The sequence below is a fragment of the Centropristis striata genome, chromosome 16, assembly GCF_030273125.1.
Source record: "Centropristis striata isolate RG_2023a ecotype Rhode Island chromosome 16, C.striata_1.0, whole genome shotgun sequence".
Classification (NCBI taxonomy): Eukaryota; Metazoa; Chordata; class Actinopteri; order Perciformes; family Serranidae; genus Centropristis; species Centropristis striata.
The window spans coordinates 17042748-17100815 of record NC_081532.1 but is presented as its reverse complement, the minus strand read 5'-3'; the positions used below and the strand labels follow the sequence as shown (position 1 = coordinate 17100815).

At 39.5% G+C, this 58068-nt stretch overlaps 5 protein-coding genes across 9 annotated transcripts; all 5 read left to right on the top strand.

Annotated features, from left to right (window-relative positions):
- The first annotated feature begins 5557 nt into the window (after positions 1-5557).
- On the top strand, positions 5558-11138 carry LOC131988669 (alcohol dehydrogenase 1-like). The gene is made up of 9 exons (XM_059353852.1): positions 5558-5700; positions 6727-6828; positions 8224-8365; positions 8555-8642; positions 8845-9064; positions 9298-9558; positions 9653-9785; positions 10540-10678; positions 10776-11138. The coding sequence occupies exons 1-9, from the start codon at positions 5683-5685 to the stop codon at positions 10807-10809; spliced, it is 1137 nt and encodes a 378-aa protein (XP_059209835.1). The 5' UTR covers positions 5558-5682; the 3' UTR covers positions 10810-11138.
- Positions 11139-12961: 1823 nt separating this feature from the next.
- On the top strand, positions 12962-18191 carry LOC131988244 (alcohol dehydrogenase 1-like). The gene is made up of 9 exons (XM_059353343.1): positions 12962-13119; positions 14920-15021; positions 15186-15327; positions 15423-15510; positions 15782-15977; positions 16146-16406; positions 16606-16738; positions 16873-17011; positions 17109-18191. Exons 1-9 carry the CDS (start codon positions 13102-13104, stop codon positions 17140-17142), a joined length of 1113 nt encoding a protein of 370 aa, XP_059209326.1. The 5' UTR covers positions 12962-13101; the 3' UTR covers positions 17143-18191.
- Positions 18192-18415: 224 nt separating this feature from the next.
- Positions 18416-26290, top strand: LOC131988758 (alcohol dehydrogenase 1-like). 2 transcript variants are annotated; one of them, XM_059353991.1, is made up of 9 exons: positions 18416-19386; positions 19501-19602; positions 21604-21745; positions 21908-21995; positions 22260-22479; positions 22654-22914; positions 23015-23144; positions 23638-23776; positions 26237-26290. In XM_059353991.1, coding segments are annotated over exons 1-9 (1101 nt in total). In that variant the 5' UTR covers positions 18416-19368; the 3' UTR covers positions 26238-26290. The 2 variants fall into 2 exon arrangements, with proteins under 2 accessions (XP_059209974.1, XP_059209973.1); XM_059353990.1 differs by lacking the exon at positions 26237-26290 and adding an exon at positions 23874-24066 and having other exon boundaries at positions 18417-19386.
- Positions 26291-28240: 1950 nt separating this feature from the next.
- Positions 28241-35465, top strand: LOC131987914 (alcohol dehydrogenase 1-like). The gene is made up of 9 exons (XM_059352832.1): positions 28241-28488; positions 29182-29283; positions 29774-29915; positions 33588-33675; positions 33867-34080; positions 34154-34414; positions 34595-34727; positions 34840-34978; positions 35076-35465. The coding sequence occupies exons 1-9, from the start codon at positions 28471-28473 to the stop codon at positions 35107-35109; spliced, it is 1131 nt and encodes a 376-aa protein (XP_059208815.1). The 5' UTR covers positions 28241-28470; the 3' UTR covers positions 35110-35465.
- A 105-nt stretch (positions 35466-35570) lies between these two features.
- LOC131987911 (alcohol dehydrogenase class-3 chain L) lies at positions 35571-55711 on the top strand. 4 transcript variants are annotated; one of them, XM_059352828.1, is made up of 10 exons: positions 35571-35706; positions 37139-37240; positions 50101-50202; positions 51252-51393; positions 51483-51570; positions 51645-51864; positions 53042-53302; positions 53493-53628; positions 55271-55409; positions 55609-55711. In XM_059352828.1, exons 1-10 carry the CDS (start codon positions 35689-35691, stop codon positions 55631-55633), a joined length of 1233 nt encoding a protein of 410 aa, XP_059208811.1. In that variant the 5' UTR covers positions 35571-35688; the 3' UTR covers positions 55634-55711. The 4 variants fall into 4 exon arrangements, with proteins under 4 accessions (XP_059208811.1, XP_059208813.1, XP_059208814.1 ...); XM_059352831.1 differs by lacking the exon at positions 35571-35706 and adding an exon at positions 37604-37737; XM_059352830.1 differs by lacking the exon at positions 37139-37240 and having other exon boundaries at positions 35614-35706.
- The last annotated feature ends 2357 nt before the right edge of the window (positions 55712-58068 follow it).

Sequence of the window (58068 nt, the reverse complement as noted above, 5' to 3'; positions counted from 1 at the left end):
AAATGATACAAAAAGCAGGCATTCAGAGCATATTTTAACATAAAAAAGAGAACTTTGTAAAATTCCAAGAGCTCATATCCTGATGTATTAAAGCAACTACAAGGGACTTTTATTTTTGTGTTGATTTTGGCACATTCTGTAGACAATACAATTTTTTTTAAAGCTGGACCATAAAATTTGGAAGTTCTTTCATTGACTGCGTGTCTAGTTTTCAATTTCGGGATATTCTTAAGAAAGGTGCAGTGAGGACTGCATGAGGTGCAGTCTGATAACTTCTTCTTACTACCAATATTTGCTGCTTTGTTTCAACAATGTTCAGCTGAAAAAAAAGTGCATGCAGGCTGAAATGAAACCGTGCTTATCTGTCAGGATAAGGTTATGGCTAGGCTAATTTATGTAGTGTAAAGTGCCATAACCTTAAACTAACTGCAGTGATATCACATCAAAAATAGATTCTCTAAAGGAAAATCTCCTACTGCTTCATTTTAAGTGACTAACGTGTGACTCAAAGATACTTTGCCTGGGAAAATCTAAACAAAGGCTTTTCCGTTTTGTCTGGTTTTGCAGGAAATTGAAATCCAGCGACAGACAATATGAATAACTACGTTGTATATTAAAATAGCCAATCTTCTCACTGATGGCCTTGTTTGCTTCGGTAGGTCATGTTGAGGCACCACTATCAAAATTAGACTGTTTTATAACACCTTGTAGTTGCTTTAATATAAATTAGTACTTTTTAAATGATTGGTACTTGTTAACCAAGAATCAGATGTAATCCAATTGTCCTGGGTGCTCTGTCAATGAAAAGTACACAATGTTCCCTAAACAATCTAAAATCTTAAACCACATTGGTCCATGATGGCAAAAGGGTCCTGATATTTTGTACAAAGTTTATATTGTTTCATTGAAAAGGAGCTGTTCAGAATATTTTGTTTACTATAGAGTGATCTGGGAATGATGGTTATCACTATTACTGGCAGCTTTTTTGTTGAAAGCCCTCCAGTGTGCCATTAATAGAGGCAATCATTTCAATGGTTGAGTGCAAGCTACCACGCATCAGAGATGATTATTTTCTGATATAGTGCCTTTTGAAGCAAATGATTTTCTAAGAATTCTAATCATAGTAAGTGTCATAACTTGGATTGTTAATATTTTACAGTCTTGTTTCACTTCTTTTACTACTTTGTCTTCAACAATACTTAGCACTGGATGTGTTCTCTGTTTTGACTAATTGCCATGCATTTGATCATAGAAAATGCACTATTTGCAACATATCTGCAAATTATTAATATGTAAAGTGTCACCCATGTTGATAATATAAGTAGTCATTAAAACATGAAAAACAAAGCTGTTTTGAAGCACCTTTAGTTTTGTCTTCTCTCTGACCCCTTTCAGATTGGTGTACCTAATAAACTGGCAACTGAGTATGGGAACTTATATGAATAACCTTTTGTTGTTTTACATGTTGCAACGGTGTGAAGTTAAAAACATTTAAGGTTTTTTGTGTTCTGACTTGCAATTCATACAGGTTCCAACAAACTTCAATAAAATCATACATTGAGCATAATAAATTGGGAAATCATTTTTAAAGGCCATTTTTTAATTGTCAACGCTCCTAAGGTTGTGCAATTGGGCAATTAGTTGAAAGGGGTGTGTTAAAAAAAATAGCAGTGTGGCATTCCATCAGTGAGGTCATCAATTTTGTGAAAAAACAGGTGTGAATCAGATGGCCTCTATTTAAGGCTGAAGCCAACACTTGTTGAACATGCATTTCATGTTGCCTTATGCTGAAGAGGATGTGCCCTTGAAGTGGGTGTTTCAACAAGACAATGACCCCAAACACACAAGTGTTTTTATTGTTATTAATGCTATTATCATTATGATTTGTACTACATCATGTGTATGTATGTATTCTTGTTTATTTTGTATGGGTGCTGTGGGTTTGCGGGAATGATGTGTGGGTTGGTTGGTGGTTGAGAGCCTTGTGCATGCTGTATGTGATTGTGTTGTTGTGTTAAGTTATGTGTTTTATGTTGGACCCCCTTGAAAACGAGATGGTTCATCTCAAGGGGCTATCCATTAATAAATAAATTTCAGTTAAAATAAATTTCAGTTAAGTAAACCAGCAAAATCTTGGTTCCAAACCAACAACATTGATGTTATGGAGTGGCCAGCCCAATCCCCGGACCTTAATCCAATTGAGAACTTGTGGGGTGACATCAAAAATGCTGTTTCTGAAGCAAAACCAAGAAATGTAAATGAATTGTGGAATGTTGTTAAAGAATCTTGGAGTGGAATAACAGCTGAAAGGTGCCACAAGTTGGTTGACTCCATGCCACACAGATATGAAGCAGTTATAAAAAACTGTGGTCATACAACTCAATATTAGTTTAGTGATTCACAGGATTGCTAAATCCTAGAAACAAAAAAGGCAGACACACCTTTCACACCCCTTTCAAGTAATTGCCCAATTGCACAGCCTTAAGAGCGTGCATATCATGAATGCTGGGTCTTGTTGGTTTTCTGAGAATCTACTGCACCTACTGGTACCTTGTTTGCCATGTAGCAATAAAAAAATATACTTTCAACCTGGATTAATCTGGTTAGTCATATATAATAGTATATAATATTATTTATTTATTTATTTTAAACAAATTTGTTATTACTGAAGCAAATCCTAACTATCTTTTGAAATAATCATATGGATTATAAAACTAGCCCATAGGTCAGCTGTACAAGCAACTTGTCACAACCCACATATGCATTTATGTAGTGATGGCCAAATGAAGCTTAATAAACCATTTTATTTATTTTCTGAAATGCCATTTCTTGAGCCTTTCTCTTTGAACCAAGAGTGCCATCTAGTGGGGTAACAGTGGTGCAATTAATGGTTTGTGAAGCTTCATTTGGACATCACAAATTCTTTTGGGGCACCGAAAGTCGGGTGATGTAGTATATAGAGTGACAAAACCGCAGAGGGAGGATGTCGAGGTGGAGGGCTGGCACGAACAAAGACATGACTTTCACCCAGGGTACATTGTTGGTGTCTCTTGTGAAACCAAGTGCTGTTGTGAATTTAGGATGTCTCTGTATATAATAATATAATAATGTCAGTGTAATGTAAAGAAGCCAATTCAACATCCATCAACCAGTTCCGCAAATCAGCCTCTTGAACATAGAAGGCAAAATATTCTTCAGTATCGTCTAGCCCAAAGATTTACCGCCTACATTATAAATAACAAATTGGTGGATACAACAGTGCAGAAGGCAGGAGTGCGAGGATCAGTACCTCATTAAATGCTCTGGACTGCCTTCAACTTCTTCCAGGTTCCAGAGACCATCATCAAATTCTTTAAAGCTTACTTCCAGGGCCTCCAGTTTTCCACTTGGAAGCACCTGGAAGTGGGTAAAAAGGCAAGGTGCACCACCTCTCCACTGGCATTTATGGCAATGGAGCAGATCATCAGGGCATCACACTGGGTGGCAGTAGGTCAACGGCTCACAAATGGTGCGTGCCTACCTCCCATCAAGGAATACAATGACGACATGACAGACAAAGGCATGCTGTGGGTTGTCCCCTGTGCAGTCCTGGAGTTATTGCTGCTTCTCCATTCCTGGTCACCGATCACAAGCTACTGCTAGCTGTGTGCTAACCCTCTCCGGCCTGATGATGCCGCGGCGGTATTCAGTGTCAGGGCTCCTCCACCTCAATAACAAATAATAACAGCTGACTCCTTGGAGTGTCTATGAGTACAACCAAATGCTGAACAAGACATTTTTAATTGAACAAAATGTTCATTAAGTGAAAATACAATGTGAAAGGGTCAAAAGTATGAGACTAAACCAGATGAAAACACGGACAACAACAAACAAGTTCACGACTATTACGTTGTACAAAGTATCATGGATACGCATTACTTTTCTTTTCTCCTGATGACAGCTCGCCTTGTTAGCCACCTGTCAATCAAAGGTAGCCATGCCCCAAATCATGTGATTCTTTATCTTCTATTTTCTTCTTAATGCAGCCATTAATTACACAATTAACATCATATTGTCTTGTAGAAGATTTTTTACTAGCAATTGAGACCATAGCGTTGTGGTAAAAAAAATTCTGAGGTAATAAATCAAGTGAGAAGTTTTCTCATTTTGTATTGAGACTGATGGACCAAAATGCTTGTGCAACCGCTGTCAGCGCCCCCTGTTAGAATTTTTGGTAGAATGCAGCTTAAGGCACTTCCTGGTTTGCCTCACTGCTCAGACCCGGAGGTTGCCCCCTGTGTGAACCACAGCAAATGTGAGTACACAGACCTTTTTTCTTATTTTTTATTCTGTTGTTTTTTAAATATTAAAGTAGGCTGTTAATATTGGCCAGAAACGTGCCTTTTGCCAAGAAATTGTCAATCTTTAGGTCTGGTCTCAGGTTGGTAAAAGCCAGTGTGTTTTAATCACCGGAATAACAGTAACTTGGAAGAATACTGTGGATGAGGCACATGAGCGGAAGAACTAGGAACCTGTGATATGCAAACCTCGCAGCAGAAGCAGAAAACCAAGGCTGGAAGGTAAAGTTGCATCCAATGGATGTGCGATGCAGAGGATTTGTAGCCAGTTCCACAACAAAGCTACTAAGGGTGCTAGGAATCAAAGGGCGGGCCAGCATGAGAGAAATCAAAGAAATAGTTGAGGCTGCCGAACAAAGCAGTCAATGGATACGGATCAAAAGGGTTCAGCTGGGGGACATGCACCAAGGTTTGATCACCCTGCGGTGGGCCTGCCTCAGCAGGAGGTGTAATGTGAATAAAAGGCCAAAAAAACTGGATGACGCTGAGGTGCACAACTGATGTGTCCCAAATAGCATCCTCTGCTAGTGAACTTTCAGCCCAACCTTAAAATCCCTATCAAATGGAGTGCTTATCTTAAGGGATTGAAACTCTGAGTCCTCCTACTTAATTTTTCACCTAAACCTAACCAGACTACGACTGTTGCACAATGTTGCCCACATGTTTAAAATAGGGGCCTTTACATTTAGGTATGAGGATGAGGATGTTGATCTCCTGCCAACGGTTGAGGTGCTAATTAAGGAAATGCTCCTGTAGGAATCAACAACCTTTGTGGTCATATTAACTGGAGGACCTGTTGGCTTTTTTTTTTTTTTTTAAGGCATGGTTCATATTTGTTATAATACCAGTAATTAGAAGTCTTACTTACTGCTTTATATGCTTAATGGGGGGGAAATGTCCTCCTCAAGGAGAACGGGAGTAGGTGGGTGGGACATTTATCTAACACTTGAGGGTGGTTACAAAGTAATGACAGATCATTTTCTAAAAGTATAAAACATAATCGCTTTAATGACGTAAATGTCATCTTCAAAGGGGTATTTGCATGATTTACAGGCATTATCTATGGGAGTGGATTTATGACAACTCATTTCTATACAGCCTCCACATAGATTGTCCAGATTTGACTATAAGGAACTGGCAGGAAAAGTTTTTTCGCTTTTTTTTTTCTTCTTTTGTTTTGTTTTACAGTTGTTGTTGTTCTAAGGACCATCCCCTGCCCATTGGAATGATTGCGTAACCGCTTGCAGCTGTATTTAAACCTCCAAGTCAACGTCTCTCCTCCTCACTCTCCAGACCAGCAGGTCTTTATTTCTTGACTCCTTTCTCACTCAGCTTTGCTGTAAATATGGCTACAGCTGGTAAGGTAAGTACATATTTCAATATAAGAGTATTCTTATGTACTGCTGTGATGTTTTATAGTACAAGTATAGTCAAGTTTTGGTAAGTAGAAGAAAAAAAATTGCTGCAAACTTTACATTCATATATTTTACTTGAATATTATAAGATTGTTTTTGGGACATTTTTAACTTATTTTACAGTTTTGTAGCAATTAATGGAAATGTGGGAAGAGACAGGGTTAGGACATGTAACAAATGTCCCAGATTTTTTTAATGATTATAAACTTAATGGGTGAAATATACAAGCCATCAATGTGAGACTGTACTCTCTTGTTCAGTGTCATTCTCTTTCTCTACTCAAACCTACATAATATTTTTACTGCATTAAAAAAATGTATATAATGAAATAAATAGCTATCTCTTTCTGTCCCCTCTACCTTAATGAACTATTGCATGTCCTTTTTTGAACTTGGCACACAGTTAGAGCTATGCAGACAGTTGTTTTTTTTACCAGCTGTGGATATTGGCAAAAATGAGTGAGTAGTAAGCCAAAAAAAGGTCAAGATGAAAGTCCTAAAATGCATTGCAGTTCCACAGTAGAATTGAAAAATGACTTTAAAAAATAAAAAAAGCAACAATGGTTTTAAAAATATGATTTATAACAATGATTTACACAGTGATACTAAAGTTGCCAATCTTACGTATAATATAAAAAGTATGACTGCCGAATAACTTGTGTGGACTTTAATTTGTTGCTTTTCATGTGATGCTTGCTTTTTCAAGAGCAGCTATATCAGAGAAATTGAAACCACTGTACTCTGTACCTTTGTCAGCATGTAATTAATAAATGAGAATATGTCAAACCCCTTTGATTATGTCTGCTATGATGATCAGTTGCATGGGGGAATACAAATCAATTTGGTGCCTCTAGATGAGTGTTACAATGAAATCAAAGTACAGATGATAGTAACATTCTGTCTAATGCTCAGCTAATGCTCAGGGTTTCTAGAAACTGCCATATAAGACTTCATCCTTGTGTCACTGCCCGACAGGTCATCAGGTGCAAGGCAGCAGTGGCCTGGGAGCCCAACAAGCCTTTGGTGATGGAGGAGATTGAGGTGGCCCCGCCCCAGGCCAAAGAGGTCCGCATCAAGGTGAGTGACATCCACTTTCAAATCTTTTTGAAGATTTTACCATAATGCCATTATCACACTAACGTTTTCTCCTGGGTGTGTAGTGAAGGGGGGAAAATAGGTTGGTTCTTCACTGGTGTTCAAATCTGAATCCAAGAAAAGCACTGACATGTTTTGGGTCAGTAAACCTTACAGCCATAACCATAAAAGCACATAAATACACAGGAGTTTGAGGACCAAAAACAATCACCATTTTTGTCACAGGGTTAGGGTGAAAGATGTACACTCAAAATTTATAACAATAAACAACTAGTACTTAGTCTATGGTAAATGGTAAAAAGGACCATTTGGAAAATACCAAAGACTGTATAAAGGAATGCAGGTTTGAAATGTGATGCCACTGTGCCTTAAAACTGCATTATTTCTAATGGCCAGCAGAGGGTGACAGCACTGGCTAAAAATAGAAGTCCAATTGTATAGAAGTCTATCAGAAAATTCTCCTACTTCTCACTTGATTTATTACTTCAGTAAATTCTGCTAATGGGTTTATGGTTCCAATCAGTAGTTTTAACTCTTGAACAAAGCATCATTTTGTAAATTATGGTCCCATTTAGAGTAAAATAGACAATAAAGCTGGATATGCTTTAGAGTGTGGCTACCTTGCTATTAATGAATCATAACCACAACGACGTATCATTCAGGATAGAGGCATAGCAATGCATTTCCAAAGCACTGTATATATCAGAATAGGCCTGAGCTTGTTTGTTAGCTGCAACTTACTATGTAGCCAGAATCATGGTGCAGTCAGGTTGCCTATAGTTGTCCTCGGATTTTCCAACAAATCCACCACCTTCACAAATATGGTCACTGCAAGCTACAACATTTGCTAAAAAATTTTTGACATGTTACCCAACAAAAAGTAGTTGGATAACAAAATGCTTATGTCCTTGGAAGAAACGCTTAGCTTCTACTTTAGTTCAGTTGGCCAGACATGCCAATATTTGCACCTTATGTTAAAGCAGATAAATACAGTTGAATCCATTCATCATGGTTTTGGCAAAATCACAATCTTCCAGGTTCCATACCTAAAGTGTTTCCGCTTTCAATGTGCATTGCTTTGGTATTTGGTGAGTGCCTACAGCAGTTACAGTTTTCACTTGATTGTGGCTTTAAAGAATGCACATTACCCAACTTTTTTTCAACTAAAGAAACAAGCATTAGGGGCGTTCCCGGTGGCACACCTGGTAGAGCGCATACCACAGAGGCCCAGTCCTCGTAAGCGGGCGGCTCGGGTTCAAGTCTGGCTCGGAGCCCTTTCCCGCATGTCTTCCCCTAACAGTAACCCCAAAAATATCTTTTAAAAAAAAAGAAACAAGCATTAGTGTTTTTATTGTGTGGTCGTTGTGTTCGGTGCAGATTGTGGCAACCGGAGTGTGCCACACGGACCTCTATCATCTGTTCGAGGGTATGCACAAAGATGGCTTCCCAGCAGTCCTCGGCCATGAGGGAGCTGGCATCGTAGAGAGTGTTGGTCCTGGAGTCACTGAGTTTCAGCCAGGTCAGTTAAAACTAATAACCCAACGGTTAGATTAAATAAACAGCTTTCCCCTGTAAGCCTGTGGCAGTAATGTTAGTAACAGGTGCACCAAGGCATATTGGAGCCATTCTTTCCAGCTGTTTCACATTTGATTTGTTGTTGTGTAAGTTGGTATAAAGTTCCTTTGACAACAATGTTTTTAAATTTCAGGAGACAAGGTGATTCCTCTATTCATCGCCCAGTGTGGAGAATGTCGCTTCTGTAAGAGTCCCAAAACCAACCAGTGTGAGAAAGGATGGTGAGCTCGTTTTCTTAACTTCAGTAATTCAAGATGTGTTCATAAGGTAGACCCAATCAAGTGTTCTATTCAAGTGCCAGAGTGGGTAGAAATTGTGTCCTCTAGGTTTAACAAATATTTGTTTATCCTGTAATAGAACAGTGCAATGCAAATGCAATATTTAAGTCTGAAGTTGTATTTACCTTTTTTTTTTTAAAATCAGGGCTGCAGACCGCGTTGATGTGATGGCTTCAGCAGAGAGCAGGTTTACCTGTAAGGGGAGGAAGGTGCTGCAGTTTATGGGAACCAGTACCTTCTCTGAGTACACTGTGCTGAATCAGAATGCTGTGGCTAAGATTGACCCCGCTGCCCCTCTGGACAAAGTTTGTCTTCTTGGATGTGGTGTATGCACAGGATATGGAGCAGCAGTTAATACTGCTAAGGTGTGTATGTTTGAGTGTTGTGGATAGTCTAAGTTGTACTGCTGAAGGCAAACATCTGCTGTCATGATTTCACCTCCACACCACTTTATTAAACGATTTGTTTATTAGACATTGGGTATGAAACATACTAACTACCAGTGGCACCACTGTATTTATGGAGCACTAGGGTTTTAAGATTAGTGTAACCTAGGAAGACCTAACAACCATGTTGATCAAAGTCTGTTATGCTCTAGGTGGAACCAGGCTCCACATGTGCTGTGTTCGGCCTTGGAGCTGTGGGTTTGGCTGCAGTCATGGGCTGCAAGGCTGCAGGAGCCAGGAAAATTTTTGCTATTGACATCAATCCAGAGAAGTTTGAGAAGGCCAGGGTGTTCGGCGCAACCGACTTTGTGAACCCCAAGGATTACAGTAAACCCATCAATGAAGTGCTGTGTGAGATGACAAACGGAGGAGTGGACTACTCTCTGGAATGTGTCGGCAATGTGGGAGTCATGGTAAGTGACTATTAAAGCATATATTTTCTGAGCTTCAGATTTAAATCCATGTGGTTACAAGGCCGCTGACTTTTTTTGCTGTTTCTCCATCTAGCGCAATGCCTTGGAGGCTTGTGTGAAAGGTTGGGGTGTCAGTGTGCTTGTTGGCTGGACAGACATGTACGATGTTGCTGTCCGACCCATTCAGCTAATTGGTGGACGCACATGGAAGGGCTCCCTGTTTGGAGGTGAGACTTCTTTAAGTCAAATATGTCCATACCTGCATCGGCGCAGGACAACTACTGGTAAAAGGGAATCTGTTCGTATAGTGTTCAATTAAATATACACTACCAGTCAAAAGTTTGGACACACCTTCTCATTCCATGGTTTCTATTTATTTATTTTTTAAATCTTCTTCATTGTAGATTAATATAAAAAACAGAACTATAATGGAACACATATGGAATTATGTAGTAAACAAAAAAGTGTTAAATAAACCAGAATATGTTTTAGATTTTAGATTATTCAAATTATCCTTAAACTTTTGCTTTGATGGTCTCAAACACATTAAGAAGGTAAAACATTCCACAAATTAAATCTTGACGAGGCAGAGACGAGCTATCAGAATGGATGCCATGTTTCGGAACCAGTCAGAGTTGGTTTAACTGACTAGAAGCCATAAACTGACCATCTGTTGACATTTTCTGTTTTGCCGGTGGGGTGGGTTACCATGCTACGTTGCTGGTGTTGGTGTGCCACTCTGTGGGCTGCCACTCTGTATGCAACTCATTTTAGCTCTGTAGCCAGTTTCACTCTATGTTTATTGGAAACAGAACACAGATACTGTAATGAACAGAAATTGTCAAATAACAGTGGGTTTCGGGTAAGGCCTCCATCCTTTTTTTGTTGACTGGGAACCAAATGCATTTCTCGTTTACTAGGTTATGAAGTTAAGACTCTATTTACTCCTATTGTATCATGTGTATAATCTCTATGGCTCAGGATTCAAGAGTAAGGATGGTGTACCTCTGATGGTGAAGGCCTACTTGGACAAGAAGGTGAAACTGGATGAGTTTGTCACTCACAAAATGACCTTGGCCCATGTCAATGATGCCATTGAACTGATGAAGCATGGCGAATGGTAAATTTATACTTCCATACTTTCTCAACCCCTCATGATTTATGAACCAGCTACATACTCTAATATGTGTGTATTTATCTCTTGTTTTACTCCTCAGCATCCGGACGGTCCTGAGTGTTTCTCCACAATAAGACCACTGTGTTGCTACCACAAAAAGCTGTGTTGTACTGAAACTCAACACAACTTTCAAGCACGAAATGCATTGCAAATAGTAAAGAAATCTTTGAAATTGTACACAGTATGAGTACCAGACCTGGAACACTACTCAATGGATAACATGCAGACTGTGAGAATAAGTGTGTTCACATCAACAAATAGGATCTGTGGCTTCCCTTTTTGTGTTGTGGTGTCAAACTGTTCCAGGTCAGATTAACTTTAATGAATTCATTTTTAGCTTAGTTAGTTTGCTACACTTGGCATGCAAAGTTGAAATAACAATTAAAGTCGAACTGTGATCCAACTCAAATTGTGTCTCTGTTATTTTCTACATCACATCTGCTCAGTAAATTTGTCCTGTGTCAAAAAAAAAGGGAGAAATTCATATTCATTTGACAGAATACAGTAAGGTGTCTGTAGATGATGATTAATCTCACATTAAGCTTAGTTTTTCCTTCATGTGGCATTACAGTCTCACACTATAATGTACTTTGCACTCTGTTATTTCTAGTCACACATTCCTATTTACATTACGCAAGAATGACTTTTGACCTTAACAAAATGTTTACACAAGTAGGCACTTGAAATTCTCTATTTTTCCTAAGCAATGTCAAATAATAGCATCAACATGTAAATTAATGCATGAATCAAATCTCAGTGAACTGTCAAATAAACTAAGAATCCTGAAACCAGCACTATACAAACACCAACTTATACTCAGTATCAAAAAGGAGTAGGAATCTTTGGGGACTCATTTTATATTATAAATTATCATAATTTCAGGAAAAACAATAATGTGATGTTGCACCAAACAAACAAGCTTCCCTGCCTCATCAGTACAGTACTTGAGTATTGCAAATACTGTACTGATGAGGCAGGGAACTGTAAAACTGACTGTTTACATGATAATGAATTTGCAAGAATAAGTGCTCCAAAATGAAGGGTTAACTAAATGCCAAAATGAGTGTGACCGCTCTGGTCATACAGGTATTATATTTGGAATCATTGTCAGCTAACTATCACATACTTCCCTGGATGCATTGTATTTAACTTTAATTACTCAAGAACCCCTCCCTTTTGGAACTTGATTATATGATTTTACATGATGGGCTTGCTAAGATGTTTAAGGGGGATTAAGTAAAGCCTAGGTCAACCTGTGCAATGCAAAAACCTGTAAATGTTCACATTTAGCCATTACCAAAAACCTAGGTCAGGTAGGGATAATAAAGGGTTGGGTTGGCTAAAGAGGCAAAGAAAGTTGACTTGTAACTTACCTCTCAAACACAGAGGCACTTCAGAAAAAAACAATGAAAAGGAAAATAAAAAAAAGTCTTGCATTCATTGCAAAGTCAGATTCCAAGCACAAAATCTAAACCAGCTGTTCTTAAAATTTAAACGGAAACATATGAGTAGAGCCAAGCAGCAGCCTCTGTGACTTCAAGAATTTCGACACTTGGGAAATACACTTTTTCACCTTCTTGTAAGTTATAAAACAACATCTATCCCACTCTGTTAATGTTTGTGTGTGTGTGTGTGCCTGTGTGTGTGTGTGTGTGTGTGTGTGTTTCTGTGTGTGTGTGTGTGTGTGTGTGTGTGTGTGTGTGTGTGTGTGTGTGTGTGTGTGTGTATTTGTATTGTACATAGTAAAGACCATAATGGGTTTTTAAACAACAGAGTGAGGACATTTTGGCTGGTCCCCACTTCTTCAAAGGCTTATTTCAGGGTTCAGATTTGGCTTAAAGGTACAGGTTACAGGTTTGGCAATTAGTTGTGAGAGTTATGGTAAGAGGCTAGGGAATGCATTATTCAATGAATGGTCCTCACACAGATAGGTTGTCGCGTCTGGTCGTTCTGTTTCATAAAGTGAAAAGCAATGTCAAGAAATAGGTCGTAGTCCACATAGGTAATAAAAAGCAATGGGGATATCTCATCTATTATAGAAATGGCGCTGTGTGAAAATATTGTTGTCAAAGATACATGAATTTTATAACATATTCGTTATTTAAGTGGAGGTAACACAAAAGTAGGGCAATGCATTACATTGCTGCTTGTCGATTCCACACAGGCTTCAAGATTTGCTTATCTGGTGATCGAAGGAACTGATAACAAGTCCCAGTCCATCTGAAGGTCAAACTGTTTTTTTATTTCCGCTACATAGAAATCTCAAGTTTCAGGGTCTCTTGTTGTCTCCTCCCCACTGCTGTCCAGCAGCTGCTCTCCTCTCTCAACTCCTCTCTCGCTTGGTTATTCTTATCTTTGCAGCAAAAATGGCGACAGCCGGTAAGGTAAGTACACACAAACCTGTGTAAACGCACACACTCTCCAGGTTACAACAATGAAACCAAACCTTAGAAAAACAATGAAACTGTATCTCATTTGTATAGTTTATGAATATGTATTGCATGAATATTGTTCAACTGCGTGTTTTCAATGCATGTATTTGATATATGTATTTAATAATCTTAAAGTTTAGTATCTAAACCTTAATGCCCCATGTCTTTCTGTCTCTTACTTTCTGCCTCAGTAAAATGTCTCATATCCTGTTTTGTATGTCCAATAACTTGTGGACTTTAGACTGTTTTGCTCTTGTTTGCTTCTGCCAGAAGCAGCTGTATTGTTAACACAAATAAGTAATAAAAAAAAATTGCAGGAAGGAAAGCCATTTGTTTGCTCATCTGGATTGCTATGGCCACAGTCCAAAGACAGGTTATGTAGATGTGAATGTGACTGCAAAGGGGTGAATGTCTATATGTATATGTCCTTGTGTGACCAGTGGTGAAACAGTTCAACAGTTTATTGACAAAACAGGGTCACAAAACTCGAAAGCAGGTACACTGGAAATTGTCCATCACAGAGCCAGCCAAAACAGTCCAACTCTCCAGCAGAAACCTCCAGGGAGGGAATCCAAGAAAGCAGGAGACAGACAAGGGGCGAGCAGGCAGAGGAGTAGGGGACAGATGTCTGATCTGGTTACCTGGGAAGGGAAGACGAGGAAGGGTCAGGGACAGGCAGGGTCAAAACTGGGGAAGCAATCCTAAGATAAATGCACAAGAGCTTTGCATGCTGCTGAAGACAATCTGGCAGAGACTGAGTGGAAAGAGTGGGTTAAAATCAGGTGAGGGAACACAGGTGAATGTGGTTGCACTGATGTGGTGGGAGTCGCCGGCAGGTGAGTGGAACAGTAGTAGAAGAGCTGGCAGTAGATGAGGAAAGCCAGGAGCGGATCATGACACATAAGCCCCTTTCATAGTACCGTTTCATGCCGGGACATTTACGGCTCTGTAATGTCTCGCCCGCACGAGCCAGAAGCGGGGTGCTGGGATCGAGTGATCCCGCCAATTTTCCGCCTACCTCTTGAAGCAGAAAATGTTGGAAATTGTTGGAAGCAGGACCACTAAGAAAGGGTCATCCCGGCAAGGTGGAATATTTGACGTCACGCATGACATCTTACAGACACCTCCAAATTGGTGTGACAGTCATCGAATCACTGTTTAGGAGCATGCACAACAACTGCGACCGCCGTCATACGCAAAGTGTCCACCGCTTATTGTAAACAAACAAGAGTTGCTAACTGTGCACAGTGTCAGGTGCTTCTTGTAAACAAACGGAGGTTGCTAACTTAGCACATACACACTGTACTGCTACAGAGCTAACTGTGCAGCCTATTAGCACTGTGCCACTGTGCAGCACTGCTGCTGCTCTGTCGCACGTCACTATCGTCTCTTCTCAGTATCCTCCCACCTCGCTCCACGACGCTGGACTGCACTATTAAAGGGCACAAATTTCATGCCTTCGCACGATCACTATGAACCCCCTAAGACAAAAAGCCGGCACAGCTCGGTTCTGCCAAACGTAGAATTTAGCCTTTTACCATAAAAATAAAAAGTTAAAGCTGACAACTTGTTCCTTAACCTGTCTCCTTCTTCACTTTGAGCAGTGGGTTGAGTTTATTAAGTGATCAGAGTTTAACAAAGGGTCACTCTTTTCTTGAGACCCTTCCCAATAAGGTTCAACAGTCCCCAGTAGCATTTTTCATAACCTCCATCTCGTGCTGGGTAATTTTATGTGGTGTCACTGTCCTGTAGGTCATCAAGTGCAAGGCAGCAGTGGCCTGGGAGCCCAACAAGCCCTTGGTGATTGAGGAGATTGAGGTAGCCCCACCCCAGGCCAATGAGGTCCGCATCAAGGTGAGAGATGTTTACTCAAGATTTACTGTATTGTTTCATAAAAATCCTGCTTTTTGCAACTCATAAGATCAATTTATTGGTTTGATTTACGACTCTAACACTCTCATCAGCCTGTCTAACTAGTCTCTGTGTTTTTATTGTTTGGCTACCCTCTTTGTTACAAGATTGTGGCAACGGCTGTGTGCCACACGGACCTGCACCAGCTTTTGGAGAGAATGAATAAAGACGAATTCCCAACAGTTCTCGGCCACGAGGCAGCTGGTATTGTAGAGAGCGTCGGGCCTGGAGTCACTGAATATCAGCCAGGTCAGTTTTAACGAGTGTTGAGTATGTGTTTAGCTTAGCTAAACTTATATAGAGTACATAATTCTATCATGGAAACATTGTTTGTTGTCTTTCAGGAGATACAGTAATTCCTTTGACCATCGGCCAGTGTAGAGAATGTCGCTTCTGTAAAAGTCCAAGGACCAACCAGTGTGACAAAGGATGGTGAGCTCAATAAACACTCCTATCCTCCCTTCCACTCAATTCATTTCCTTCGTCTTTGGTGTGTTCATATGGTTATAGATAGGAACATTTCATTCCACATAGGACTGTGTAACAGCTTTAGATGCTATCTGACGATACCACAGGGAAAATTGTTTGAATCTGTTCATTTTTCAATTTCACAGGTATTGCAAGTATTTATTGAACCCTCAAATAGAAAAAAAGCAGCACTTGTTTTTCCAGGATTTTCAAATCAAACAATTATCGTGTTCAGGTTGGCACCCCCAGAGAGGTTTACCTGTAAGGGGAAGAAGGTGTTGCAGTTTGTGGGAACCAGTACCTTCTCTGAGTACACCGTGGTGAACCAGATGGCTGTGGCCAAGATTGACCCTGCTGCCCCTCTGGACAAGGTCTGTCTTCTTGGGTGTGGTGTCTGTACAGGATACGGAGCAGCAGTTAATAATGCAAAGGTGTGTATGACTGTTGTATGATTGATATCTTACATAATTTTTCAGACCTAAACAATGAAATGAGAAATTGGAAAGACTGGAAAGCCTCATCACTCCTTCAAGTACACAAAGTGTTTCGTTGATTATTACTGTATGAAAACATGTTCATCAAAGTGTGTTGTACTCTAGGTGGAACCAGGCTCCACGTGTGCTGTGTTCGGCCTTGGAGCTGTGGGTTTGGCTGCAGTCATGGGCTGCAAGGCTGCAGGAGCCAAGAGGATTATTGCTGTTGACATCAATCCGGAGAAGTTTGAAAAGGCAAAGGTGTTTGGTGCAACTGAATGTGTGAATCCTAAGGATCACAGTAAACCCATCAGTGAAGTGCTGTCTGAGATGACTGATGGAGGAGTGGACTTCTCTCTGGAATGTGTTGGGAATGTTGAAGTCATGGTAGGAAGATTTTATTCAATCTGGTTCAAGAATATAATGATTCCTAACTGTGAAAACAACAACCTTTATTCTGAACAAAGTCGACAAACAAAGTAATTCATTAAATTATCCAGCCCATATTTCTTCAGATAGTCCGGAGATTTGGACCAGCACCCTTCTGGTCAAAAGCCCATTGACCTTTTTGTGTTTCTCCATCTAGCGCAGTGCCTTGGAGTCTTGTGTGAAAGGTTGGGGTGTCAGTGTGATTGTTGGCTGGACAGAATTAGAAGACTTTTCTGCCCGACCCGTTCAGCTTGTTGCTGGACGCACATGGAAGGGCTCTGTGTTTGGAGGTGAGACAAATAAGACCATCACCACTGACTAATTCATAATAATAAATAATTAAATCAATAAATAGCAGACTGTGGACTTGTGTTCTACTAATTCTAAAACTCTGTGCTCTTTGTTTTCTTTTTTTGTGGTTTAGGCTTTAAGGGGAGGGATGATGTCCCCAAGATGGTTAAAGCTTACCTGGACAAGAAGTTGAAGCTGGATGAGTTCATCACTCATAACATGACTTTGGACCAAATCAATGATGCCATTGAACTGATGAAGCATGGCAAATGGTAGATTTACACTCCTTTACTTTCTCCATCATTCATGACTCAGCATCACAGATGATAGGTGCAGGTCTGCTCATTTCTCTTTATTTTTGCTCCACAGCATCCGGGCAGTCCTGAATGTTTCTCCACAATAAGACCACTGCGTTGTTTCGAGGGAACCCCCTGAACAATTAAATATTTCACAAATAATACGATGGACACAATATAGGGATCTAACAATTTAGACACATGATACATGCACGATTTGCTTGTGATACCAACACACAAGGCATCCCTCTTGTTGGTGTTTGGACATGTCGAGGACGGTTTGTCACTTTCCACTAATTACATCCAAAGTGGCTTTCCAAAGTTAACTTCACAGAAAACAGTTACATTTAGGCTAAGGTTAGAGAAAAAGAACAGGGGTGGGGTTAACAAAAACTACTTCCACATTACTAGATGCAGTTATTCTTGTGATCACGTTACAAGCTGAGTTTGCACATGTATTTGGATTCTATTTGTTCTTTCTATTTTGCTGTGAGGTGAAAGTGCTAACCATTACACAACCATGTAGCCCATCAATCAATCAATCACACTTTACTGTAAAGCACTTTTCAAACAAATAAAAAGTGAGACAAATTGCTTCAACTCACTACTTACACTTACAACACACTACTCCATCATGATGAAATTATCCTACGGAGGATCAATAAAGGTACATGTTATCTTAACAGGTGGGTGTTGTAAACTATTGTACTGTACAAACAGTATATGTTCAAACTATAGTCTGTCCTTTCTGTGATTGCTTGGTAGAGTGCCCTGATTTTCAGGGACAAAAACACCTGTGAAGGTGGCTAATAAGGCGATAGGTGTCCCACAGACCATTGTGGAGGACCAGGGTCTGCAGAAAATAATCCTGATTAAAGTACACAAAAATGACCAAATTTGCATATTTATTTATTTTGGACTGAAAGGTTTGAAACTGAGGGTACTCCTGCCCCTTAGCTTCCAATGATGAGAAAATCATACTGTTATGTTTTAAAGACGATGTCTTGGTCTTTAGGTCTTTAAATATGGGTCAACTTTCACAGTTCCTGTCTCTGGAATGGTTGGTCATTCGGGTTTGTAAAACCATATTCTAACATATGGGTTCACTTGTGGGAAGAGAAATAATTCAAATCAATAGGGATAATGTCAGATGATAATTCACAGAATGCCCTGAAGTCAAATTAGCATGCCAAGGTATGTTACAGGTGTGGTATTAAGGGCTTATTTCAGAGTTTTAAGGGCTTTCTGATTGTGAATATTTGTAATAGTCTCTGAATGTTTAAAATCCAGGGTGGGGGTAGGTGAGTGGTATTTTCATATACAATTAAGGGTGGGTACATAGACTGTATAAAAATAATGGACGTAGTCACCGTGACGTCACCCTTTGCTTTGTGGACTGCCCATTTGAAGCATCGAGTTTGGCGTTACACTCGTCTGTAGTTTGACCTGACTGAGCGAAGTCGCTGCTAATCCATGTTAACATTAACTGTAGCACAAACTAGGATGTTTATTTTGGCTAGCAAAAAAACAAAAACTAAATGTTTGTTACTTACTTGAAAAAATTTGGAGTGTATGTTAGTACAACCAAATGCTGAACAAGACAATTTTAAATGAACAAAATGTTTCAAAAACTGTACTAAAAACATAGTGTGAAAGGGTCAAAGTTATGAGACGAAAACGGACAAAAACACGGACAATGACAAACAACTTCATTTCACAACACACATTAACAAAGTGCCTTGGATACGCTTTTTTTTTTCTTCTCTCCTGTTGACGGCTGGCCTTGTTAGCCACCTGTCAATCAAAGGTAGCCACACCCAAAATCATATGATTCTTTATCTTCTATTTTCTTTTAAATGGGGCCATTATTTATAACAATTAACATCATACTGTCTTGAAGAAAAGTTTTTACTAGCGATTGAGTCCATAGTGTTGTCCTTAAGGCACTTCCTGGTTTGCCTCAATGCTCAGACCCGGAGGTTGCCGTCTGGGTGGGTACAAAGTCTTTAATGTGACAAACTGGGTTAAACTGGGTAAACTCTATACACTCCATACATCTAATGCCCAGCCATCTTATCAGGCATTTTTATATACATTATTTTATGGTTCCTGATAACTAGTGACTCAAAGTGTGATGACCTGGGTTAAACATTACACAGTTTCTACATCTGATGCCCAGTCATCTTGTTACTATAGTACAAGTTCAAAGTGTTCAGTTCACAGTGCCAATCTTTTTTTCTATAAATGCTCTTCTTTGCAGTCTCTCCTCCTCACTCTCCGATACTGCAGTTCTTTCTTTCACACTTCTCTTTTAGTCGTCTTTGCTGAAAATAATGGCCACAGCTGGAAAGGTAGGAACAAAAGTGACAGTGTGGCACTGTGGCTCGTTTTGGAAACCCTTGCAATATTGTAGTGTTTGTCATATCTCATGCGGGGTAATTGCATGTGGTGTCACTGCCCTTTAGGTAATCAAGTGCAAGGCAGCAGTGGCCTGGGAGCCCAACAAGCCTTTGGTGATTGAGGAGATTGAGGTAGCCCCGCCCCAGGCCAACGAGGTCCGCATCAAGGTGAGAGATGTCTACTTCAAGACTTATACATGTACATACACAAGGTCGTCTGATAGTATGTATTTTTGTTGTGGTTTAATGAATGAGGAGAACAAGCGGAAAGGTGGTCGTTGAATGTAAGTCTAATCCACACGGCGTCAGATTCCGGTCTGGCTTGCTTCAGAATTAATTAAATGGTTACAGAGACTGAAAGTTCTTATATATTCGTCATGGTACGGTGCCTGTTGTTCTGGTTCAACACAGATGTAATGTATTACTCCAGTGTGGTCAGCTTTCATGGTCAGCCTGTCAACATAGCTCACATCTTACTCAAGTGGTCAGTTTCACAAAAACACAAATACCTTAGTATAAGTTTATGCTGAGCTTATGAATACATGCTGCTCAGTATTGCAAATAATTCATCCTAAAATCGTCCTACTAAGCCTTTTAAAAAAGAGTAAGTGAATCAATGTAATGTTTATATTAGCGGGGTTACTTAAGGTTTTTAAGACTTCACAAGAAATGTTTTGTCTTTTACTCTGTTGTCATCCAACCACAGGTGAATCTTGGGTTCATTTGTGGACTTTAACTGATGTGGACTTAAATGCAGCAGAATTTTAACCACCTCCATTTTGGCTTTCTGGCAAGGGACAACCAGAGATCTCCCCTCCATTTTGGTTGTCTGATAACGAACGAATCTCCCAGGATGCTTTGTGTTTATGACACATACAGATGATTTCATTGTTCAAGAGACCTATGGTGGCCTACTATAAGGAGCCAGTATTTTCTTCCTCTTTCTCCACTGACCGCCCAGAGGGGCACAAGCTCTGGGTCCCCCCAGGTACCAGGATCTAATTAATAATTATTTATGATAATTATTAATAAGTCTGATCCTCATCTAACCACACTTTTGAACCATGAAACCCACACAAGTGTTGCTCAGGTTCATCCTTACATATTCGATAACCTTACGGGAGGGTTAGCATTTATGATAACGCCCTTCTATTTACATATTTGACGCCACTTGCAAGGTATCATTTATTCATAAAAGAGGCATCCTAAATTCCCAACAACTGGATGTGCAGTGAAGGGGGTAAATTAGTTGGTTCTTTATTGGTGTTCAAACTTGGCCCAAGAACAGCACTGAGCTTCATCATAAGTGATGTTTACTTTTTAGGGGGGTCAGAGAACCTTGTATAACTATATACTATGAAACCAAGTATCTGGTAAAGAAATGAGTACGGCTCTGAGACTAATGGTCTTAATAAACAAAATTCTCTAAATGCTTAAATTTCTCTTACTCTTGTGACCAAAGTCACTGATCATTGGAAAAAATTATTGGGACCTACATGAGACTTGAACCAAATGACTTATGTCACATGTCTGTCGGATGCAACTTTAGTTTGCCAGACATGCTAATGTTTGCATCTTCTGTTCGAGCAGATTAACACAGACAGGGCAGCTGTGGCTCAGTTGATAGAGCGGCCGCCTACGGATCGGTTGGTGGTTCGATCCCTGACCGTGGCAGCCTACATGTCGAAGTATCCTTGAGCAAGATGCTGAACCCCAAATTGCTCCTGATGCTGCGTTCATCGGTGTGTGAATGAATTCCCAATGGTGGCAGGTGGCACCAGTGTCCCCTGGTAACTTCGGCCACCAGTATGAATGTGTGTGTGAACTGGTGAATGAGCGTAGTGTGTAGTGTAAAGCGCTTTGGATAAAATTGATATATAAGTGCACTCCATTTACCATTAACTTACTACATTCCCTTTACATATTCACTCTTTGAAAAACACCATCTTCCTAGATCCATCGATTGAGTTCTTGCTTTCAGTAGAATTCCATATGCACTGCTTCCCTGTGTGGAGAAATACAAAGCATGACAAGCCAAGTGCTTCCATCAGTTATGGTTGTTTCACTATAATTTTATATGTAAATGCATCTTTAAATGGCACAATACCCCACTGTTCAAAAGAAACAAGCATCAGTGTTTTTATTGTGTGGTCGTTGTCTTTGGTGCAGATTGTGGCAACCGGAGTGTGCCACACAGACCTCTATCATCTGTTCGAGGGTATGCCCAAAGATGGCTTCCCAATAGTCCTCGGCCATGAGGGAGCTGGCATCGTAGAGAGTGTTGGGCCTGGGGTCACTGAGTTTCAACCAGGTTAGTTAAAACTAACAATCCCAACAGTTTACAACTTATCCTTTGCCATGGTGGCATATTTGTGCCACCTATCCCAAAAAACCTCTGTTTGACATTTGATTTGTTGTTTTGAAAGCTGGCCTAAAATTCCTCTGACATGGCAACATTGTGTTTAAATTTCAGGAGACAAGGTGATTCCTCTCGTTATCTCCCAGTGTAGAGAATGTCGCTTCTGTCAAAATGCCATGACCAATTATTGTGAGAAAGGATGGTGAGTTTGTCTTTTTCCTCTCAACTCTTAGTTTTAGTAACCCAGGCTGTGTTCATAAGTTATAGACCTATTTGAGGGTCCATTAGTTATAGTTCCCACTATGTTGGTGAAGTGACTTGTTGTCTGATGGTGACACCAAACAGATTGTTTGTGTCTTTGGTTTCTCATGTCTTGTCTTGGCTCATGTTGAAACTGCACCTTCCAATAGAGCATGTTCAATGTAAAAAAAAAGGTCTAATTTTGTATTGTCATTTGAATGTGCAGGGTTGCCGATCGAATTCATGAGATGGCATTAACTGACTCCAGGTTAACCTGTAAGGGAAAAAAGGTGCTGCAGTTTATTGAAACCAGTACCTTCTCCGAGTACACTGTTATCCATCAGAGGGCTGTGGCTAAGATTGACCCTGCTGCCCCTCTGGACAAAGTATGTCTTCTTGCCTGTGGTGTCAGCACAGGATATGGAGCAGCAGTTAATTCTGCTAAGGTGTGTATCGTGACTGTTTGGGATATCCATCCATTACCCATTATGCATTGCTGAAGGCTGTAATAAATCCCTCCAACACATTTGGTTAGGCCAAGGCAATTCCCATAGTGAAACACCGAACTTAGTCCGAACAAAGAAAAAGAACCATATTGACTAAAGTATTTTGTATTTTAGGTGGAACCAGGCTCCACATGTGCTGTGTTCGGCCTTGGAGCTGTGGGTTTGGCTGCAGTCATGGGCTGCAAGGCTGCAGGAGCCAAGAGAATTATCGCTGTTGACATCAATCCTGAGAAGTTTGAGAAGGCAAAGGTGTTTGGTGCAACTGAATTTGTGAATCCTAAGGATCACAGTAAACCCATCAGTGAAGTGCTGTCTGAGATGACCAATGGAGGAGTGGATTTCTCCCTGGAATGTGTCGGAAATGTGGAAGTCATGGTGAGGAAGACAGAAAGGTTTCCTGACTTAAAAAATAAACAGAAAACTGTGGATCTGAAACCATGTGGAAACTGGTTTTGTTGTTTGTTTCTCTATCTAGCGCAATGCCTTGGAGTCTTGTGTGAAAGGTTGGGGTGTCAGCGTGATCGTTGGTGTGGCAGACCTGAACTTTTCTGTCCATCCCTTTCAGCTCATTCTTGGGCGCACATGGAAGGGCTCCCTGTTCGGAGGTGGGAGGCCCATCAGTCAAATAGGAGCATCCCCAATAACTAATGACACTACTCTATCTGGAACCGTCGCATGTTGTTTGTAGTCATTTTTGACACCTCTCTCTGGAGAGCAGGTCTTAAAAGCAATTGTCACATCTCTCTTTTACATTATGTCCTTCTGTCCAGTACCTTTGTTTAGATGTGCATGCCATGTAATGTTGTATTTTTGCAGTGATATTATAATCATATTAATATACACATTTACAGTTTCTTTCATGCTTTTAGCTGCTGCAACTAGGTTTTTTATTTGAGCTGGATTATCTGTTTACCTTCTAACTTTGTATTTGTCGAAAATTATAGTTTGATTGTAAAATATAGTAATTTGTCAATGTTTGATTGATCATATGCAGCAATTGCGCTCATTTTTTTAACACACTTGATAACCAGTGTTTTAGGACCACTCAGCATAATTGTGGTTGTTTGTTCCTTTTTTTTTAAATGTGTGTGTTTTCAGGATTTAAGAGTAAGGATGGGGTCCCTCAGATGGTTAAAGCTTACCTGGACAAGAAGTTGAAGCTGGATGAGTTCATCACTCACAACATGACTTTGGACCAAATCAATGATGCCATTGAACTGATGAAGCATGGCAAATGGTAGATGTACACTCCTTTATTTTCTCCACCATTTATGACTCCCCAACACAGATAATGGTTGCAGGTCTGCTCATTTCTCTTTATTTTTGCTCCACAGCATCCGGGCAGTCCTGAATGTTTCTCCACAATAACACTCACTCTGCCCTTTGAGAAATCTCACGAATACCTAGGCTTAGAATGAAATTTTAAGTCAGCTTACGTTTAAGCTCTTGTAAGTTAGTAGTTATCCAGGTTGTATTGAAACTTACTTACAATTTCACAAATAAATGTTCTCTTTAAAATAATGTGTGTGTTTTTTATTTAATTACATGTACTGAACTTAGGTGAGGTACTGGAGTAAAAGGTGTTTACATTTTTTTTTTTTTAAACTAGGGGTGTCCTGGTTGTACACTGGTAGAGCGCATACCACTAAGGCAGAGTCCTTGCTGCAGCTGAACTGGGTTTGAATCTGACCCAAGTTAATTTGCCGCATGTCCCCTCTGCCCCCCCTTCCATTTTCACTGTCATAGTAAATGTAACCCATTTATTTAGTCCAATATGAGTTAATTTCCCCCGATTATGTTCAACTAGGCCTTTAAATCCTTTTATTCTATGTAAGTCCATAAATCTAGATAGATGTTGTTTATTTCACACAGGCCCCTCCTCTGTTTTCAAGATTTGGATATAAACTGAAGTTAGTGATTACATGGCTGCAAGGGCTAAAGTCACTTTCTCATCCAAATGTTTGGCAACATTTTTACACTGACACAGTATAAAACCACAAGTCCAAGTCAAAAATGTGTATGCATTCAATGCATACATCCCAGTCCATAAGTCTTTACTGTAAAACTCACTGTAATCTCTTCCCTTTCCCCTTCTGTTTTTACTGTCTTTTTCATTGGATTACGGGGAGATAGCATGTCAACAGTAAATGTCACCATCAAGTTGTAAACTTGGGCAGACTTTAAACTGTCAAAGACACTGAAACCATTACCTGTAACGTAATGAAAACAAGGATGATGTGAACCCCATTTGTTTACATATGCTACTGAAGGATAGGGATATTTAGCTTAGCTTAGCTTAGCTTAGCTGTAACTGAAGTGTTAAAACTACTTTTTGTTAAAAAAAAAAAAAACTTTTGCAGAAGAGGGCTCAACATTGTATCCAACTTTTTATTCTTTAACTCTTGAATCCAACTCTCTATTCTTTAACTCTTGAATCCAACTCTTTATTTTTTAACTCTTGTATCCAACTCTTTATTCTTAAACTCTTATATCCAACTCTTTATTCGTTAACTCCTGTCATGCATGCAACATTTCTCGTTTTAACCCCGGCTTTACTATTTACATCTCATATCTTTATTCCTCACTGCAACTCAACATTAAATCAGATACCTGTATTTAAGACAAGATAGTAAGACAAGTTCGGCAACCAAAAACATCAGGCAAGGTTGATACAGCAGCTTACCCATGAGTCAATTTCATATTTGATATATAATTCATCAAATTAGTTTTACTTTTAAACAGCCCATACTATAGCCAATTTTAAAATAAACCACAATGCATTACCAAAGTTAAGGTTCTTTTTAAACAAGTCTTCGAGGCAAGCAGAGAAAACATTAGACATGGTTTAGAGTAAAGTCTGCTTACCTGATTCAGAAGTTCACCAGTCGGTTCGTGACGCCCATAGACTGTATAAAATACTAAAAAATAATTTACTTCACTCCCGTTAGCATCGTAGGCAGCATTAGAAACTTAAACGAGTGAGATATAAAATAATTCACCCGCCTCAGAGATGACATGGAAGCGGAAATCAGCTTTTGAGAGTAGAGGCATCGTTTAAACCAGGCTGTAAACATGTTTATTTCTACTGTGAAGTCGGACATTTTAACATGAGAGTCAATCTAACTTGCTCCCTTCTGCAGCCAGCCTCAAGCGGCGAGTTGAGGAATTGCAGTTTTTGGTACTTCCGCATAGGCTTCACAGCTCCGGACCGGAGCTTGCCGATTGGGTGACGCCAAATGATGGGATGCATTTTGTGGTTTGATAGAGAAAGAGAACAAGTGGAGAAGTGATTGTTTAATGCGCATTTATTCCACCTGATGTCTGACTCATCTCAGACAAGCTTACAGAAAATGAATGAATGTGACATACACTGGACACTTCATATACTTGTCATGGCATGGTTTCCAGTTATTCTTGGACATTGCAGGTTGCTGCACTTTATATACATAGTCACTGTGTCACACAGATGAAACATATATGGCTGGTCAGGTGTGGTCAGCTTATATGGTCAGACTGTCATAGCTGAATGAAGTGGCCAGTGCATGGTCAGCATATCAATATCTTACTCAAATGTACAGTGTAGACAAAAAAAGTCTGTTCCTGAAATACACACATAGTAGCAAGTTTGCTCAGTTTACGGATGCATGCTGTGGAGAATTACAAAGATGCATACTAACAGTCTCCATCTTGTTTTCAGAAACGGGGAGCAGACCATATTTGGACTGTGAAGGAGCAAGAGGTGGATCTGACGACACTGATGTAGGGCTCACAGCTACTCCAGAAGATTCATTTGGATTTAAGACTGAATTCAGTGAGAATTGTCAACAAATTCTCTCCATGCTTCAAGATGGAGGTCGTTCTTTGTCCCCCTCCAAACAAAGACAAACGACCCCACCCCCACAGGTATCTGGAGATACCTAAAGGCGTCTCATTGGCTGATACCAACAGGAAATACAACTTCCAGGTTGAGACACAAAAGTGTCCTGCAGCCACCCCTTCTCGCTCTTCTCTTCTCAACTCCCTGAGGAACAGTATGCCTGCTGTCCTGGTCTGATCTTCCAGGAGGAAGACCAGACCATCCCCCTCTGTCTCCAGCTCTAAGGGAAGGCCGGTGAAAACCCAAACCAAGTGGGCCCACCACAACGCTTCTAAGTTTCCTGCCTGTGATCTATACTGGACATAATCACAGAGACCCTCACCAAGCTTCTGGAGCCAACAGCAACAACGCTACAACCACAAGAACCCAACCAGGAACCAGATTCTTCCTCAAAAGGAGTGCTGCTTTCCCCTTTCAACTCTGGACTCTGTGGTACAGTACTGGGCAGTTAGTAAGCAAGAACAAGTTTGTTAAGCTTTAATCAATGGTGTTGATCTGTTGTGTGTTTAAGTATATTTGTTGGGATATTTTGTGTAGTTAGATCATTTGAAGTTGTATGATTAATGTTGCTCTACATATCTCAAGTTGTACATGTAAATTAACTATAACTCATTTGATTTGCTCACACACTAATCCACATGAAATATACTTTAATTTGGCTTCCTACAACACATAGACCTTCAAGACCGCATGGTCTATTGTTCTTCAAGAACAAAAGGGCTTCCGCCATTTTGATTTATTTAAATGACCGCCTTTCGGCAGCCATTTTGTTACACATCCTTTCTCATCCACATTTCCACTGTAAATAGTCTTTTAGATTAGTTATTGTGTGTTCTGTTTGCTTTGCTTTATTTAGAATAAATATGTTTTTGGATTGATATGCTTCTCCCTTTAATGTTGCACATGAATGAATGATTTGCTAACCTCTGCTATGGAAAGAACTCAAAATTCCTTCAACCGTTACTAAATATTAATAAGGTAATTCGATTATAATTATATTCATAATTAATAATCAATGTTCCAAATTGATAATTTGTTAACCTTATGAGACTGATTAACTATGATTTGCTATCTTTTCCTATTCCTAAGTGAATAGGTGGTGCCCCTCGAGTAACTTTAATTCATTTAAAGTATTAAATATTAATTTAGTCAATTTCCGATAGCAAAATTGACCTAAATTAGCTTTACCTCTAAATATTTTGGTACCCCTAATGGAGGCAATGTGTATCTGAACCAGATACCCCTACACTGACTACACGTTATCCTGACCGAGTAAAGTCGCTGCTAATTCATGTTAGCATTAACTGGGATGTTAATTTTGGCTAGCAAAAAATAAAAACAAAATGTATGTTACTTACCTGAAAAATGTACAGACTCCCTGGAGTGTACGGCCAAACGCTGAACAAGAAATTTTTAAATGAACAAAATGTTCCAAAAAACTGTCATTAAGTGAAAAAGTGGTCAAAGTTATGAGACAAATCCGTTTTTTGTTTTATTTTACTTTATTGACACAGTGCTGTGGATACGCTTTGCTTTTCTTCTCTCCTGATGATGGCTTGCCTTGTTAGTGACCTGTCAATCAAAGTTAGCCACGCCCCAAATCATATGATTGTTAATCTTCTATTTTCTTAGAAATTGGGCCATTATTTACACTATCAACATCATACTGTCTATTAGAATATTTTTTACTAGCAATCGAGACCAAGATGTTGTCCTAAAAAATTCTGAGGTAACAAATCAAGTGTGAAGTTAAGGCACATTCTGGTTTGCCTCACTGCTCAGACCCGGAGGCTGTTGCCTGGGTGGGTACAAAGTCTATAATGTGATGACCTGGGTTAAACTTTACACATTCTCCAAATCTGATGCCAAGTCATCTTATCAGGCATCTTTTATAGATTATTGTATAGTTACTAAAGTACAAGTTCAAAGTACGGTCATTATAAATGCTAATCCAGATTTCTATAAATGCTCTGTCTTGCAGTCTCTTCCCCTCACTCTCCAGCACTGCAGTTCTTTCTTTGACACTTTTCTTTTAAACGTCTTTGCTGAAAAAAATGGCCACAGCTGGAAAGGTAGGAACATATTTCTATAATAAATACTCTTATGTATAATTGTGAGGTCTTAGAGATTTTTTAGCGGAGTAAAGCTACCACCTAGCAGTTCACACTCTGTGGTCTGTGTGAGGGATTTAAACCAATGACCCTCTGATTCCCAAGCAAAGTCCAAACAGGCTGCAGCCCTGAAAACAATGTTAATCTAATGCTCAACTAGGCATCGTAAAAATGGATTGGTTGAAGAAACTGATGTAGCATCTTTCTGAAAACCGATGCTAGTATAGCTGAATTGTGGCAACACAGTAATGTGAGATTTCATGCTCATGTTACTGCCATGTAGGTCAATACTTGCAAGGTGGCAGTTGCCTGTGATTGGTTGGATACGTGAATGACATAATGGATTGATGGGTGGACGGACAAGACGGATCGGCCTCGAGAGGACTGTTTGCCTTCAACTATAACGCAAAAGATTGTAAAATCCTGGTTTTTCCTAATGTAGTATTTTGCCTTTTACAGTAAAAAATAAAAAGTAAAGCCGACAACATGTTGCTTTACCTATGTCCTCCTTCACTTAGAGAAGTCGATTGAGTATTTTAAGTAGCAAAAGTGTCAGTCTTTTTGGAAACCATTGCAAATATAATTTATTTATAATAAAGCAGTGTTTGTCATACCTCATGGTGGGTAATTGCATGTTGTGTCTCTGCCTTGTAGGTCATAAAGTGCAAGGCAGCAGTGGCCTGGGAGCCCAAACAGCCTTTGGTAATTGAGGAGATTGAGGTAGCCCCGCCCCAGGCCAATGAGGTCCGCATCAAGGTGAGAGATGTCCAGTATCAGAACACAGACATAGACACACATGATGGGTTACTGTGCTTGTTCCTGTCACCGCCACCTTTGACACAGCCAGAAAACTTAAAAAAAAAATGCAAACTAAGGCCAAACATCAAAACCGGTGTTTCCCCAGTGGTGCACCACCTTGAGTCATGATCGAGACAAGTGTCTGTGGTCAGTTCACATATATGTAATAACAAACCCAAATAAAAGGTATTGCATTATTGGTCAAGTTGTTACATTTTCAGAAAATTACATTATCGAATGCTAGCTAGACCGGGGAATTTTCCGTTAAAACAGATCAGTGATGCTGTTTTGCCCTCCTTGTTCTCCATGAAGGATCTATTTTATGTTAATGTAAAGAGTGGTTTATGTGCATTTAGAAAAGTAACTGATACTTTAAAGGAGAACACTGCTAGTTCTGCTGAACCCACTGAGAGTGAACGTCCTCATCAGCTTGTCCTCCCTGACGCAGATTGTCGCGACTTCAGTGTGCCACTCGGACCTCATCCCCCTTTTTGAGACTATGCAGGAAGATGGCTTCCCAATAGTCCTCGGCCACGAGGCAGGCGGCATCGTAGAGAGCGTTGGGCCTGGAGTCACTGAATTTCAGCCAGGTCAGTTTGGAATGGTAGCTCATTTGGGAATATGTGTTTATTATCTTTCTTTTGGATAATGAGATGAAAAGTTTGTGAAAAGACAAGGAACAGCTTGACCAGTTACAGTAACCACATTATATTGGACATTATATTGTCCCAGAGATAACTGTTGAGATTGCCATTGTTACGGCCCCAGCCATAAAGTTTGTTGTTTATGTGTGTGTCTGTGAGAGGTCCAAGGTTCGGGTGGGTGGATTTGATCTGAACTGTTGCCCGAACCTTTGTCTGTGCTTGTTGTTTTGTCTGTGTGCAGCATAAAACTGAAACTGGAAATTGTTTTTGTTTTTGTTTAACCCTCAAGCCTGGAGAGTCCTTTGTTTTTAAAACTATCTTGCTTCTTATTAAAACACTTCTGTTAAAATTCATTACATGTGGGTTATGTTACCTTTACCTTTAACTCCTTTAAGAGCTGATGGACTTAACAGCCTTTTTTCTGAAAGCTTTGTTACTGTAATTCAATGCCCCTCATATAATAATAATGTAATAACACTTTAACACAGAGAGCAGACATGAGGACAGAAGCTGTGCAATCAGAAAAAAGAGCAAAGGTTTTTCTCTTCATTCGGCTTAGGCTCTGTGACAAAACATTAAGGCACTGCCAAAGTCTTATGATGATAGAAAAAAGACCCTGCTGTGTTTTGTGGCATCTTGTTTGCTAAATGTTGGTGAATTCTTACCTAAACAAACACAATGGGTGATATTTTCCATTACATGGACATGACCCTAATAACATTTGTTAGGCTGTATAAGTTGAAATGGTTATTATTGTTGCAGGTCTATTAAAAAGCTTTTCTGGTTCTTTCAAAAAAATCAAAAAGTTCAAAATTATATTTTTTTTAAAATGGAGGCCATATTTGGTCACTGTGTTCTTTGGACAAAGTGACTAGAACCTTGAAAGCTCACTATTCTACAATTCTACAATGTCATTTAGCAGACGCTTTTATCCAAAGCGACGTACAAATGAGAGTAATACAACACAAGCAAGGATGAAGTCAAGAAACATGGCAGGAGTAAGTGCCGTGGGTTAAGTTCAAGTCCATAAGGACACAAGTGCTTGATAGGTCGCAAGAGTAGTCAGTGTGATACTTGTCATAGTCGTCAGTGTAGATCAAGAGTGAAGGTGTTCAGTAAAGGGTCTTCAGTCTCTTCTTAAAGATTGATAAGGACTCAGTGGAACGGATGGAGTTTGGAAGTTCATTCCACCACCGGGGCACTACAGAGGAGAAGAGTCTGGTTTGAGACGAAGAGGCCTTCAGCGGTGGAGGAGCCAGACGTCTTTCACTCGAGGAGCGTAGTGGACAGGAGGGTTTGTGAATCTGAACAAAGGAGATAAGAAGGGGCTGTGCCCTTTGCTATTTTTGTAGGCAAGAGACAAGGCTTTTAATTTGATGCGGGCTGTGACCGGGAGCCAGTGCAGAGAGACGAGGAGCGGAGTGACGTGCTTTCCTGGGCTGGTTGAAGACCAGACGTGCAGCCGTGTTCTGGATCATCTGCAGAGGCTTGGTGGTGCAGCAGTAGCGAGTTGCAGTAGACTAAATGGAATAACACAAGGGCCTGAACCAGGAGTTGTGTTGATTGCTCGGTCAGATAGGGTCTGATTTTCCTGACAAATTTGCAGATGACACTACATTGGTATGGCTTATCTTTAAGGATGATGATGACGTGGCCTACAGAAATGAGGTCCTCATACTAGTGGAATGGTGTTCCCACCACAATTTAGAATTAAATGTCTTAAAGACTAAACAAATGGTAGTGGACTTTCGCCACAAGGGGCTGGTGTCCCAGCCCCTGGCTATCAATGGGGTAGAGGTGGAACGGGTGGGCAGCTTTAGGTTCTTAGGGACCATAGTCCCATCCTCAATGAAATGGGGAGACAACCTGAGCTGTATCACTAAAAAAGCCCACCAGAGTCTCTTTCTTCTCCGGCAGCTGAGAAAATTTGGGTTGGCCTGTAAGGGGATATTGCAATTCTATCGTGCCACTATTGAGAGTATTCTCTCCTTCTCTATGACTGTCTGGTATGGAAACACCAGAACAGGCTACAGCTAGACAGAATAGTGCACACGGCCAAGAAGATCATAGGTTGCAAACTCACCCCCTTATCCGAAATCTACAAGGCCCACATGCAACGAAAGGGCATGAAAATCGTGCTGGATGTAATTCTTCCTGCCAACCATCTCTTTAGGATCCTCCCATCTGGTAGAAGGCTGAGGGCTATGCACCAATACCTCATGGAAGTAGACCAATCCAATACAGGTCTTGGATAGTGTGTTTCTGATTTTCTTAGCAACGTTTTAAACTGTATTCATGCTACTATGCCGCAGTATTATGTATGTGTATGTATGTATGTGTGTGTATATATATATATATATATATATATATATCAGCATCATTTACATGTTGCTGTTACATTTGCACTTTTGGAAGTGAACTTAAAACCTGCACTTTGGGTGAACTTCCACAAAAGTCACTTGCCACTTTAGACTCTTGCCTATGTGGGGACGAGCCATGAGTGAATGAGTGAGTGAATCATGTATGTACTATGTCTTATGTCTATGCCTATGTCTGTGGCTTCCTATTTTGTGTGGTGTTTGTCTTGTCTGTTGTATTGTAGAGCACACTGCAGCAAATCCCTAACAACCTCTGTTGTATGGCAATTAAAGTATTGAATCTTGAATCTTGAATTGAATGTTGTGCAGGGCGAATCGACAAGATCGGACAATTGAGGATACATGAACCTTGAAGGTCAGTTGGTCATCAATCATGACACCCAAGTTACGCACAGAGCTTGTGGGTACAAGTTGCATGGATCCAAGCTGAAGATTGATAAGCTGATATAAGGTGGGACGGGGTGGGATGACAAGGTGATGGTGACAAGGTGATGACATGGATGACTGTCATCCATGTGGAGATGTCTACAAGACAAGCGGAGATGTGGGCCGAGACTGTGGGGTTGTTTGGTGGGAAAGAAAAGAACAGCTGGGTATCATTGGCATAACAATGGTATGAGAAGCCATGATTGCGGATGATTGTGCCAAGTGAGGTGGTGTAAATTGAGAAGAGAAAGGGGCCTAGCACTGATCCTTGAGGCACCCCAGTGGAAAGGTTTTGTAGTTTGGACACTTCTCCCTTCCAAGATACTCTAAAAGATCTCCCTGATAGGTAGGACACAAACCATCAGAGGACAGAACCTGAAATACCAAGTTCTGTGAGTGAAGAGAGGAGGATATGGTAGTTAACCATGTCGAAAGCTGCATAGAGGTCAAGCAACAAATGAGCTGACGATTGACCAGCTGCTCGAGCCAGACGCAGTGATTCTGTTACAGACAGGAGTGCAGTCTCAGTAGAGTGACCCTGCTTGAAGCCAGACTGATTTGGATCATACAGGTTGTTCCCGGAAAGGAACCTGGAGACTATGAACAAGTTCATTCAGAGTCACAGTGGGCTGGAGTCGATCCCAGCTGGCATTGGGCAAGTGGAGGGATTCACCCTGGACAGGCTATTAACAAGTTTAATTTTTGTATATTACACCACATATCAATGGTATTACTGAAAATGTATTTTTGATGTAAACTTATGCCCATCCTTACCATTCAGCCACAATTTAGCCACATTGTCTTTGTCTTTCAGGAGACAAGGTTCTTCCTCTGTTCATCTCTCGGTGTCGAGAATGTCGCTTCTGTAAGAACCCAAAGACCAACCAGTGTGAGGAAGGACGGTGAGCTGATAAGGACTCATCTCCTGCCATCTACTCCATTTTTTCTCCATCATCAGCTTTGGTTTTATTCCTCTAATGTGTTTGTATGGTTGTATACAGAAAAATGTTATCTATTTTGTAGGAGAGAGTGTTTGGATCTTTGTTTTTCACATGTTTAAGTAGCAAAAAATTAAAAAAAATTTCTTGTCCAGCATGAATTTGAAAGTGATGGCACCACCGGAGTCCAGGATCACTTGTAAGGGGAAACAGTTGCTGCAGTTTATGGGAACCAGTACCTTCTCTGAGTACACTGTGGTTAACCAGATCGCTGTGGCTAAGATTGACCCCGCTGCCCCTTTGGACAAAGTCTGTCTTATTGGCTGTGGGATCTGCACAGGATATGGAGCAGCAGTTAATTCTGCTAAGGTGTGTATGTTTGAGTGTTGCAGATGAAAACAGTTTGTGCCTATACATTCGACTGAATTCTGCTGTACTCTAGGTGGAACCAGGCTCCACATGTGCTGTGTTCGGCCTTGGAGCTGTGGGCTTGGCTGCAGTCATGGGCTGCAAGGCTGCAGGAGCCAAGAGGATTATTGCTGTTGACATCAATCCGGAGAAGTTTGAAAAGGCCAAGGTGTTTGGTGCAACTGAATGTGTGAATCCTAAGGATCACAGTAAACCCATCAATGAAGTGCTCTCTGAGATGACTGATGGAGGAGTGGACTTCTCTCTGGAATGTGTTGGGAATGTTGGAGTCATGGTAAGAAGATAGAGAGGTTTTCATAAAGATTTGGTGTTAATTGGCTCTAGAAGGCTAACTGTGCTCATGATTCTTCTAAGAAGTTCACTATAAAAGCAGTTTTTTTCTGAGCTGCTCTGCAGTTTCAAAACCATTTGAGCCCAAACAAGCCAGCTGACTTTTTGCTGTTTCTCCATCTAGCGCAGTGCCTTGGAGTCTTGTGTGAAAGGTTGGGGTGTCAGTGTGATTGTTGGCATCTCAGCCATGGCTGACGTTGCTGTCAGACCCATTCAGCTAATCGCTGGACGCACATGGAAGGGCTCTGTATTTGGAGGTGAGACAAGTGTCACCATCAACACTGAATAATAAATCTCTAACTTAACAGCTATGGATGACGTATTATCTAAGACCATATGCTGTTAATTCATGTGCATTTTGTGGTTTAGGCTTTAAGGGGAGGGATGATGCACCTCAGATGGTTAAAGCTTACCTGGACAAGAAGTTGAAGCTGGATGAGTTCATCACTCACAACATGGCTTTGGACCAAATCAATGATGCCATTGAACTGATGAAGCACGGCAAATGGTAGATTTACTCTCCTTTACTTTCTCCACCATTCATGACTCAACAACACTGATAATAGGTTTAGTTCTGCTCATTTCTCTTTATTTTTGCTCCACAGCATCCGGGCAGTCCTGAATGTTTCTCCACAATAAGACCACTGCGTTGCCTTGAGTGACACTCAAAACTCACAGTCAGCCCTTTGAAAAAAATCTCTTGAATACCTAGTGTCCTTCTGGGTTTTGTCTGTCTTATGTGTCACTCTGAGGACAATACTGAGATGCAATGAGAGTCAGGATTTTAACAATGATTTGCTTTTTGAGAACGCTTCTTTTCAAAGACATCTACTACTTGAATCAGACATGTGTGGCATCTTAGAGTGGAATAAGTCTTCTCATCTAACTCTCAAGAAATAAACATTTTCCACCTAATGTGTTGAACTATTCATTTAAGTCCTTTCATCCAATGTACGTCGATAAATCATGAACTTTGTTCTTTATTTAACACAGGCTCCTCCTCTGTTTTCCAGATTTGGATATAAACTGAACTTAGTGATTACATGGCTGCAAGGGCTAAAGTCACTTTTTCATGCAAATGTTTGCCAACATTTTTACACTGACACAGTATAAAATCCCAAGTCCAGGGTCTCTTGTCGTCTCCCTCCTCTTCTGTCCTGCAGCTGCACTGATCTCATTTACCTGCGGTGCTTGTTCACTCTTATCTTTGCAGCAGAAATGGCCACAGCTGGTAAGGTCAGTACAATCCAATACTCATATTTATTCACTTCACCACATTTTCTCTAATTGGAGGGCTCCCTGGAGAGCATTTCATTGTGTTTTCGTCACGTAAGGCACCCGGGGAGCATGATCACATTTTCTCCAGATAGATAGATAGATAGATAGATGGATGGATAGATGGATAGATAGATATATAGATAGATAGATAGATAGATAGATAGATAGATAGATAGATAGACTTTATTTATCCCAAGCTGGGAAATTACAGTGTAGCAGCAACATTACACACAGAGACAATAACAACACAATTAAATAGAAAGAACAACCTAGGCATACTTCAAGCAATAAAATATAAAAATACAATAAAATGTAATGTAAAAATAAAGCATCTAAAGAAGGAGTATGTATTAAGGAGTAAATTCCAGTGCAGAATAAATATGAATATGCAGTATAAAAATAAAAATGTTGGTGCTATGAAACAAATAAGGTGCAATGAACAGTGTGCATAAAGAACACATAAAGTGCATAACGACAGTATGTAATGAACCAGGCTATTTGTTATTGTACAGTGTGATGGCATGTGGAAGGAAAGATTTTTTATATCTGTCCCTTTGACAGCAGAGCTGGAGCAGCCTGTGAGAGAAGGTGCTCCGCTGTCTTTCTACTGTGTGATGGAGAGGGTGCTGATCATTGTAAAAAGGAGGGGGTAGAGTGGAAGAGGGTACCCTTGAGAACATTTCATCACATTAACTTTTTTAGAAATGCATCATTGAGGGCACTTTATCCTGTTTTGCCTACCATGGGGACATCCAAGGGGGCATTTTTGCAGCTTGTCTTGTTTTTTTTAGATGGAGGCAATACCCCCATGAATTTTCTCTCAGTAATGAGTAAATATTTTCTGTTTATTTACGATTATATTGGCAAAGCTGAGTTGATAGTCAGCCAAAAGGGGGGGGGGGGAGATGATGGGTGAAGAATATATCATTGCTCGGTGGATTTCAATAAAATGCTATGCATTCAACACAAACGTCCCAGTCCATAAGTTTTATTGTAAAATTTGAATGTGATCTCTTCCACTCCACCAGTCCTTTTTATTGTATTTTTAGTTGGGGGACAGGGGGAGATAGCATGTCAACAGTAAATGCCACCATCAAGTTGTATACTTGGGTAGACTTTCAACTGTCAGATACACTGAAACCATTAGGTGTTAATGTGATGAAAAAAACAATTCAAGGACAATGTGAAACCTATTTGTTTACATATGCTACTATTTTGCACTGTGTCAGCTGATTTGATGTTGAAATGGGCCTTGAGATGAGTGTTTGCCTTCAATCATAGCACAACAACTTTAGATCCTGCAAACCCTTCTCAATATGGTTTATCAATTCCTAGTTGTATTTATAGTATCTCATTCAGGGTAATTGCATATGGTGTCACTGACCTGTAGGTCATCAAGTGCAAGGCAGCAGTGGCCTGGGAGCCCAACAAGCCTTTGGTGATTGAGGAGATTGAGGTAGCCCCGCCCCAGGCCAATGAGGTCCGCATCAAGGTGAGTGATGTCCAGTATCAGAACACACACATGATGGGTTACTGTGCTTGTTCCTGTCACCACCATCTTTGACACAGCCAGAAAACTTTTATATTTTTAAATGCAAACTAAGGCCAAACATCAATACCGGTGTTTCCCCAGTGGGGCACCACCTTGAGTCATGATCGAGACAAGTGTCTGGTTAGTTCATGTCTGTAATAACAAACCCACATGAAAGGTATTGCATTATTGGTAAAGTTATTACATTTTCAGAAAATTACATTATCGAGTGCTAGCTAGACTGGAGAATATTCAGTTAAACTGCTAGTTCTGCTGAACCCACTGAGAGTGAACGTCCTCATCAGCTTGTCCTCCCTGACGCAGATTGTCGCGACTTCAGTGTGCCACTCGGACCTCTACCCCCTTTTTGAGACTATGCACGAAGATGGCTTCCCAATAGTCCTTGGCAAGCGGCATCGTAGAGAGCATTGGGCCTGGAGTCACTGAATTTCAGCCAGGTCAGTTTGGAATGGTAGCTCATTTGGGAATATGTGTTTATTATCTTTCTTTTGGATAATGAGATGAAAGGGTTGGTATGACTGATGCTGGTGTGATTAGTTTATTAGTTTAGTTTGGTTCGTGAAAAGACTAGGAACAGCTTGACCAGTTACAGTAACCACATTATATTGGACATTATATTGTCTCAGAGATAACTGTTGAGATTGCCATTGTTATGGCCCCAGCCATAAAGTTTGTTGTGCGTGTGTGTGTGTGTCTGCCAGAGGTCCCAGGTTCAGATCCCGGATGAGCTCCTAATTATGTTACATGCTCCAGCTCTTAAAGGGGTTAAAGGAGGTAACTTAAACCAGATTTTAATGCTGCACACAGACGAAAACAATAACTCATCTCAAAAACCAAGCACAGACAAATGTTCAGACAGCTGGATTTGATGTGGACTGTTGCCCGAACCTTTGTGCTTGTTGTTTTGTCTGTGTGCAGCACAAAACTGAAACTGGAAATTGTTGCTTTTGTTGAACCCTCAAACCTGGAGAGTCCTTTGTTTTTAAAACTATCTTGCTGCTATTTTTTTTCTTATTAAAACACCTCTTTTAAAATCCATTACATCTAGTTTATGTTACCTCCTTTAACCCCTTAAAGAGCTGATGGACTTAAAGCCATTTTCTGAAAGCTTTGTTACTGTAATACAATGCCCCTCATATAATAATAATGTAATAACACTTTAACACAGAGAGCAGACAAGAGGACAGAAGTTGTGCAATCGGAAAAAAGAGCAAAGGTTTTTCTCTTCATTCGGCTTAGGCTCTGTGACAAAACATTAAGTCACTGCCAAAGTATTATGATGATAGAAAAAAAACCCTGCTGTGTTTTGTGGCATCTTGTTTGCAAAATGTTGGTGAATTCTTACCTAAACAAACACAATGGGTGATATTTTCCATTAAATGGACATGAGCTTAATAACTTTGATAGGCTTTATAAGTTGATATAGTTATTAGGGCCATGGGGCAATCGCACCGAGCACTGGTCCCATACAGCAATAGCTGCACTCTGCTGTTATACTGTGGATTTCTTCTTCTTCCTCTTCCGGACGCAATTTCGTCCCGCTACTAGTCCTACAACTTGAAGAGTTGCAGGAAAAATTATATATCAAAACATGCGGTTTGATCGGGATCGGTGTGCTATTACTTTTCTCTACAGAATATTAATTTTTCGCGACGTAAGTCCTGAAAAACGATCAAAAATTTTGCGTTGAAATGAATGGGACGGCTGAAAAAAAAAGAGCAAAAAAGAACAATAATTGGAGATTTTTAAACGTCCACTTCTCCGGCATAATTTCACCTAGAGACTCCATTTAAACTTTGAAGCGTAGACATAAGTCTTGTGTATCGGTGTATTAATCCACGTTTCGATAGGTCATATTATAGTTTTTTATCAATCCCTGTTCAATGACCATGATCATTTTTGGAGAAATTCTAAGATTATAATGGGTGTGTATTGCACGGAATGTTCGTGTCAGAGTGTGTGACATCATCGCCAGAGTGTAGAGGGAGAGAAAAAATTGTCAAAAAATAAATTTGAAAACTGCGCTCTGCTCTAATTCCACTCTACAGAAATAATTTATACATAGAAACGTAGGAAAATTTGTCTTCTCGCTCACAATCCTCTGGTAAAGCTGTCAGAGTTAAAGTTTGGGCGTAGGACGCACAGATGATCCACCAACATGCACCAACAGCCTCATTGGCTCCCATAATAAAAACGCAGGAAGATTTCTGAAAAGGGGAGATGTAACAGTTTTTTTAGATTGCTCTAAAAAAGCTATTTTTTCATTTTTCGTAAAAAAAACCCCACATGTAGACGTTCAGGAAGAACTCAGGCCGCTCAAAGTGAAGTCGGATCAATGATAGGTATTATGGTTTTGCAAAAAATGCTTTCTATTCGAGGCCAGAAATTCTAGTCTGTCCACCTCTGGCTGCTGTCACTCTTCCGGAACATTCGACAGGTGGTAGCAGTTAATTCTGTTGATTGCTTTGATCTGATTGCCTTTGATCTTTGATGTGATTACAGTTACAGATACACACACACACACACACACATGCGCGCACACTCCTCACACATGCATACACATGCTTCAAACACACACAGGTAACTTTATGCGATTTTCGCTACACACACACACACACAAATGTGCGCGTAAACGCGCACACTCCTCCAGATACACGTTTCACACACACACACACACTCACATTTTGAGGTTAAAGGGCATAGTTTGAAATCTCTGAAGAATCTCATCATAGTGTACACACACCGGCAGTAGCCCCCGTGGCCCTTTCAGAATCTCCCAAGAGGAAATTTTCTAGTTATTGTTGCAGGCCTAATAAAAAGCTTTCCTGGCTCTTTCAAAAAAATCAAAAAGTTCAAAATTAGATTTTTTTTAAAATGGCAGCTATATTTGGTCACTATGTTCTTGGGACAACATGACGAGAACCTTGAAAGCTCACTATGAGCAAGTTCATTCAGAGTCGCAGTTGGCTGGAGCTGATCCCAGTTGACATTGGGCAGGTGGAGGGATTCACCATGGACAGGCTGTTAACAAGTTGAATCTTTATATATTACACCACACATTAATGGTATTACTGAAAGTGTATGATTGATGTAAACTTATGCCCATCCTTACCATTCAGCCACAATTTAGCCACATTGTCTTTGTCTTTCAGGAGACAAGGTTCTTCCTCTGTTCATCTCTCGGTGTCGAGAATGTCGGAAATTGAAAATGCAATTTCTAGGTCCTTGAAAAGTTATTGAAAGCCATAAGCTGCTCAGAGCTATGCTACGGAGGCTAATTGGATTTCTTGGTTTCCCTCATTAAATTCATCAAATACACAATCCCATAACGCCAAAACGCTCTGGTGGACAAGTTGTGACCTGCACATTCATCACGCTATGAGATAATAACAGAACGTTACCAGACGGAGTTGTTTTAGAGGTAAATTCATGTAAAACCGCTGATGCGTGTTGCCTTCAGGGACAGTTCGGTATTTCAGCAAGCGGTCTCTGCATTTGAATGTTATTTTTATTTGTAAAGTAGATCGCACTGCCAAAGAAAAGAGAGCACTTTCGATCGTAGCTTAATCGCCTAGAAACAGATTCGACCGTGATCCATGATCACATACGCGACGGATTCAACACGGGAGACGCAACTGTGGCCGCCGTCACTAACTGTGCATAACTTCAGCAGCTGATCATAAACAAAGCAGCATGGCTAATTATAATAATAAACATAGTGATCGTGAATTAACCGTCATCACTGTGCACAGATTGTCCGGTGCTTGTTGTAAACAACCAGAGATCGCTAAGTGAACACCTCCTACAGCAGCAGCACATACACACTGTACTGCTACAGAGCTAACTGTTAGCCTGTTAGCTATTAATGGCCTCGTTAACAAACATAAGGAAACTGAGAGAAGCTGTGAAGGTCCTCTCAGCAGTCAGAATATATAAAAGGTTTATTTGAAATAATAAGGAAAATAAATACATCTAATGAAAAGTTGTGTAGATGCTTGATTATTTTAGAGAGTAAAGACAAGCTTTGCAAAAAAAAAATCGAAAAGACAAAAAAAATGCAATAGATACAATAGAACAGCTGTTTAAAATCATCCTCCTGTAAAACAGTATTGTTTGAGCATTTAAATGTGATGGCTGCATTTGGTTCTGAATTCTTATGCATTAGTATTTCTTAAGCAGGTGTCAAGTTACCTATCAAAGTGTGTTTCAAACACTGCACGTGACTTGGCTGTAGTGCAAATAAAATTTCAGTCAGAAGATTTTTTTTAACTTTAATCCATATAAATGTGTGTTAATAAGAATTCAAGTTGCAATTAAAACATAGCAAGGTGTATCAAATGTGTCTGTGGTTTGATTTAGAGGCACGGACTACAGTGGTCCGACTGAAATGTGTTAATTTTTTGGTCTTGAAAATTCATTGAAAGGTTATGGAGAAGTCATTGAAAAGTTATGGAAAACCATTGCTAAAAAAGTGTACGAACCCTGTTTAATGGTTTCTTTGTTTGTGTCCTGCTTTTGTGTTGTATGTCAGTGGAACCTTGTTGAAGTTTATATACATAGACTGTACATATTCAATGGACGTAGTCACCCATTGGTTTGTGAACTACTGTTGAAGCCTCAAGTTTGGCATTTTGTCTGTTGCCATCTTTCACTGAGCCAAAAATTATCTGATTGGAGAGAGCTCAATTATCAGCTAGCACCATAGACTGTGACTATGGTTAGCTGGTGGACTCCTGAGTGTGTTTTAGTACCACTGACCAGTGAAAAAACTATAGTATTTAAGCAGGGGTGAAAGTAGTTTTAAATTCTTGCCGGTACTATTAAAAAAACCTTCATCTCTCTTTCACTTCATGCATTTTAAAATAGCAAAGTCAAAACCCAAACAAATAAAAACATTGAAATATTTTACTGTAGACTATCTGTAGGCCAGGAATTAGAAACACTTGACAATATGGTAAACAATTTGGGGAAAAAATTGACTGTTTTGTAGTGTTTCTCTCCGTTTTTTTCAAAATGTGATAACTGACAGATATTTAAATCATGTTGAAAGTGTTTCAGCCAACCACAAGAATTTGTGGAATTTTGTTGGTTTAATTTATTGTTCGTCCTGTCCTGGCGCAAGCGGCGTTTCTTGACGTCTGTGGACCAGTTGTGGAAAACGTCCGAGTACATTAAATCAAACGCACCGATGCCCATAGCAACCACTGTGTTTCGGAAGTAGACGCGCATGCGCACTCACGTACTGCTGAGTGAACTCTCCGGTCGTTATCTCATAAGCAGTTTATTTTCCGAGCTGTTCTGTATCGTTAAAATTAAACAAAATAACATGAAACATGAAATAACAACTGCACTGCTTACTCTCCTACTGATTCTAACTGTGACATTTTGCAACGAATGTAAAGACATTAAACGCGCGGTACACGTTTCAAAGGCTGGGCGCAGAGGAGACCACCGGGCTCTCTCCGAGGAGAGGGGGAGAGAGGGAGCTGCCCGGCCAAGGCTCCGTCCAGCATGGACTAAAACACAGCACGGACACTTCAGAAACTATTCAGAATGAGTTAAAAGGAATTTTTAAACAGACAAAGTAGTTTTTAAGACTGCATATTGCTAGCGCATCTATTTTTTGACCCAGAGTGCGGCCGTGACTGGCTTTGAATGAGGGTCATATAGCAGGCAGCCGCTCTCCCATCTTCCTGGTACTGCGTACCGCCACTGAATCTTTTAGTGGTACGCAGTACCGGACCGTACCAGCTTACTTTCACCCCTGTATTTAAGTGACTTAAATGTTACAGATAACTTTCTTTAACTAAATGGATCAAATTTATTGAGAAAAAACAGTGAACATAATAGTGTCTTGTCATTAACAAGTTAGCCATGCATAAAGCATACGCTTCTATAACATCTATCTTACTCTAATCCGGACCATCATTTATCTTTTAAAAATCATGTTATTAAAGAAGACTTACTTAGACAACTAGCTATTGTGGCCATAAACTAAAAAGGAATATGTGTACTGAGATAATAAACCACGTAAAAAAAAGAAGTAGTGTCATTTTCTTCTGCAATCTGACTTCTTTTTTGCAATCAGTGGAGTCGACCCCTGCTGGCTGTTAGAAAGAATGCAGGTTCAAGGCAGTTCCACATTTGCTTCTGCAGCGAACTGGGGTGCCCGCTGGAAGCAACAGGCCAGAGGCTAGCAGGCTGGAGGATAGCAGACAGGGCTGCATGCTCAGAATCCCAAGGTTAATTGATATCAGTGGAGAATGATTGCTAATGAGGAAGCAGACTGGGAATCAAGTCCTTAAGCCACTCAGGCAATGAGCTCCTCAGCCATTGCTTTGAGGAAAGCTTCCCAGTGTGCCAATTAAGCACCATTATCTCCATTGACCTCATCATTGAATCAATGTGAATCATGAAGGAGCATTGGCTCAATCAGAGGTGCAGACATCCCTGGAGTAAGGTGCACTAGCTGGCCATACTGACACTGAATGTGACAACCCATGTACCCAACGAGTACGGTCAAGCTCTTCCTTCACATCTCCATGGTCAAATCAGCTCATTTCATTAAAATCATTTCCCCAAATGACTTCTCCAAAACATTGCTCAGTAATCAATGTCAGGTAGCTAATTATCTTTAGCTATTGATGATTGATCATTTCTTCCTCCGTACAACAGCATTATTGACCCTTCCATATCGAACGTACAGATAACTGTAACATTGCGCTTCCAGCTTGGCAACAGTGGGGATGGATTTATTTATTGAGTTTTTTTCAAAAAGTAATACACAATGAACACAACAACAGACATACAGTCATAAAACCCCATCCCTCCCTCTCATAACCAACAGTCATCTTGGAGGAAAACAAATACTTGAGTTAATAAATAAAAAATAAATAAAATAAATGTATTAATCAATAAATAATATTAACAATAAATGTAATAAAAAAATATTAATAAGAAAATGGGGGGAATAAATAAATAATAATAAAACAATAATACACAATAATCATAATAATAATGAAAGTATACATAATTAAAAAATTAAATAACAACAACAATAATAATAATTAAATTAAATGGACAGTTTAAGGCAGAGTTATAAAACGTGGTCACCATCCTATTTCTCTCTCCCAATTAATTCATAACCATAGTACTCTAGCTGTGGTACAAGATTCAAGCCATTCTGCAGGGGTATTGGTAACAATGCCAGTGCTTAATTGTTCCCAGGCATTTGTATATTCATGTTTTCATAAAAATTAGGAAAGGTCTCCATATCTTATAAAAATACTCAACTTTCCCTCTTACTATGTAGGTCAATTTTTCCAGTACCAGACTGCAAGACATCTCTTTAACCCACTGTCTAGAATCAGGTCTCTGAGTATCCTTCCAGGTCAAAGCAATTACACGTTTAGCTTGCAACAAACAGAAATTGATTAGTTTGCGTTTCTTCGGATTTACTGGAAAATCTTCAGGGTATATGTGTAATAAACACATTTTCACTTCTGTTTGGGAAGTAACTGGGTAGGGCTAGCTCTTTTAGGGTTCTAGCAGTGACCACAATGGTGGTCGGTCAGGACACAGTGAAAAGATGAGGAGGCGTAATGATTGTGAATCCTGGTGTGCTCCAGCAGTTTATTTTCACTTCAAATCTCATTAGAATCATTGCAGTCTTTAGCATTATTAGTTCTGTAATAATAAAACACCATTATTACTCAACAAAGAAATAATATAACCATAACCACCTCAAATACATTCATTAACCGATTCTCCGCATTCGGGTCGCGGTTCACTGGAGCCTATCCCCACCAACGGGCAATTTAGAGCCAATTAAACCTAAGGGCATGTTTTTTGGACTGTGGGAGGAAGCCGGAGTACCCGGAGAGAACCCACGCTGACACGGGGAACATGCAAACTCCACACCGGTGGGAGGTGAACTGGCGACCCTCTTGCTGTGAGGCGAGAGCGCTAACCAACAGGCAGTCACCAGCATCCAAACAATAACACCAATAGCTCAGGGAACCAAACAGCTGTAAAATGCAAGCTATCATTATCTCAGGACACAGCACAATGGCGCTACCCACAGGCCAAACAAGGTCCACACCGCCGGCAGACACACACATAACAGTTTAATTTTACACTTACTTTACACTTAACACTATAATAACTATCTGTTATAACTTGTTAATATATCATTAGAAAACTGTTAATTAATGAGTTATTAATGACTTGTTAAGTATTTGTTAACATTTGTTGAGGATTTATAACTATGCCTTATAAATAGTTAATAGATAATTAATAAACTGTTAATGAGTTATAAATCCTTAATGAATACCTAACAAGTCATTAAAAACTCATTAATTAACAGTTTACTAATGATCTATTAACTAGTTATAATGGATAGTTATTATAAAGTGTTACCTATAATGAAATTTGTCTCTACCGCGACAAAAGGGTCTTTACATTTTTGCTAATATTGCAGATAAATGGCAGTTAGCAAAGTCTGCTACATTAGCGTTGACTCTTAGCATTCAATGTACATGAATTCAACAGTAAAATCAATTTATTTTTAAAAATGTAGTTCAAAATACACGATTACTAAACTGTATGGTAAGGACAAACAATAAATACTTCAGAGGAAAAGATGATCTTTACCTTGTTTTTCTTGATCTTGAGGGTCACCTAGTGTGGGTGACCCAACTGGTCATGCATGAGCTCACATGCTAACTTCTGTTTCCATAGCAACTGGACTTGTTTTGCTTTGAAAAAACTTTTAGTATTTCATTTGTTCAGTGTTGCGGTAAGGACTCAGAAGTGTGGGGCAGGCACATTTAGATGAAAAAAATCATGAAATTATCAGTAAGCAAAAAAAAAATGTTAATATGGTGTAGAGTAATGTTGATATGAAACTATTTCATTTGAAAAAATGTCATATTTTAATTGAATTGGCTCATTTTATGTATCTCAACATTGAGACCACAGTTGTGGGACATGAACAAAAGTAGTGTTTGGACCCATAAAATGCTTCATAAATTTTATTAAATCACATTTTTTAGTTTTTAGTTTTCAATGTCAAGATGTGCAATAACACTGTGTATATATTTATCAAGCACCATAGGACAAATTTTAACATAAATCCAAAATTTCACTGCTGGGACTTAAAAATGCTCGTGCCCGTGGCCGTGGTTGCAGAAACATTCATATATATAAACACTTAACAACACTTAAATTCCTTCACGGACTTAATGCCTCTAGGAACGGCGAACATCGTCAGGCGAACGGCGATTCGCGGCAACCGCTGCAGTTATTTGCTCTCATGTAAACACTAACACACACTGGCAACATGTACAAACTTTATCAAAACCATCAAAGCACACACGTCACCACGCGTGCACAGATCGTGGACATCGGCAGGAAGAAAGGGAAACATGCAGGGAGCGTCTGAGCCTTTTAACAGCTTCAGTGGGTACAACACTATCTGTCAATTTAGAAATGAGTTCCAGCACCTCTTTCCAGAATACCTGGAGTTTTCGGCATTCCCACATACAATATAGAGAGTGCCAATTTCTTTAGTGCACTTATTACAAGTATCAGGGATCTCAGGGTTAAAATGATGTAATTTAACCGGAGTAATATAAGTCCTGAACAACCACTTATATTGCAATAATTTAAATCTGGTATTTATAGTTTGGGTTTGGGCATGAAGACATGCCTTCTCCCAGTCCTCTACAGAGATGTTTGCCTGAAGATCATTCGTGGGGATGGATTCTTCACAAGATGTCATGTGAAAGTAGACAACTTTAATTAGCAAGCAAGCTAGCTAGCTGATACTGTCAGCTTGTCAACTCCTTGAATTTAGAACATAATGACTTTCAACACTCAGGCCACTGTTAGAAAATGTGTTCTAAGTTTAGATTGTCAAATGAACAATGGATTGTAGATAATTATTTCTGGCTGCCAGCTTCAGCTATAAGTTATATACCTGGGAAATGTATGGTTAAATTTCCAAGGTATATGGGGAACCAATCAAATTGTACAAACAAAAAACGTTCTAAATAAGGGGTGATGAAGGTTATTATATTCCTGAAAGGCCACAATCAGCGAATTAGGCTATGTGCAGATTGGGAGAATCATTTGCAGTGTTTATATATGTAAAAAGATAAACATGTCAAAGGGTTTATAGAGAAAAACATTAATTACATAAACAGTTTGGGTCTGTGGCTCTTGTTTGTGTTCTGATTGTATTATGTCATAAGCAAAGCATTTATTTTCTATCATGTTTCTGAATGCTCTACTAAACTTTGAAAGTGTCAGTCAGATAGTTCTCCCTCAGATTTACTTGGACCAGTCTAATTATATCAATGTTTGCTTAACTTGGCAGACAGCACTGTAGCAATTATTTTTGCAAGGATGGGCCCCAGGATTTGTCCCAGAGCTAGATATGATATTGCAGTTAAATAACAGGCACACTGAATTAAATGATATGAGGACATATACGTACATAATAACAGCTGAGTATTGTGAGATTTTATGACATTTTAGTTCAAGAATGTTCTTTGTCTTCTACAGAAGCTGGTTGGATCCAATTAGTCATCATTATCTTTATGAAAACAAAGGCTGATTCAGCAGCATCATTGTTTTAATTATTCAATTAAATCCAAACTAAAATCTAAGAAAAAAATATTTAAAAAAACGTAATAAAATAACCCCAATGATATTCTGTAATTATTGCAGTATATTTATGCAAATTAATAAAGCAATTAGAAATAACATAGAAATCTAAAATTTAGATAAATTCAATCAAAACTCAAATCTGACTGAAAGAAATTCAGAAAGTTATAAAAAATCCTAATTATATCATATAATTATTATATTGTATGAATGTAAATTAAATAATTAATAAACACATTACAAATAACTATACTAAAATGATTAACTTTTAAATTAAATCCAAACTTAAACCTAATGTCATGTCCAGGAAAATGTTCAGTTCGGTCTCGTGTCTATGTTGTCTTGTGAACCATCGCTTTGTCCATGTCATTGTCATGTCTTGTTGCTTTGATACTTTGTTTGCTAGAGTGATTTTCTGTTTGTTTCCTTATTCCTAGTAAAGCATCATTAGAGTGATTTTCTGTTTGTTTATTTGTTTTTCTTAGTCAAGCCTTAGTATTGTGGGTTTTAGTTTCTGAGAGTTTCTTTCTCTGTAAAGAATGATTTTTATTTTGTTTAATAAAACTTTATTTCAAAATGTTTTAGTCTGAAGAGTTGTGCATTTGGGTTTGTGATTTTTGTTCTTTACCTAATGAAAAATCCCATTAATATTTTATAATTATTATATTAAAGTAATGCTTATTAAATAACAATTAAAAAAACAATTACAAATAAGTTAAATAATAAAAACAAAGACAAACAACTATCCTAAATAAATCTATCTAATGATTTTGAATTTAAGCTATGAAAAACATTTTGGATAAAAATGTGATTTAAAAAATTATAATTCTTGATCAAAAATTGTTTACTGAATCTGTTAACCTGAATAGCACACATGTAATAGAAACAAACATGAGGTTGTCATGAAATATATGTCTTTCATAACTATCCTTATCTTCACCTCTGTTAACCCTTTATCGGGCGAAGAACCATATTTGGGAACTTCAGTGAATGTCAAAAATGGTAATATTTCGAGAAAAAGGTTGCAAATTTACAAGATTAAAGTGGCAAATCTACAAGAAAAAAGTTGCAGATTTAAGAGATTTAAAGTGGCAAATCCGCGAAAAAAGTCACAGATTTACGAGAAAAAAGTGGGGAAAAAGCTACTTTTTTCTCGCAGATTCACCACTTTAAATCTCATAAACCTGCACATTTTTTTCTCGTAGATTTGCCAATTTTATCTCGTAAACTTTTTTCTCAAAATATTACCCCCCTCTACACATTCCACAGTCCACATTCTGGCTGTATGTAATATCCTCCAATATACTATAGGGTTGAAATTTGGAATTTCCAAGTATTTCAATGAGTGCCCTATTAAGGGTTAAACATCTGGAGAGAGGATATGAGCTTTGTAGAAAGTGGGAAGGTGACCATATTTGGACAGGCCTCAGCCCACGCATGCTGGCCCCGCCCGGTGAGTGGTCTAAACTGTGATAAGAACTTGCACTCTTTCCTTACCTTCTGAGTGAGAGTCTCGTTTTGAAACAAACAGCATGGCTACAGCAGGGAAGGTAAGCTACCTGACTTCTCCTTGCAGACATGTATATTAGAATAGCATGAACTGTATCTGTACCTACAAACGCTGCCAAGACTTTTTTCCGTCTGTGTTTGTACAACAGAGGTAATGTTTACAGTTCAAGAGCAGGGCTACGGAGTGTGCGTGAATGGGATCTGCTAGTTTAGTGATCATTTGTTAGAATTTAACAGATGTGAAGAGAAACAGACACTCTTGCACTCTGCTGCACAATCTATAATGTAGTGGGGGAAACAATTTGTTTGTGTTTCTTGGACAACTCTTTTGTTTCGTGCTTCCTGAGACTTCCTGTTTTAACAACAAGTTTGCACAAGGAGAGGGCAGGGGTCAAAGTCTACCTAGAATACACTTTTTATGTGCGTGTCTTATTCAGCCATTGGAGAAACAGACATGAATGAATGAATCATAGTGAACAGAGTGTTCTTTATCTTTAGTAAAAGACAGTTGCAACATGTTTTTCTCCATTGCTTCCACTGTAGCACTGAATGGGTTAAATGTTCTCTGAGTTGTTATCATGAGTGAAGCCAGGCATGCTTAAGCTTTGTATGCTGTGTTGCAGGTCATCCGGTGCATAGCCGCAGTAGCATGGGAGGCTGGGAAACCTCTGGTAATGGAGGAGGTGGAGGTGGCTCCTCCTAGAGCTGGGGAGGTTCGCCTCAAGGTAATAACACAGAGCTGACACTCAATTACCTCTACAAGATAGATATATTAATGCAAACTCTCCACGTGCTGTGTTGTTACTTAATAACTCTTCTATAATCAGTTAAAGGCAATGCATACATCAATATATTGACATCCCAGATAAGATGAGGGTGTACCTACTTACTATACAATATATAGTGTTTATAATCTACACCATTTAATCAGAAGCCTCGCCTTAAGTTATCTGTACTCAGTTTTTCCTCATTTAGTGTATTTACAGTCGACAATTAGTGTACTTTGCACTAGGGATGCATGATATGGGGTTTATTATTTATCACCCAACTGACTAATAATTACCAGCTTCTCACAGCCGATACAGATAAGATAACCAATAATTTCACATTTTTGTATTTAAAAGACATTCACGTGCTGTAGTTGTACCTCAGGGTGAGAAGATTTGAGCATAGATGGATATATATATATATATATATATATATATGTATATATATATATATATATATATATATATATATATATATAAACCAAATATAAGTCAAATTATTGTCATATTGTTGGCAGAACAAAAACAGCTCCGACTCTTGAAATGTTCATTATTTATTTATTTTTTTTAACTTCCCAAACATACTTTGGCTTTTATAGAGAAATTTGCAAATTTTAAAAATGAAATAATTGGACATAATCCATCAAATCAGACATGCCAGTGTTTTAAATAAAAACAAAGAGAGTGAGGAGTTAGGAGTGAGGAGTTAGCAGTCAGTGACAATTTATAACAATCAATAAAACAGATTAATCAAAAATTATACTAGATCACCACAACAACAAGATGCCCTGCAGTATACAGTCATAAAAATGAAAAACAAATGAAAGGGTCATTGGTCCAGTATTATGAGAGATCAGCTGCGGAAATACACACAGAGAGATACACACATGCATATAATAACGACTAATTTGATTCATGAACTGATTGATATCCTCACATTCGTCTCCAGATAATAAGAGCGTGTTAAATGGATAGAGCTTGGTTCAGATATCAGTCCTTTATTTCAGGTTGTGGCCACAGGGATCTGTCACACTGACTCCTACACATTAAGTGGCTCCGACCCTGAGGGAGTTTTCCCCGTAGTGCTGGGCCACGAGGGAGCCGGCACCGTGGAGAGCGTCGGAGAGGGAGTCACCAAGTTTCAACCAGGTTCTCCTTCTCTTCTCTCCTTTTCTTCTCATTAAGGATTGTTGCAAGTTATGTAAATGCTCAAACCCAACATGATGTATTTGTTTTAGGGGACACAGTCATACCCTTGTATGTCCCACAGTGTGGAGAGTGCAAGTTCTGTAAAAACCCCAAAACCAACTTGTGTCAGAAGATCAGGTAAATGTCCGACCATGTGATCAGCTGCTGACGTAAAAACATGTACATCAGTCATATCTGCGCTTGTTTTCCAGGCTCACTCAGGGAAAAGGCTTGATGCCAGATGGGACGAGCCGTTTCTCCTGCAAAGGCAAGAGTCTCTTCCACTTCATGGGCTGTAGCACATTCTCTGAGTACACTGTGGTGGCTGAGATCTCCCTGGCTAAAGTGGACCCCAGGGCCCCTATGGACAAGGTGTGTCTTCTGGGCTGTGGCATCACCACCGGGTACGGAGCTGCCCTGAACACTGCCAAGGTGAGTCTGCCACCCCTGCAACACGATCAGTCACTAATAGTCTTTCCGTTCTCTGAGTGGTGGATAAAGAACAAATTACCTTTGCTAATATGCTCCCCTCGTCCACGGAGGAGGAGCCGCAGGGCCTTTAACCCATTGAGGCCTAAAACGCCTGTAAAACCTCTGGGCGATTTTAAAATAAGCCCCTAAAACCTGACGTTTTTTCTGGAAATTCAACAGAAGTGTCAACGCTTCTACTAAATAATAGATTTTTCAGCCTCTATAGCAGATAGAAATGAAATTCAAAAAGTATTTGAGAGCTTATACAAATACTACAAAACAACGTATCCGCTTTCCAGGCTTCAATGGGTTAAACACAACCCTAGCGATGCCGGTTAATTCACAATCATGATGTTTATGATCAGCGGAGACGCTGTGCATAATTAGCCATGCTGCTTTGTTTATGATCAGCTGCTGATGTTGTGCACAGTTAGCGATGGCAGCCACAGTTGCGTCTCCCGCGTTTTTAATCCATCACAGATCACGGTCAAAACTGTCGCTAAGCTATTACGCAATGATTGAAAACCATATGTCACCTCTGGAGTCTCGTAAATCCCTCTGGGGGGCTTTTTGTGGTGGAGACACGCAGAGAGAGCGGACATTTGAGAGGCAGTGGCCTGAGACTTTCCCCGGGGCCACTCTTCCCCCTAAAAGAAACCCGGCTATTAGTTTCAAGTGTTCTTCAATTACATCATGATGTTCATTTTGTAAATTATGGTTCCCTTTAGAATATATTCCAATGGCAACACTCAAAATTAAGATAATGATCACCTACCTACTAAACAGCAGGCAGCATGTTACAATGTCATTGTGAGCATATTAGCATGCTGTTGTTAGCAAATAGGTCAAAGCACCCCTGTGCCTGAGCATCACAGCATCCACTGGGATAATTTTAATATGGATTTAATATGTAGCCATTAATGGCTATGTGCCAGCATGTACATACCTACAGTAGTTACCAGATCCCAGTTGAAAGCACAACTGAAGCACATGCAAACTCTGTTGGCTCATTTTCTAATCATGCTGATTTAATTTAAGTTTTATTTAGGTAACTTATTCTCCCTGCTGTGAACTGTTTCATTATTAGCAGCAGAAATGTGCTGACCAGCATTTGCTTCTCTTGTCCTTCTCCCTGCAGGTGGAGGCTGGCTCGACCTGTGCAGTGTTTGGTCTGGGAGCGCTGGGCCTTGCAGCAATCATGGGCTGTAAAGCAGCAGGGGCGACCAAGATTATTGGAATAGATCTCAATCCGGACAAGTTTAAAATTGCTCAAGAGTTCGGCGCCACAGACCTGGTGAACCCAAAGGACCACAGCAAGCCGATCCAAGAGGTCCTCGTAGAGATGACAGATGGAGGCGTGGACTACTCATTTGAATGTGTTGGCAATGTGGGAATCATGGTGAGTGAGGAAATAATAATCCAATAATATGGCTTTATAAAGACAGTAGCAGACAGAAGGTATATATTTTAAGTTTTATTCCATAAAAGTCAAAGCAATTTAGTGTTTTACCACCCAGATATTATGATTCTGGAAGCGATCATGGATCAGTTTGATGCGATACTGTCCTGATATTGTCTCTTGGCGGCAGAGGGCAGCTCTGGAGGCCTGCCATAAAGGATGGGGCACCAGCGTCATCATCGGGGTGGCAGCAGCCGGACAAGAGATCTCCACCCGCCCCTTCCAGCTGGTGACTGGACGCACATGGAAAGGCACTGCATTTGGAGGTAACAGGCTGATTGCTCTGAGAATGATTTAATTTGAGATGCTGGTGTGAGGAGGTTCCTAAATCAAGATATTTTTAAAAAAATGGTCACTTGGGGCGTTCCCAGTGGCACACCTGGTAGAGCACATACCACGGAGGCCCAGTCCTCGTGATCGGGCGGCCCGGGTTCGAATCCAGCTCGGAGCCCTTTCCCGCGTGTCTTCCCCTCTGTCTCCCCCTTTGACTCTAACATCTCTACTGTCAATAAAGCTATAAAATGCCCAAAAAAAAATCTTTAAAAAAAAAAAAAAAAAGGTCACATCTGGTTTCTAGAAACCAAAATGGCAATGGCCAAAATTGTCAACTCAAGACTTCAAAAGGGTAGACCACCAACATGTAGCGACGCCTGCAACTCGAGCTGTGCTGCCATACAAATGACATGCCCCAGTCCTCATACATCCTCCACCAAAACACACCCTCTATCCAATCTGGCGGTCTATTTAAGATTAGAGTAATCCTCAGCTCTCCCCATGCCTGCCAATCCCATGCCTGCCAATGCTGCTGCTGCATTTGTATTGCCACTTGCTTTCTCAGCCCCAGCATCCACCAGTAGGCTCCGACGGGGGAGATTTTACTACATCACTCCTCAGTACCTCATGTAACGGCCTGAGGAGTGATGAGGTCGGAGCCTAGACGCCAAATCTAATATGTTCTGCTGTTGCAATAACATACACTGTATACAGCTGAACTATCCTAGTGAGCACCAACTGGGATTTCGACATTGACTTCAAGTTGAAAACTGGGTCATATTCAGTCTGAATGTCTTTTTTCAAATGGCTATATATGTAGGCTGAATATCGATATACGATATATATCCCGATATTTTTATCGCAAACTGAGAGCAAATGTTCAGTCAAAGTCAAAGCCAAATATGACATGTCACAAGTAGTTTTACTCACATTTAAAAATATATTGATATATTTTTAAAATATCACCCAGCCCTAGCTAAAATGCAGCTACAACATCATTGTGTCACAAAGTAGTTGAATAATTTTGAGGATTTGTTTAATAGTAGGATGAAAGAGAGACAATAGAGATTAGTGCAAGCATAGTCAACACAAAGACGTCATTTCAATGCAGTCAATGCTTCATATAAATTGTCCTAATTATGTAATTATATAGGCTGTGCGCTGCCAACACTCCCATAATTAGAGTAGTTATATACATTAATGTAAAAGAAGACATCGTTATGTACATTTGCAAGTACTTAGATGCATCTCAAAAATTAGAATATCATAAAAAAAGTTTATTTATGTCAGTAATTCAATTCAAAAAGTGGAAATAACACATTATATAGATCCATTATAAACAGAATGAAACATTTCATGTCTTAATTTATTTATTTTTTTCTAATTATAATAATTATGGCTTACATTTAATGAAGACCTAAAAATCCAGTATCTCAAAAAAATTTAATATTGCAAATCAATTTAAAAAGTATGTTTAATATGGAAATGTTGGCTTCTGAAAAATATGTCCATCTATGTGCACTCAGTACTTGGTTGGGGCTATTTGACTTGAACTACTAGAAATTTACTTTTCCGTGATATTCCAATGTATTGAGATGCACTTGTACTTTATGAGCTTATTTACACCTTTCCCAGGATACAAGAGTGTGGAGAGTGTCCCCAAACTGGTGGAGGAGTACATGAACAAGAAGCTCAAAGTCGATGAGTTTGTGACTCACACTCTCCCCTTTGAGAAGATCACTGACGGTTTTGATCTCATGCATGCTGGGAAATGGTAAGCCTCAATTTAAGATACATTTTGAAGTTGTTTGTTATGCTAACTCGTGTCCCTCTGGGTTCGATCACTTAAAGACATTACTGCTGCCCTCTACTGAGGACAAAGCTGAGCTGTGTGACGTGTGAGACAGCACTTCACATTAGTCAGTGATGTATTTTAAGCCTTCATAAACACTGATCCTACTTTCATCTTTCAGCATTCGCGTCGTCCTTCAGTTCTAGATGTGGAGGAGCACAGAAAAACCATGATCCCACTCCACATTTACCCTGCTCAGTTTAATAAATAATCTTTTAATTCCCTGTTTGTGTGTTTTATTTGAACAATACAGTCTGACACCTCTTTGATCAGTGCTGCACCCCTGAAGGAACACACAGAGAGAACATTGTGTGAAGGAAAAACTGAGAAAACAAGATTATTCCGAAATATTCTTTGATCTATACTGAGTGAATAATACCACCACAAACAACCAAATGGCATCAGTGTTGGAAGGCTGTTAATCGATGAGGATCTTTGTGTGGTTTTATTTGACAGAAACTTAAACATGAAGGCTTGGTGGAGTTGTGGGTAAAAGACACTGCAGATAAAGTAAAACTAGCCTGCTGATTCACTTGCAAAATATCCTTTGATTATTCTCCCTGCAGGATTTGAGAACAAGGCCGGTTTTTAGTCTGTCCGTTTCATAACTTTTCACTGTAAACACAAGTGTCTCTCTGAGCTTGGGTGATGCGCTTTCATTTCCTAAATGTTGACTCAAACTGGAGCGGACTTGAAAGAATTACTACGACGGCTTGAACTAAGCGATGTCAGACTCACTTAGGCAAAACATGTCGACGGCCATGTTTCCCAACAGCTCAGTTCATGCTCTCAAGCTGGAAGTTATTTTTTCTCCTCAGTTTGTCTGACTGAGACTGGTCTTCTGTCTGTGAGGCAAATGTATGAAGGATTCTTTATATCTGTGCCCAAGGACAATGAGGACACATAGTATTAACCCTATAAAGCCTGAACCATGAAATAATTGCCAGAAAATTATTTTTTTTTAAAAACCGAGTGCTTATTAACCTGCTGACGAATTTTAAAAAATAAATAAATTGCATATATGAATTCTAATTTGTATCATATTTGATACATCAGGTCTTTTTGTGCAATTTGTTGCTCACAGATTGTTTTTCTTGAACTAACAAAAACATATAAAACCTAACATTTTTAACCTATTAAGACTTTGGATTTTCCTTTTTCCTCAAACATGCAAAATACATATTTTTTCCATATAACACAACATCATACATCTGCTGATATGAAGTTTTTTAATGCAGCAATAACTGATCCACTCGTGGAACCTGCATATCATTTTTGCTACATCTGGTATTTTTGTGCAATTTGTTGCTCAGTTTGTTTATCTTCAACACATGTATACATCAGGTTTTTGATGATATAGAGGTCTCAAAAATAACTGTATCTAATATGATACACTTGGCTTTATAGGGTTAAAATCTCAAATGAATGTGGGCCTTTTAACTTGACTGGGTTAATTAACCTCACACTACTTCTGATTTTAAAAGGCCGTTATTCAAAGATTACATTTTGACTTGTAATTCTGAAAATAAAATGTAATTAGTAACATTGATGGCTCAATTCCATTTATGAGTTGAGGTTTCTTAATTGTGATTTTTTTTAAACATTTTGGTAATATAACAGACAATCAAGGAAATAAGGGAAGAGAAAAAAAGAAACAAACAAAAACAGCAGATCCAGGTTAGAGGATAATGGGGAAAGCATGGAGATTTTGCCAAAATTCCCACAAAAGTCATTAACATCTTGCCAAGCTAGAAGATTGTTGTAAACTACATGTTTCTGCTACTTGATGTAGAGCATTTTGTTATGCATTTGTCCGCGAAATGCTCATATGTGTCGTTATGGGTGGTATTGACAAATGGTCTATTCTGTCGTTTAGGTTGGAGATCTTGTTGTTTAAAGTATGTCATAATTCTCATATGATTCATATTTTGTGGTTTTATTTGGGCTTGAAGCACATACTCTTTCTCCATAGGCCGTTATTTGCACACCACCGCTGCTCGCTTTAGGTTGACCAGTGAAAGAGCAGAGCACATCAAGATGGCTAGCATTAAAAGAAACATCAGAGCAATTTAGCTATACATGTTTGGGCCTCAGGGTCCTTTCACATCTCACCTGTTTGGTTACAGCGACCTTTGGTTTATCTGGGCTGGTGTAAAAGGGCTCACTCAAACCCAGCTGTGGACCAAACAACCTAAAGCTGGATGGTTTGTGGTGTGAAAGCAAACCAACCAAACACAGCATGTTATGAGCTTAGCATAAATAACCATAAGGTCATGCATATGAACCATTTATATCGACACATTGACATTTGTGCACTGACAAGTGTATGATAGTGAGTACACTGTAATAAGCCCTGCATCATTAATGTACAGGACGTCTTCTTTTGATCCTGTTTCAATGTGAAAATACTGTGGTGCTGGCTGTCCAGCTGCACATGGAACATTTGAAAGAAGACGCTAGCGCTAACAAAAAAAGGGCACTCTAATAATACTGGTAATGCCAATAATCACTGATTTTTTTATTTTTAAAAATAGCTCTTTATGACAGCAAATAACAGCAATCAGAAGCATTAAAGTGCTGC

What these genes read in the sequence shown, in the direction of transcription:
- LOC131988669 (XM_059353852.1), top strand. An exon ending in AGTCACTGAGTTTCAGCCAG is followed by an intron (nt 8,366 to 8,554) that starts GTCAGTTAAAAC and finishes TTTAAATTTCAG; the next exon opens with GAGACAAGGTGATTCCTCTA. An exon ending in TCGGCAATGTGGGAGTCATG is followed by an intron (nt 9,559 to 9,652) that starts GTAAGTGACTAT and finishes TTCTCCATCTAG; the next exon opens with CGCAATGCCTTGGAGGCTTG.
- LOC131988758 (XM_059353990.1), top strand. An exon ending in CCAACGAGGTCCGCATCAAG is followed by an intron (nt 19,603 to 21,603) that starts GTGAGAGATGTC and finishes TCTTTGGTGCAG; the next exon opens with ATTGTGGCAACCGGAGTGTG. An exon ending in AATTATTGTGAGAAAGGATG is followed by an intron (nt 21,996 to 22,259) that starts GTGAGTTTGTCT and finishes TTGAATGTGCAG; the next exon opens with GGTTGCCGATCGAATTCATG.
- LOC131987914 (XM_059352832.1), top strand. An exon ending in AACCAGTGTGAGGAAGGACG is followed by an intron (nt 33,676 to 33,866) that starts GTGAGCTGATAA and finishes TTTCTTGTCCAG; the next exon opens with CATGAATTTGAAAGTGATGG. An exon ending in GAAGGGCTCTGTATTTGGAG is followed by an intron (nt 34,728 to 34,839) that starts GTGAGACAAGTG and finishes TTTGTGGTTTAG; the next exon opens with GCTTTAAGGGGAGGGATGAT.
- LOC131987911 (XM_059352828.1), top strand. An exon ending in CCAATGAGGTCCGCATCAAG is followed by an intron (nt 37,241 to 50,100) that starts GTGAGTGATGTC and finishes GCTGTGTTGCAG; the next exon opens with GTCATCCGGTGCATAGCCGC. An exon ending in CTGGGGAGGTTCGCCTCAAG is followed by an intron (nt 50,203 to 51,251) that starts GTAATAACACAG and finishes CCTTTATTTCAG; the next exon opens with GTTGTGGCCACAGGGATCTG.
- LOC131988244 (XM_059353343.1), top strand. An exon ending in AACCAGTGTGACAAAGGATG is followed by an intron (nt 15,511 to 15,781) that starts GTGAGCTCAATA and finishes TATCGTGTTCAG; the next exon opens with GTTGGCACCCCCAGAGAGGT. An exon ending in GAAGGGCTCTGTGTTTGGAG is followed by an intron (nt 16,739 to 16,872) that starts GTGAGACAAATA and finishes TTTGTGGTTTAG; the next exon opens with GCTTTAAGGGGAGGGATGAT.